At 46.1% G+C, this 72,089-nt stretch overlaps 1 protein-coding gene and 1 long non-coding RNA gene across 5 annotated transcripts in view; one reads left to right on the forward strand and one right to left on the reverse strand.

Moving 5' to 3' along the window:
* Positions 1-38,536: 38,536 nt before the first annotated feature.
* On the reverse strand, positions 38,537-51,215 carry LOC125512290. Of its 4 annotated transcripts, none has more exons than XM_048677387.1 (13): positions 50,969-51,213; positions 50,625-50,810; positions 50,385-50,469; positions 48,779-48,854; positions 48,135-48,311; positions 47,387-47,492; positions 44,526-44,635; positions 44,334-44,423; positions 44,135-44,215; positions 41,528-42,334; positions 40,391-40,571; positions 40,022-40,316; positions 38,537-38,808 (listed from the first exon to the last, which is right to left on the reverse strand). In XM_048677387.1, the coding sequence occupies exons 1-11, from the start codon at positions 51,132-51,134 to the stop codon at positions 40,479-40,481; spliced, it is 1,977 nt and encodes a 658-aa protein (XP_048533344.1). In that variant the 5' UTR covers positions 51,135-51,213; the 3' UTR covers positions 38,537-38,808; positions 40,022-40,316; positions 40,391-40,478. The 4 variants fall into 4 exon arrangements, with proteins under 4 accessions (XP_048533344.1, XP_048533343.1, XP_048533345.1 ...); XM_048677386.1 differs by lacking the exon at positions 38,537-38,808 and adding an exon at positions 39,903-39,923; XM_048677388.1 differs by lacking the exon at positions 38,537-38,808 and having other exon boundaries at positions 39,945-40,316; positions 48,135-48,148; positions 48,257-48,311; positions 50,969-51,215.
* Positions 51,216-70,978: 19,763 nt separating this feature from the next.
* Positions 70,979-72,089, forward strand: part of LOC125512291 — a 3,646-nt gene continuing 2,535 nt past the window's right edge. The window contains exons 1-3 of the long non-coding RNA XR_007285286.1: positions 70,979-71,355; positions 71,439-71,667; positions 71,860-72,089. The exon at positions 71,860-72,089 is cut by the window's right edge and continues 778 nt beyond it. This is a non-coding gene — a long non-coding RNA (uncharacterized LOC125512291). The remainder of the gene's footprint in view (positions 71,356-71,438; positions 71,668-71,859) is intronic.

Raw genomic sequence — 72,089 nt, forward strand, 5'->3', positions numbered from 1 at the left:
AGCTGTCAGTGTAGGAGGATGCCGCTGAAGCGCCCCATTGAAGGGAGTGGCGATGCCGGGGCTGGTGAAGCACTGGAGCACGGCATGAATATGGAGACAGAGGTTCCCGTCCCCGCCGACAAGGTGGAGAACGAGGCTGCCAATAAGCGGAGGTGGGTCGAGAAAGAACCGCAAGTGACTCCAGCAGGCCTAGACTTCATCAACAACCTCCCCGATGATATGTTGATAGTCATCATATCCCTCCTCCCAATCAGAAATCAGGCGAGGACAGCTGGCGTTTCCCAGCAGTAGCGCACCCTATGGCTCCGCACCCCTGTCGACCTCCTCCACGCCCACAAGCTCTGCCATGGCTATCGCCAAAGCTTGGATGCGTTCTCCCAGATCCTCGGCAGTCACCATGGCCCAATCAAAGGCCTTATCGCGGGCAAGTTCCATTCCAATGGCAAGGAGAGAGCCAAGCTTGACGAGTGGTTCCGATCCCGCGCCATAGATCAGCTCGAGAAGCTAAGTTATAATGATGGGCATATGAGCTTGCTGCCAACGTCCGCGCTCCGCTTCGCGCCCACACTGCGCCTCGCCAAGTTCATGAACTGCCATCCCCCCCCCCCGGTAATGACGTGCCCGCTCTTTTTCTACCACGACTGAAGCACCACGAGCTCATCGTCGTCCGCATCCCAAAGGATGACATGGAGCGCCTTCTCCACGGCTATACTGCACTCGAGTTCCTTCGTCTTCAGGCGATGAATTGGTCAAGTACCTTGCACGTCACCTCCAGGACTCTCCGCACTATTTATGTGTGTTGTTGGTGCTGCAACGAGAGATCACAAAAGCTGGAGCACAATATGGTCATCCAGGACACACCTTCACTTGAGAGATTACTTGTAGTTGATCAACAAGGTCCAACAAGAATCAATGTCATTTCTGCGCCGAAATTGAAAGTGGTGGGCTACTCGTCTGTCAAATACTACAACTTTCAGGTACAACAGTCGCCTTATATACCTCTCCTTCTTGATATCAACGTTATTTCTAGTTTTGAAGATGTATGTTCATCTATCATCCAGCGAAGCTTCACCCAGACTCTGGGCACAGTGAAGGTCTTGGCACTAGAATATGTCGTCCCCAACCTGGACCAAGTTTTCAGTTGCCTGAGATGCTTTCCGTGCCTGAAGAAGCTGTATATCGAGGTGATGTGCCTTTCCTGTTAAATGTTAACCATAAGGGAGTTCAATTTTTTTGCACCTTTTCTCAAGTTTACAATGACTATGTGCTACGATTTCTGAAGGAAAATTGGAGGATTTTGGGACATACACCCCCACCCCATATTGGTTGCTTCATTCATATGGTTACAATCATCGATAAGCATTTCTCCTTTGGATTCATATGTACTAGTTTTCTTAGGGAATTTTTCATCCAATCCAACCTCTTGTGAAGAAGGCTACATGTTTCTAGATTATAATCAAATTCATGCACATGTTAATCATGACAGGTCGAAGATGGCACGTTGGTGCATTTTATAAATCCTGCAAACCAAATGGGCGTGTAGCAGTGTTCAAAACTGCATGTAGGCACTAACACGTTCTCTTCTTTTTGCAGTGCATATTAGGCCCGGTGGAAGATGTTGATAACGACAATCACATTGAATGCCTGGATCTGCATCTCTCAAATATTACTTTGAACTCCTACCGAGGGACCCCACCGAAGATTACACTCACCATGTTCTTTCTTGCCAGAGCAAAGGTGCTGAGTGTACTGAGGTTGAACACGCATTTAATTAGGAAAGATCAATGGTATGATTATTAGAGGCGGCTAGTACTGCGGAATGGAAGTGCCTCCAAAAATGCCAAACTTCATATTGGAAGAGCATATGACAAAGCAATTGGAAGTTATTGTGTCAAACCCATACATGACTTGTCAGCGGTTGATCCCTTTTCAGAAATTACGCGGTTTGAAATGTTTGAATTTGGGCGTTGTAATCTTTGAATTTGAACCTTGCAATATTTATGGTATTTGTTATATTGAACTGTTTCTGTTCTCTTGTCTCAACGCAAACAGTTCATCCGGGTGAACCGCATGTCATACATTGCACACACATTGATCTGACTGACCGTTTCTTTTGTGTTGCCTAATCACAAACGGTTCATCCGAGTGAACTGTATGTTGTACATCGCACACACCTTGATCTGGCTGACCGTTTCTTTTATGTCGCCTAATCACAAACAGTTCATTCGAGTGAACTGTATGCTGTATATCGCACACGCCTTCATCAGGCTGCCCGTTTCTTTTGTTCTACCTCATTGCAAACGGCTCATTGGACTGAACCATATGCCCTGGATCACAGACGCAACTAAAATCTGAACCGTGTTTGATGCATCCTCCATTGCAAACGTTTTGCACCTTTTTGGCGTTTTTTTACATCCCCATTTGTGATTAATGCATCGCACACAATTTCGTGAAAGGGTCTCTGATCGTAGTGTCGCGTTAGCAGTATCCCGCAGTAGTGTGTGTTTGAATGTCGTAACCGTACTTTATTAGGTATGGTGCGTCCTATGATGTCTCTTACCGATTTGCCACTATCGTTCTGGGGTTATGCATTAGAGACAGCCGCATTCATGTTAAATAGGACACCATCTAAATCCGTTGAGACGACACCATATGAACTATCGTTTGGCAAGAAACCTAAGTTATCGTTTCTTAAAGTTTGGGGATGTGGTGCTTATGTAAAAAGACTTCAGCTTGATAAGCTCGAACCCAAAGCGGAGAAGTGCGTCTTCATAGGATACCCTAAAGAAACTGTTGGGTATAGCTTCTACCACAGATTCGAAGGCAAGATCTTTGTTGCTAAGAATAGGTCATTTCTAGAGAAGAAGTTTCTCTCGAAAGAAGTGAGTGACAGGAAAGTAGAACTTGATGAGGTAGTTGTACCTTCTCTCGAATTAGAAAGTAGCACATCAGAGAAAACTGTTCCCATGATGTCTACACCAACTAGGGAGGAAGCTAATGACAATGATCATGAAGCTTCAGATCAAGTTACTACCAAACCTCTTAGGTCGACCAGAACACGTACCGTAGGAGAGTGGTACGGTAATCCTGTCCTGAAAGTCATGTTGTTAGACAACGGCGAATCTACGAACTATGAAGAAGCTATGATGAGCCAAGATTCCGATAAATGGTTTGAGACCATGAAATCTGAGATAGGATCCATGTATGAGAACAAAGTGCGGACTTTGGTGGACTTGACCGATGATCGGCAAGCCATTGAGAATAAATGGATCTTCAAGAAGAAGACGGGCGTTGATGGTAATATCACTGCCTACAAAGCTCGACTTGTTGCAAAAGGTTTTCGGCAAGTTCAAGGGGTTGACTACGAAGAGACTTTCTCACCCGTAGCGATGCTTAAGTCTGTCTGAATCATGTTAGCAATTGCCACATTTGATGATTATGAAATCTGGCAAATGGATGTCAAAACTGCATTCCTTAATAGGTTTCTTAAAGAAGAGTTGTACATGATGCAACTAGAAGGTTTTGTCAATCCTAAAGATGCTAACAAAGTGTGCAAGCTCCAGCGATCCATCTATGGACTGGTGCAAGCATCTCGAAGTTGGAATATATGCTTCGATGAGGTGATCAAAGCATATGGTTTTATACAGACTTACGGTGAAGCCTGTTTTTAGAAGAAAGTGAGTGGGAGCTCTATAGCATTTCTGATATTATATGTGGATGGCATATTACTGATTGGAAATGAAATAGATTTTTTGAATAGCATAAAAGGATACTTGAATAAGATTTTTTTTCAATGAAAGACCTCGGTGAAGCTGCTTATATATTGGGCATCAAGATCTATAGATCGAGACACTTAATAGGACTTTCACAGAGCACATACCTTAAAGTTCTGAAGAAGTTCAAAATGGACCGGTCGAAGAAAGAGTTTTTGTCTATGTTGCAAGGTGTGAAATTGAGTCAGACTCAAAGTCCGACCAAAGTAGAAGATAGAGAGAAAATGAAAGTCATTCCCTATGCCTCAACCATAGGTTCTATTATGTATGACATGCTGTGTACCAGACCTGATGTGTGCCTTGCCATAAGTTTGGCAGGGAGGTACCAAAGTAATTCAGGAGTGGATCATTGGACAGCGGTCAATAATATCCTGAAGTACCTGAAAAATACCAAGGATATGTTTCTCGTTTATGGAGGTGACAAAGAGCTCGTTGAAAAGGGTTACGTCGATGCTAGCTTTGACTCAGATCCGGATGACTCTAAGTCACAAATCGGACACGTATTTATATTGAATGGTGGAGCTGTCAGTTGGTGTAGTTCCAAGCAGAGCCCCGTGGCGGGATCTACGTGTGAAGCGGAGTACATAGCTGCTTTGGAAGCAGCGCATGAAGGAGTCTGGATGAAGGAGTTCATATCTGATCTGGGTGTAATACCCAATGCATCGAGTCCAATGACAATCTTTTGTGACAACACTGGAGCAATTGACTTAGCGAAGGAATCCAGGTTTCACAAGAGAACCAAACACATCAAGAGACACTTCAACACCATTCGTGAAAAGGTCAAGGATGGAGACATAGAAATTTGCAAAGTACATACGGATCAGAATATGGCAGACCCGTTGACTAAACCTCTTCCGCGGGCAAAACATGATCAACACTAAGACACCATGGGTGTTAGATTCATAACTATGTAATCTAGATTATTGACTCTAGTGCAAGTGGGAGACTATTGGAAATATGCCCTAGAGGCAATAATAAAGTGGTTATATTATATTTCCTTAATCATTATAAAAGGTTTATTATTCATGCTATAATTGTACTGATCGGAAACTTAAATACATGTGTGGATACATAAACAAATATCGTGTCCCTAGTGAGCCTCTAGTAGACTAGCTCGTTGATCAAAAGATGGTTAAGGTTTCTGACAGTGTCCTGAACTAGGGGGTACTCACCACGTCATCTCCCGATATGTTAGATTGGGCCGAGGACCCCCATGGCTGTATACTCATGGGCCAGTTCGGACAGCTGCCGCATACAAGGAAGATTCCACAAGACTTGGTGATCAAGACAACGACTCCACCCCACCGGCGTATTCGGCTAGGACTCTTGTTATCCTAGGCCTCTGGTGCATTATATAAACCGAGGCCAGGCTAGTTGATAGAGATATACAACAATCATACCATAGGCTAGCTTCTAGGGTTTTAGCCTCTACGATCTCGTGGTAGATCAACTATTGTAACACTCATATCATCAATATCAATCAAGCAGGACGTAGGGTATTACCTCCATCAAGAGGGCCCGAACCTGGGTAAACATCGTGTCCTCTGCTTCCTGTTACCATCGATCCTAGACGCATAGTTCGGGACCCCCTACTCGATATCCGCCGGTTTTGACACTGACATTGGTGCTTTCATTGAGAGCTCCGCTGTGTGATCGGCAAAAGGATCCATGGCTCGTCTGCAGGTCAACTGCGATGCCGGCATCTTCGTCGCCGGCTTGACTGGTCACCTTGACTCGACCGAGGACCATGCTCCATCTCCGATCGTCATGTTCAGACGAGGGCCTTCATCAACATCAACTCCGATCTCTATCAAGATCATGGAGGAATCATCCATGGAGCTCGGGGGCTCAACGTCAACATTGTCCTCGGGCGACCATGCTGTTTTTCCGTAAAGCAAACTTGTATCCGCTGCCACCACCTCTTAGAGCATCTTTTTTACGATCACTTTGATGGAATTGTGCGGAATTGAGTCTAAAACAATCCTGGAAAATTTCGTCGAGTTCCGATGAAGGAATCTTCGACAATCTACGATATACCGGAGCCCTGTCAAATCTGGACGGGAATCTGGACGAGTATAGGGCGTGGTCTCCAGAGCCCAGCTCGGAGGTCCTTTGGAAGATCCAACCGTTCATCTACTGCAGAAATCCCATATCTACCACCCCTCCAAATTTCATCTCGATCCAACGGTTCAAACTCCGGAAAACTTCCGATGAGTGGACCAATTTTCGGATCTATTTTCTGCGCGAATACGGATCCGACCCGAATTCATGTTTCTTTATGAATGTGATATTGGACAACCTTTTTTAAGGAATTTTCTTCTATGGTATTGTGCATTGTTTTTAAACACGTACCCATAAAATTTTAAGCCTCCTTCGAGGTAATCTTCACCATCACGCTGGTGTCAAACCAGTCCGGCGGTATTGCTCCACGGCTGCCGACCTACGCTACACACGTCGCCGCTTTATTGAGCCGAGCTCAATTCCTTTGATCATCATCTCGGCAAGGCGAACAAGAGTTCGGCATCGCGAAGGATAAATCATCACCAACATCGCGGCCCCATGGATTAGCGGGCATACCGGCATCGCAACACGGTCACTTCATCAAGCCGGCATCGACCACGTCACGACCTGCATCGGCAGGGCCGCACTATTGCTTCTTCAAGCTGGTGTCCATCACGCCGACCTACTTCGACTCATCGGCTGACATCGAGGCTTCTACATCTTGGCTGGACCGGGGGCTTCGCCATCTCTTCATCAACCTACTCCGGAGACTTCGGCGTCACTAGCCGACCAGCTCTGTCATGTTAGCTGGACCGAGGGCTTTGCCTCGGCGAGCCAACCTTTGCCAACATCGCCATACCGTCGCTTTATCGCCATTCAGGCAATGGGTGTGTGGATCGAGTCCCAATTTTGGGAATCACCTTTCTTCGGATTGCTACAACAAATAAACTAGGTGCTATTAATCCTAGTATTTTTTTGCTTGTTTGGGTTTATTTTTCACAAGGAATTATTACTCTGGTTTGTCCATCATCTGTACACAGGTCTATCAAATGATGGCCGCATTAACGACGGTCGCGTGGTGGTTCGGTCAGTTTCCGTACATAGTCCGGCGAACGCCGCATCCGGAACTCGGACCGACCTGTGAATTCAGGCTTTGACACGCCTTTACCGCATCACGCCGATGCCCTGCATCGACATTGACTTCGGCGCTAGGCCATATTTCTTTTATTACTCACTTTGCATAAATTATTTATTATGCAATGATTTTTTTTAATTATTATTATTACTATTATCTCCGGTTTGCACTACTTTTTGTGCACAAGAAAATGATCTGGGGACTTCGGCATCACTCTGCCGGTCTGCATTGACCGTGCTATGTCACCACTTCGGCGTGTCGAGCTCTCCGCTCCGCCACCTCGGGACCGGCTTGGGGGATGGAACCTTGTCCCGCATCAAGCTCGGACCACGTCATCAATGTCGAACACATTAACAAGCTAAGTCGCTTTCATGCTCAAAGTTTTAATTTTTAACTTGTGTTCGGTTCGACCAAGCATTATACTTTTTTGGGAAAAAGTTGCTTGTAAAAAATTTCCTTGTCCAATCTTTATATAATGCACCGGTTCAGGGGGCTACTGACGGTGTCCTGGACTAGGGGGTACTCACCACGTCATCTCCCGATCTGTTAGATTGGGTCGAGGACCCCCATGACCGTATACTCATGGTCCAGTTCGGACAGCTGCCGCATACAAGGAATATTCCACAAGACTTGCCGATCAAGACAAGGACTCCACCCCACCGGCGTATTCAGCTAGGACTCTTGTTATCCTAAGCCTCTGGTGCATTATATAAACCGAGGCCAGGCTAGTCGATAGAGATATACAACAATCATACCATAGGCTAGCTTCTAGGGTTTTAGCCTCTACGATCTCGTGGTAGATCAACTCTTGTAACACTCATATCATCAATATCAATCAAGCAAGACGTAGGGTATTACCTCCATAAAGAGGGCCCAAACCTGGGTAAACATCGTGTCCCCTGCCTCCTGTTACCATCGATTCTAGACGCACAGTTCGGGACCCCCTACCCGAGATCTGCCGGTTTTGACACTGACAGTTTCCTAACCATAGACATGTGTTGTCACTTGATAATGAGATCACATCATTAGGAGAATGATGCGATGGACAAGACCCATCCGTTAGCATAGCATATGATCGTTCAGTTTATTGCTACTGCTTTCGTAATGTCAAATACATATTCCTTCGACCATGAGATAATTGTAACACCCTCGATGCGACTATAGCTCCCATGTGTCGAGGCACGACTTAGAGACATAATCGCACTGAAGGCATATGTCGCAAGTTAGGCAATCTTCACAACATCCCATGTAATATAATAATGAAAGGGGAGATTACATAGTTGGCTTACACTCGCCACGTCAATCAAGTGCATAAATAACATTACATCATCCAAACACTCATGGCCCGACTACGGCACCAAAATAAAAGAGAACCCAACATGCGACATGGTCCCGTTCACCCCCAACTGGGTACCACTACTGATCATCGGGAAAGGATACATAGTAACGTTGAGAGACCTCGTCGAACTCCCACTTGAGCTCATACGCGTCTCCTGGAGCGGAATCATCAGGCCCTGCATCTGGTGTAATAGTAATCTGTGAGCCACAGGGACTCAGCAATCTCGCACCCTCGCGATCAAGACTATTTAAGCTTATAGGTATGGCAAGGTAAAATATAAGTAGAGCTGCAGCAAGCGACTAGCAAGTATGGTGGCTAACTTATTCGCAAAGGAGAGCGAGAAGAGGAGGCAAAGCGCGAACGAGAAACTAGAGAGCAACCTGCGCAAACATTACTCCAACACCGTGTCCACTTCCCGGACTCCGCCGAGAAGAGGCCATCACGGTAACACACTCAGTTGATTTATTTTAATTAATTAAGGTTCAAGTTATCTACAACCGGACATTAACAAATTCCCATCTGCCCATAACCGCAGGCACGCCTTTCGAAAATTCAATCCCTGCAGGGGAGTCCCAACTTAGCCCATGACAAGCTCTCACGGTCAATGAAGGAATAGACCTCATCCCAAGATGTTCCGATCAGACTCGGTATCTCGGTAACTCAAGACACTTCGACAGGTTAAAACAAGACCAGCAACACCGCCCGAATGTGCCGACAAATCCCGATAGGAGCTACACATATCTCTTTCTCAGGGCACACTCAGATGAGACATCCTACGAGTAAAACCAACCCTCAAGTTGCCCCGAGGTGGCCCCGCAGTCTACTCGGTCGGACCAACACTCAGAGGAGCACTGGCCCGAGGGGGGTTAAAATAAAGATGACCCTTGAGTCTGCAGAACCCAAGGGAAAGAAAAGGCTAGGTGGAAAATGGTAAAACCAAGGTTGGGCATTGCTGGAAAAGCTTTAATCAAGGCGAAATATCAAGGGGTTCCCATTATAACCCAACCGCGTAAGGAACGCAAAAACCGGGAACATAACACCGATATGACGGAAACTAGGGCGGCAAGAGTGGAACAAAACACTAGGCGAGAGGCCGAGCCTTCCACCCTTTACCAAGTATATAGATACATTAAGATAACATAGAAATATAATGATATCCCAACAAGTAAAAAAATGTTCCAACAAGGAACAGCCTCCAATCTTCACCTGCAACTAGCAACGCTATAAGAGGGGCTGAGCAAAGCGGTAACATAGCCAATCAACGGTTTGCTAGGACAATGGTGGGTTAGAGGTTTGACATGGCAATTTGGGAGGCCTGCAAGCAAGTGGTAGGCATCGTAGCAATGGCATATCAAAAGAGCGAGCAAACTAGCATAGCAAAGATAGTAGTGATTTCGAGGATATGATCATCTTGCCTGCACAGTTGTCAGAGTTGACTGGATCCTCAAAAGCAAACTCGACGGGCTCCTCATTAGCGAACTCGTCTCCCGGCTCTACCCAAACAAGACAAACAAGCAACAAGGACACAATCAACCACGTGCAAACTCAAACAATACGATGCAAAGAGGATATGCTATGCGGGATGCGATGCGGGATGCAAAATGCAAGATATGACAGGAAATGCATGAACCTGGCCTCAACATGGAAAACCAAGTGTTCCACTGGAAAGATGAGATGAAATCGCTTGAAAACGATATAAGGAGCGCCGGAATCGGAGTTACGGTTTGGAAATGGCAAGCGATTCAAATATGACACCGGTCTGTGATTTACAGCAAGTAGGCATCTAAATGCTATGAGATGAACATGCTACAACACCCAAACATGACAACAAAATACATGGCAGGGATGCACACAAGATGCTTAACAAAAGTCTAGCACTGAGCTATGGCCAATTCATCCATTAACAGGTTCCAACAAGCATGGCAAAAATGCAAATGGCAAACAGATCTCAGACTTAGTAAAATTAACACTTGTCTGGAATTTCAGATCATATAGCTCTCTTCGGAGCAACAAAACAACATGCTACAGGACCTGAACATGACAAAGAAAGACATGGAATGGAGATACTCAACAAGCTTAACAAAGGTCCCTTAGTGACCTTGAGCCAAAAGGGATCACAAAATATACTAACAAGCACACGAACATAGCAAAAACATAATCAGTTTTCAGACTTAGTGAAAACTGGGACATGCTGAAACATAACTCACGAAGGCATGTTTACGAGCTCGATGCACTCGCCACGGTGCAAGTCCTGGCAAGACAGGCATACATCCCTTAAGAAGGCACAAAATGCAAGCTAGACATGGCAAGAACAATAGCATAGCATGCACGGATCAACTACAACAACATCGGCAAAATTGCAAACAAGTTGACGATCTGCCCAGATTCGTAACGAAGCAAAAGTAGAGCTCGATTGAATCAAGCTAGGGTGCTCCATATATGCAAACAAAGACATGGATGGATATAGCACTACAATATTAACAAAACTCCCTTACTGATCATCCTCAAAAGAGGCACGGATCTCTAGGAAACAACATGAACATATGGCATCATGAGATAAACAATCCCAGGACTTAGTGAAATTACTGTCCCTGAAAACAGAATTAGCAAGTGCACCACTTTGCAAGCTTGCACAAGTCACCACACACATCCTAAAAATACATGGGTTGCACCTCTGGAAAGATGAGAAAACCCTTAACAAAACACATGTAGAACTCACGGGCATAGCATGCACACATTAATCATGGCAAAAATGACAAATGTCTAAGATGAAGTACCAGATCTGACAAATAACTCAAGTAGCCCTCTTCTAACAGCATTTCGGGCATCAAGATGAACTCTAATGAAAATTATGCAATGGAATAAAATGATGTACTCTCTGAGATGAACATTTTGATATGCTATATGCATGAATCGGAGCTACGGATGCAAAGTTATGGGGTCTCGAACAGGAGCATATGGACTGAAAAATTTAGGGACTTAAGAGAAAATTTCGACCTCCTAGGGTTTACTGTAGCTCCGATCCAGATCTAGCGCCACACACTGTAGCAGCTCGAGCGCCGGGGTTCGTCGTTGTCGCCGGAGCTCGGGGTCGCCGGGGTGGTCCCGCGGGGTGGCGCCGGAGCGGAGAGCCGGCGAGGAGGAGGACGGTGCAGGGCGGCGCGGGGACCGGGCCGGCAAGCACGGGCGGCGGCTGGCTCGCGCCGGTGAGGTGGCGGCTGCGTCGGTGGAGAAGGGCGGCGGCGGCTGGCGTGGCGGCGCCGGAGCCGAGGAGGGAGGCGGCGCGGCGCGGGGTCTTCGGGCGCGGGCGGCTAGGCGCCTTCGGGCCAGGAGGACCGGGGACGGGCCCGAGCGGGCCGCGCGCGGCTGAGGCGGCGATGTGAGCGCAGCTCGCCACGTGGCGCGCTGCGGTTGGGCGGCGGCGATGTCCGGTGACGGGCCGGACGTGTCCGGCGGCGGCGGGTAGAATTTTAGGGTTTCGGGGGGAGGAAGGAGATCCGAAAATGGAGGGGCCTTTATATAGGCATAGAGGGAGCTAGGAGAGTCCAAATGAGGTGCGGTTTTCGGCCACGCGATCGTGATCGAACGCTGTAGGACATGGAGCAGAGTTAGGTGGGTTTTAGGCCAAATTGGAGGGGTGTTGGGCTGCAACACACACGAGTCCTTTTCGGTCCCTCGGTTAACCGTTGGAGTATCAAACGAAGTCCAAATGATACGAAACTTGACAGGCGGTCTACCGGTAGTAAACCAAGGCCGCTTGGCAAGTCTCGGTCCAATCCGGAAATGTTTAATCCCCACACACGAAAGAAAGCTAGAAATGACCACCGGAGGAGAACCAAGCGCCGGAATGCAAAACGGACAACGGGGAAAATGCTCGAATGCATGAGATGAACGCGTATGCAAATGCAATGCACATGATGACATGATATGAGATGCATGACAATGATAACAACACACGGAGACAAGGACCCGAACCCGAGGAAATAAATATAACTTAACGCCGAAAACGGCAAGAGTTGGAGTACAAATTGGGAAAGTTACATCCGGGGTGTTACAATAATGCAACTCCCGGATACCGGAGGAATACCTTGTGTGCTATCAAACATTACAAAGTAACTGGGTGATCATAAAGGTGCTCTACAGGTATCTCCGAAGGTGTCTGTTGAGTTGGCATGGATCGAGATTGGGATTTTTCACTCCGTGTGACGGAGAGGTATCTCTGGGCCCTCTCGGTAATACAGGATCACAAGAAGCTTGCAAGCAAAGTAACTAAGGAGTTAGTTACAAGATGATGTATTACGGAAGGAGTAAAGAGACTTACCGGTAATGAGATTGAACTAGGTATGGAGATACCGATGATGGAATCTCAGGCAAGTAACATACCGACAGACAAAGGGAACTACATATGTTGTCATAAAGATTCGATCGATAAAGATCTTCATAGAATATGTAGGAACCAATATGGGCATCCAGGTCCCGCTATTGGTTATTTACTGGAGGAGTGTCTCGGTCATGTCTACATCATTCTCGAACCCGTAGAGTCTGCACGCTTAATGTTCGTTGACGATATAGTATTATATGAGTTATGTATGTTGGTGACCGAATGTTTTTCGGAGTCCCGGATGAGATCACGAGCATGACAAGGAGCTCCGGAATGGTCCAGAGGTAAAGATTGATATATAGGATGATATGGTTGGGCTAAGGGGTAAGGCCCACGGGGCTTTAGCTCGATGCAAAAGGAAGTTTTGCGGAAGTCAGGGACAAGACGCCAGGGACTCTGGCGTCTGGGCCAAACGCCGAGGACCATGGCATATGGTACTGGAAACCAGGAAGGACTCTTCCTTGCGTTCCAAACCGACTTTGAGGAGGCTCTTTCTCCAAGAAACGACCCCAGGGCTCAACATAAAAATAGAGGAGCAGGGCTAGCCCCTGGGAGACACCACGATTCACCAAGCATGTGTCGGTGCCCCCTCTCCCTCTAGTTCGTCCTCCGTCCTAAATCCGTTGTGCTTGGCGAAGCCCTGTGGAAATAGTTGCACCACCACCAACACCACGCTGTCGTGCTACCGGAACTCATCTACTACTTTGCCTATCTTGCTGGATCGAGAAGGTGAGGACGTCATCGAGCTGAACATGTGCTAAATGCGGAGGTGTCGTACATTCGATACTTGATCGGGACGGATCGTGAAGGTGTACGACTACATCAACCGTGTTGATAAATGCTTCCCTTAGCGATCTACAGGGATATGTAGATGGTCTCCCCCTCTCATAGCTATATGTCTCCATGGATAGATCTTGCGTGTGCGTAGAATTTTTTTGTTTTCCATGCAACGTTTCCTAACACAAAAATTAGTATGCCTTCAGCTAAAAGAATATCAGTATATGGCTTAGGGGAAAGTAGCCATACCCAAGGTAAGAATGGCTACCAAACATGAGTGTCAAGTTATAGTGGACGGGCTCCTTGGAGCCCCTTTTTTTGAAAATTTTGAAAACCATATTTAGAAGTTTTTTAATCAATTATAATTAAACTGATTCATATGTGTCATTTCCCTCCTTAATTATTGCAACCCATTTAATGCATGATGCACAACCATATTGCATGTTTGAAATATGAGGATAACTTTAGATCCTGCATCGATCGATCTATGTACACAGACATGTATACTATGTAATTAGACACAATCGAAATGTTAAACACTAAACTAAAAAAATTGGTTTAAAAAGAGAAAGACAAACCAGAGACCAACTACGTAGGACATGCCTCGTGACAACAACTGCACAATCCTACAACAAACCCGGCATTGATCGGGTGACATGTGACCTAAGAAAGGGCGCAAGATTCCAACGCAACACCTTCAAGAAGGAATCGGCGATTGCACATGAATATTGGCTAACCCTCCTGTTGGGGATATTACTACTGGGCGTAAACCGGCCAGAAGTAGCCGGATTAACTTTATGAAGATTAGGAGTCCATGAAGACGTAAGGATGATGGCCCTTTACGAAGGCCCAAGGCCCAAAGGCGGGTTAAGGCCTGTAGATGTAAACTGACTCTTTCATGTAACTTGTATTGTAAGTTAGAAGGAATAGAGATCGAGCTGGATACGTTTATGATCCGGCCTCGGGACTCTGTAAACTGGCGGACGTCAACCTATGTATATAAAGGGACGACCCGGCAGTGGTTTAGGGACGAGACAACACACAACAACTCGAGAGCCAGGCAAAGCGGATTCGCTCCCTGGTCATCGAAACCCTAGCAATACCAACACAACTAGACGTAGGCTTTACCTTCATCGAAGGGGCCAAACTAGTATAAAAACCCTCGTGTCCCCTGTCCGGTTTAACCCCTTTAAGCTAACTCGTACTTGGTTAAAGAGCTTACCGGCTAACTCTGTCGGGTCATGGGCCGAGTTAAAACACCGGTTTATCCAGAATTTTAAAGATACTTGTAAGCAGCCTATGTCGATTGTGGACCTGGCCGCTTGTGTTCAAGAGGATGGGGAGTCTACAACCCATTGGGTGAAGCGGGTCTCGGCTATTCTGCATTCATCGGATCGCATCAACGCGGATACATCAGTTTTGACATTGGAGGGCAACTGGCGGTTTCTACCATTAAAACTGAAGTTAGTAAGGCTCAAACGTCACTTCAATGACATGTCAATGCTTATGGCCGCTTTGATTAAATATGTCGATTCAGATAATACCAAAGACCCTGACTCAGAGGAGGACAAATGGGGGAAAGGGAAGAAGAACGGCAACACCAAGGGATAGCAGCATAACCCGGCAGGTCATGGGAACAATGGTAAGCGCAAAGCAGACAATAGTTTGGACTTTGTGGCTAAGACCAATGCTCAGGATAACGGTCAGCGTCATAAGGGCAAACTGTCCCAGAGGGGCGGAGGGTCAGGCCCCAATCTGGAGCGCCTGTTAAATCAACCTTGTCCAAAGCATGGATCAAAGGAGAGGCCAGCTTCACATCTATGGAAGGATTGTTTCATCATGCGAGAGTTCAAGAACTCCAATATGTTTCAATACGACAATGGCCCGTCCGGTGGTTCAGGAGGTGGTTTTCATGGGCCGGGTTATGGAGGCAGCAGCTCCGGTTCAGGATTTCAAGGCAATCAAACCGGACATGGCAATCAAGGGAACTAGGGCAATCAGGGAGGTTATAACCATCAGGGGAATCAGCAGCAACAGCAGTCGGGTTATCAGAGCAATCCGAAGCGGTTGAATAGCGGGCAGTATCATGTCTTCACCACTAGCTTGTGCAAGCGTGATCAGAAGCTTCACAAGAGGGCCGTGAACTCTGTCGAACCGGCAGTGCCTCAGTATTTGCGCTGGTTTGAGCAGCCAATTTTCTGGAGTCGAGAGGATCACCCACCCCGGGTTGATAATCCGGGTCATCTGGCCTTAGTGGTGGCACCTCAAGTTGGGGGTATAAGTTCACCAAGGTGCTCATGGATGGTGGAAGTAGTATCAACATCCTTTACTATGATACCTTCCGCCGTATGGGATTGACAGATAAGAATCTTAAACCGTCGAACACCGTTTTTCACAGTGTGGTGCCTGGTAAGTCTGCGTATCCAATGGGAAAGATAGCCCTAGAGGTGGCTTTTGGAGATGATCATGACTCAAGGTCAGAAACGTTGACTTTTGAGGTGGTGAAAATCAAGAGTCCGTATCACACCCTGTTTGGACAACCGACTTATGCCAAGTTCATGGTGAGGCCGTGTTATGTTTATCTACAGCTTAAGATGTCGGGTCATAAAGGGACCATCACAGTACATGGGAGCAGGAAGATTGCTTTGGAATGTGAAGAGGGTGATGCGGCTTATGCTGAGTCGGTTTGTGCCACAGAGGAGCTGAAGTTTTATAAAGACAAGGTTGATCCGGCCGACATGACTTCTTTGAAAAAACCAACTACAGAGCATGATCCGGCGTTGAAGTTTAAATCGGCTACAGACACTAAGATGGTTGACTTTGTTCCTGGCGATTCATCCAAGCAGTTCAGCATCAACGCTAACCTGGATCCCAAATAGGAAAGCGCGCTCATCGAGTTCATCTGTGAGAACCGGGACATCTTTGCATGGAAGCCTTCTAACATGCCAGGTGTACCGAGGGAACTCGCTGAGCACACACTTAATATTGATCCTAAGTTTAAACCGGTCAGGCAATTTCTCCGCCGCTTCAACGAAGAAAGGCGTAAGGCTATTGGTGAGGAGGTAGCTCGGCTATTGGCCGCAGGGATTATCATGGAGGTCTTTCACCCGGAGTGGTTGGCTAATCCGGTGCTGGTTCTTCAAAAAAACGGCACTTGGCGTATGTGTGTGGACTACATAGATTTGAACAAAGCTTGCCCAGCAGATCCCTTTGCCCTCCCTCATATTGATCAGATTATTGACGCTACGGCGGGTTGTGACCGTTTGTGTTTTTTTGGATGCTTACTCTGGTTATCATCAGATCAAAATGGCAGTTAAGGACCAGGAGAAGACATCTTTTATAACTCCCTTTGGAGCCTTCTGCTATGTCTCCATGCCCTTTTGGCTCAAGAGTGCCCAGGCGACTTATCAGCGCTGTGTTCAGAATTGTCTTCATAGACAGATTGGGCGCAATGTTCATGCATATGTGGATGATATTGTGGTAAAGTACAGGAAGGAGGAAACATTGATAGATGACTTGAGAGAAACTTTTGACAACCTCCGGGTTTATAAGATGATGCTTAATTCGGACAAATGTGTCTTTGGTGTTCCGGCAGGCAAGCTCCTGGGTTTTCTGGTGTCTAACAGGGGCATTGAGGCTAACCCGGAGAAGATCACAGCTATCACTTCTCTGGCTAAACCGGCATGTATCAATGACGTTCAGCGTCTGGCGGGCCGGATTGCAGCTTTGAGCCGGTTTATCAGTCGTCTTGAGGAGAAGGCTATCCCTTTATATCAGATGCTAAAGAAAACGGATGACTTTGTCTGGAGCGATGCGGCTGACAAAGCGTTTGAGGATTTGAAGAGGCAGTTAGCTGAACCGCCTGTCCTTGCGGCTCCGGTCGATAAAGATCCTTTACTGCTATATGTGGCTGCTAATGCCCGGGCTGTTAGTGTGGCTATTGTTGTGGAGCGCAAGGAGGCTGGGAAGGAGTATCTGGTTCAACGGCCGGTTTTTTATATTAGTGAGGTGCTTATCGAATCAAAGCAGAGGTATCCGCATTGGCAGAAGCTGGTGTATGGGGTGTTTATGGCAAGCCGGAAGCTCAAGCATTATTTTCAGGGTCATCCTATCACAGTGGTTAGTTCAACCCCTTTGGGAGATATCATCCAAAATAGAGAGGCGACTGGCCGGATTGCCAAGTGGGCTATTGAGCTTGGACCTCACGGGCCCAAGTATACACCTCGTACCACGATAAAATCTCAAGCACTCATGGACTTCATCAATGATTGGACAGAGTTGCAGGCACCAGAGGAAAAGCCAGACAATACTTATTGGACTATTCACTTTAATGGGTCCAGGCAATTGGAGGGCTCGGGGGCTGGAGTCATATTAACTTCCCCACGAGGTGACAAGTTTTGTTATGTTCTTCGCTTAATGTTCCCTTGCACTAACAATGCAGACGAGTATGAGGCCTTACTCCATGGTCTTCGGATGGCTAAGGAGATGAACTTAAGCCGGGTTAAGTGCTTCGGTGACTTGGACCTGGTGTCTCAATAGGTATCTGGCACTTGGGATTCTAAGGACCCACTCATGGCTGCATATCGACGAGAGGTGGACATAGTGGCTGGTCATTTCAACGGCTATCAAGTTGACCATATAGGCCGGCGAAAGAATGAAGCGGCGGACACTTTAAGTCGTCTAGGCTCTCAGCGTAAACCGGTGCCACCTAATGTCTTCCTTGATGTACTTCATAATCCGTCGGTCAAGATACCCACAGAGGAGGAGTTGGCTATTCCTGACCCGGAAGCCCAGGTGGTGGCGGCTTTGCATGTTATACCGAATTGGACAGTCCCGTACCTGGCTTACATGAACCGTGGCGAGTTACCGGAGGATGAAACCTTGGCCCGGCAGATAATCCGGTGATCCAAGTCAATGACCGTTATCAATGGGGAGTTACATCGTTACAGCTTCACAGGAGCAATTCAGCATTGTGTGTCTCCTCAAGAGGGTTGTGAGATTTTGCGTGAAATCCACGAAGGAGATTGTGGTCACCACGCCGGTTCAAAATCCTTGGTGGCTAAGGCTTTTCGTCACGACTTCTATTGGTTGACAGCTCATGCTGATGCTGAGGATTTAGTCAAAAGGTGTGATGGTTGTCAGAAATTTGCACGCCGCGCTCATGTTCCGGCTCAGGGCTTGAGAATGATTCCAATTACTTGGCCGTTTGCAACTTGGGGGCTCGATATGGTTGGACCCTTTAAGAGATACAAGGACAAAAAGACCCACCTGTTAGTGGCGGTTGACAAGTTTACCAAGTGGGTAGAGGCAGAGCCAGTCAGTAAGTGTGATGCAACCACGGCGGTTCAATTCATTAAAAAGGTGATATTCCAGTTTGGTTTTCCACATAGCATTACCACTGACAATGGTACTAATCTGTCCAAAGGAGATATAGAAGAATTTTGTCAACGCGAGCACATCCGGCTTGATGTAGCATCAGTGGCTCACCCCCAGTCTAATGGTCAAGCAGAGAGGGCAAATCAAGAAATTTTGAGAGGTATCAAACCCCGGCTTATGGTTCCTTTAAAGCGGATGCCGGGTTGTTGGGTGGAGGAGTTACCTTCCGTTTTATGGAGTATCAACACCACACCAAACAAGTCTACGGGTTACACGCCTTTCTTCATCGTTTACGGAGCAGAGGTGGTTCTCCCTAGTGACATCCATCATGACTCACCTCGTGTGGCGGCTTACGTTGAAGCTGAGAATGAGAAAGCACGTCGGGACTCACTGGACATGTTAGATGAGGAGCGTGATTTAGCAGCAGCACGTTCGGTGATTTATCAGCAAGATCTCCGACGTTATCACAGCCGCCGGGTTAAGACCAGAACTTTTCAAGAAGGAGATCTGGTGCTCCGGCTCATCCAGGATCAGACTGATATGCACAAGTTATCCCCCACCTTGGGAAGGACCTTTTGTGGTCAGCAAAAATCTACACAACGGGTCATACTACCTCATCAATGTTCGAGAGCACAAAGACTCACGCAAATCAGAGGAGGAGACCCAGCGGCCGTGGAATATAGCTCTTCTTCGGCCTTACTATACTTGAGCCACAGGCTCTTCTTATGTACATACTTATGACAATGTATATATTATATAATAAACCGGAGCCTCAGCTAAAGCGGGGTCTCTGTTCTTTTTTACATCATGTGTGGTTCCATGGGGGCTTCTACTTACAAAGCGGAGATCTATTAACCCGGCTTATAAAGCCACACAGATATGAAGGAAATCACTAGGGGGCTTGGTCATATCCAAACCATAGCTACACCTCTTGATCGGCTTAAGACCAAAAAGGGAAATCACTAGGGGGCTTGGTTGTATTTTACACCATAGCTACACCTTTTGATAGGCTTAAAGCCAAAAGGAAATTATGTGGAACCAAAGAGAGTCTGTTGCATAAAGCGCAGCTCAAACATAGGTAACCACTGAGCATAGCTCAAATATTACTTGGGGGCTCCTTGCTTCTCAAAGAACAACGAGCTTGCACCTTTGTAATAGGCTATCAAGCCAGGCTTGGAAGCCAGGTGTATTCACCTAAAACCCCGGGTTATCCTGCCTCTTTGAGTAAGCCACTCCGTCTAGGTAAACCTGGTATGACCCATCGAACGTTTGACAAGTCAATCTCATAGACCCTGAACTTGTCCAAGTTCAAACGGTGATTGGTTAAAGATTGAGGTCCATCTTAAAAGGCTTTGCAAAATGGTTTAACTCAGCGGCCTGGCAGCCCATGAAAAGCCTCGATTTAGGGCCTGGCAGACCATGAAAAGCCTTGCATATTTCTTTTGTATTTGTTGATTTAAAATCTTTTGATAAGGGATTTATGAATATTTTCTGATAAACCGATGTTTATTACAACCCGGCGTGGCTTTCAAGGCTCAGTTGTCAGTACATGATCAGTTCTAAACCGGCAGTATGTTGCTCCGGTCTGGTTTTGACTAGATGTCACCAGCATTATACGAACAAATCGGTGGCTATTATAGCCCGGTATGGTACTTCTATGAACCGGCAAGAGGGCAAGGAGTCATCAACACTCCAAATTGGTGTTTTTTACCCTTACTATACAAACAGTTGGTCAGCCAACAAGGTATATCCCATGTATCATCTATTTTTTATATCTGGTTGTTACAATCTTGGTTATCCATCCAAGTTATGTATATATTTTTTGGGCATTATAACCCGTCCAGTGGTAAACCACCAGGACATTTTCAAGTTTTTATATGCAGGAACAAAAGCCATAATGGACTATGCATATGATAGCTCTCAAAGGCATGGCAAGTTCTCAGTAACAAGCAAAAACAAACATGCTCGATGGCATGATAGATAAGGTGTTCACGCTATCCTATTACAAGACGCGTTAAGCAGCCAAAATTGAATAATTGTCTTAAAAGGACTGGCCGACTACAACTGATAAACTGGCCACCGGTTTAGGATTCCTCATCTGGACGGCTTGACGATTGAGGGTCATCTTGAGTGGGTGTATTCTCCTCATCCCTCCCCGGTCGTTGACCAGTCGATTCCAGTTAAGGCTTGAAAAACGGCTTCTTCATGAATAAGGTTGGAAGGGTCAATATCAGGAGCGTAAGTATGCTTACGGATTGGCGGAACAAGCTCTTCTACATTATGAATCAGTGCGGGTTGTCTTTTCCCTTCAGCATCATAAACCGGTTGAAAATGTGACAGATCTATGTCCTCCGCCAGTTTGCTTGCTATAGGTCGCATCTCCTTTGTCAGCCTTCGGAGATCATCATTATTGAAGTCTGAACCGTCTTCTTTCACACCAGGATAGCCTTTGATGATATCTGCCGGTTCAAGATCTGGAATCCACGCCTTGGCCCGAATTAGCGCGGTCAGTGCACCTGACCTTGCGGCTGATCTCTTCAGTTCGTCAATCCGGGCAGGCAGCATGGCCAGCTTTTCGATAGTTTCTTTTATCAGCGATGGCGGGGGCTTGTTATAAGCTGCAGTGCAAATGGCTTGCTGGGATCCAGAAAACAGCTGTTCTATTAAAGTGTAGGCCGCTTTAAGTTTCATCCACGTGTCGGAGCCCAGATGAGTAATGCGGGTCCCTGTCATGGTTAAACATCAGTAAACCAGTCATTGATAAGATATTACGAATTACAAAAACTTCATGAGAGAGTACTTACCAAACACAGCAGAAGTCATGGCATTAATCTGCCGCTTTAAGCCGGTCAGTTCTTCAACCACCGGCTTCAGGGCTGCCTCTGCGTCCTCGGCCTTCTTTGTTAAACCGGCCTTTTCCATCTCCCAGTCTGCACGCTCTTTGTTAAAGGTCTCTTTCAGCCTTTCCATGGCTGCTAAGGCATTTGTCAACTCCTCCTTGGCCTTGGAAGCCTCTGCTTGCTGCGATTTGACGTTCTCCTGAAGGTCAGCGGTTTGAGCATCCCTTTTATTCAGCTCGGCCTGCAAAGGCAAGATATATCAGCAATGAGATATGTATATTTGAAGTACCAAGCGTATAACAAGTTATGCACTTTGTACTTGGGGGCTAATGCCTATTTGCTCTATCATCAAAATTTTATTTGCAAGTCTCAAGTACAATGCAAGCATTATCCTTGACACTCGGGGGCTAATGTACATCTTTTCAAATGGATGCATGGATTAAAGACCCGGTTCACCTTGGAAAGATAAACCAGCCCTTGGGGACTACACAGGCGAAAACTACAGGAATACAATGATCACGTCTGGTTTACTTCAAAAGATCAGTTGGTATATGGAGGACAAGTTTGCAAGAGTTAAGGTATTATAAAGTCCCGGTTTATGATTGCCATCATAAACCGGCCCTTGGGGGCTACTTGGGTTGGTACTTGTACTTTGGATTTAAGAAAGGAAAAGTGATGAAAATACCTCATAGCGCTCCTTCATCAGGTTCACCAAACCGGCTTCATAATCACGGTTTGAGTGCAGACAATTTAGAAAACCGAAGTGGAGTTCTTGAGCGCTGAGATGGGCGTAGCTTGACAACTCGGTGCTCCATTTGCCTTTTTCCATGGCAGCACGCTCTTCCTTGGCACTATGTTTGGCCAAAATTACAGGATGGCCAGGAGAGGTGTGACCAGTACCAGTAATGATAACCTCGCCTTCTTTGTCTCCATCAGCCTTTTCTGGAGTTGATGGAGTGTCAGTAGCTCTCACCGGACTAGAAGATCTGTCACCAGTCCAGATTGGATTTGCCGGTTCATCATCAGGCATAGCAATATCAACTTCTGCTTGTTCATCAATATTCTGATCTTGAGGGGGTGGTTCACCAAAGGTAGCTTCGGGATTTGGACCCTCCGGTTCAGCAGTTTGCTCCGTTTCAATAACCACCTGGTCTTCGGGCGGATTATTCACCCGAGCCTTTTTACTGGGTCTAGCTTTGGCTCTAAACAGAACAAGATGCAAAGGTTAGGACAGCATATAAGGTATGAAACATCAAAAGAAAGGGGTGAAGTACTTACCCAGCTACGGTTTTGAGAGGAGGGAGTTGGGTCGTTGTTGACTCGCCAGAGGATGAAGGAGGTGTCACCTGATAATTCGAATCGGACGGATTAAGAGGTTGTCGGAAATAGCCTGCCTTGGGATAAGAAGTGTCATAAGCGGGTGAGACCTCAGATCGGCGTTTCCGAACCGGGGTGTCCGGTAAACCGGTCGAAGTAACCTTTTGGCCGCTGTGCCGGGTTGTGCGGCGAGCCTCGTGCTGCTGCTTCTTCAAAATAAATGTTGGATCCAAGTGAGAAAGAGGATGTGAAAAGCTTACTTTCCGGACCGCTTGACGGATTTTTTGTGTTGGCAGAGAGTCTGAACCGGAGGAAAGGACAATTACCTCTACATCGTCAGCTTGGCTGCCCTCCACGTCCTCCTGATAAGTATCATTGTCAATGAGATGCATGAAAAGGGAACCAAGTGAATCAAGTTCTACCTCAACTTCCGGTTCATCCAGGTTGTCATCCAGTTCCATACTAATGCGTTCAGGTGCCTTCCGCTTTGTGGTTTTCTTGCCGGCTTTGGTTTTAGGGCGGGGAGGTTTTGCCGCTTTCTCTTGAGGTTTCTTCTTCCAGAACGGATCATCACCCTGTTTAAAAGTAAGCAGAAGGGTATTCAAAGATTGTATAGTCTAAAGATATCAAGTGTAAAGTGGAAGAACAATACTTACGGCAGGCGGTTTGTTTTGCGTGTAAAAAGGGTCTAGTCTGGTTTGGCGACAGACAGCTTCCGATTCGTTCAATATTTTCTTGACAGCTTCAGTAACTTCTTCATCTGTTAGCTGAACATTGGTATGACGTTGGGAGTCTTCTACTTCACCAGTGTACTCGCACATTAAGCCGGAGCGGCGACTTAACGACAAGATGCTCCAGGATATCCAGCAACGGACGAAGTCTACACCAGTTAAACCGTTGGCCAAGAAGGCTCAGAGCTTGGCGAGTTGAGGTGCGTACGGGGCCCGTTCCTGGGCACTTAGTCGTTGTGGAAGTGGATGAGTATTGGCAAGCCGATGGGCACGGTAACCCGGCAGAGGATTCTCATCTTCAGGGGAGGTGTCTTTATAGTAGAACCAAGTTTGATTCCACTCTTTGGGGTGACTGTGCAGCTTGGCATGAGGAAATTCAACCTCTTTTCTTTTCTGAATGGAGACACCACCAAGTTTAGTATTGGGTCCGTCTACAAATTCAGTGCGCCGGTTCAGATGGAAGAAATCGTGGAACAGCTCAACAGTTGGCTCTTCTTGTAAGTACGCTTCACAGAAAACTTGAAAGTTGCATATATTGGATACCGAATTGGGTCCAATATCTTGAGGGTGGAGTTGAAAGCTGGCAAGCACATCCCGGAATTTTTTTGATCCGGGTGGTTTGAAACCATGGCCTATGTGATCAACAAACACCACTACCTCACCTTGCTTAGGGGTGGGAGGATTTTTCGTCCCAGGAACTCGCCACCAGATCTCATTTTTCTTTGGTAAAGTGCCGATCTTGACCATTCCATTCAGTTGCTCCTCTGTAACCCGGGAGGAAGCCTAGTTGTAGGAATAAAACTGTTTCACCATTGCAAGTGAAAGGCTGAGAAGAAAAATAATGCCGGTTTACAATTCATTAATGGTGATGCATAAGGTACGATAAGGAAAAGGAATCCAAGTATGTGCAAATTGGTAAACCGACAACAGGGTATTTATGAATGATAAGGAATGAACACAGGTAGAGATATATACATATTGTTAAACCGGAGTATAAAATTGGCGGTTTTAACAGGGGACTAATGGTACCTGCCGGATTATCATACTTCAAAAAGTTAAACCGCCCATATTGGTGTGAAGGGTACAGATCTAAAACTGGCTAAGTGAGGAAAACAGATTTCGCAAAGATCACATTAGCGTTTCGGATCTACCACAGGCCAGGAAAGCAAAAAGATTTAGACCTAAAAAGGTTGGTCCCAAAGTGATTCGCAAAAGGTCCAGATCAGTTTTTTATGCGCATTAGGGTTTGTTTTGATAGCAAAGACAAGGAATGCTATAGCTACCACACGGAATACATCAAGCTTAAGGTCTTTCATCTATGGACTAAAGAGGAACAAGGAAGAACAGTGCCGGAGCTTCGATGAACTTTGATGAACACTGAAACCCTAGATAGATCTACAGAGGAGGAAAGGGGAAGACTTATAGCGGCTGTTGAAGCAGCGGAGATATGCCGCGACTCTTTGGTGTGATCAGGTTGATGCAGCGGCCAAAGGAGATGCAGAGGCGGAGATCGGCGATGGCGGCGGCGCTCGGGTGCAGGGGCGTCGCGAGGAGGAAGAAGAAGCGAAGAGACGGAGGGGGAAAAGGAAATGACCCTTGGCCCTATTTATAAGGTAAAGGGGGAAGGTGACAGGCGCGAGAATCAAGGAGCCGGAATATTGGATACCTAACAGGAGCGGTCGCCTCGATTGTCGGAGGCTCATTAACTAAAGGTGAGATATATCATTTTTTAAGTAACAAAGTGATGTCATGGCGGTTTATCATGATCCTGGAGTATGACGTCACGGCGGTTTACAAGATCAAGGTGAAGATGCAAAGGAGGAATTTTTCTAAGTGTTGAAGATTGACATGAACAAGTTCAAACCAATCTGGGGCCTAATGTTGGGGATATTACTACTAGGCGTAAACCGGCCAGAAGTAGTCGGATTAACTTTATGAAGATTAGAAGTCCATGAAGACGTAAGGATGATGGCGCTTTACGAAGGCCTAAGGCCCAAAGGCGGGTTAAGGCCTGTAGATGTAAACCGACTCTTTCATGTAACTTGTATTGTAAGTTAGAAGGAATAGAGACCGAGCCGGATACGTTTATGATCCGGCCTCGGGACTCTGTAAACCGGCGGGCGTCAACCTATGTATATAAAGGGACGACCCGGCAGCGGTTTAGGGACGAGACAACACACAACAACTCGAGAGCCCGGCAAAGCGGATTCGCTCCCTGGTCATCGAAACCCTAACAATACCAACACAACTAGACGTAGGCTTTACCTTCATCGAAGGGGCCGAACTAGTATAAAAACCCTCGTGTCCCTTGTCCGGTTTAACCCCTTTAAGTTAACCCGTAGCGATGGCTCCACGACTAAGTCCTTTCACGAGGACATCTGCCGTGACAAACCCACGACACCTCCAGAGAGAAAACATAGGGTTGTCACCCCCTGAGGTAGAACTTTGAGTCAACACCTTCTATAAGGAAACCACATGCGGAGGTTGGCACTGCTTGATCCAGTTGGAAGAATAATTCGCAAACTTTTAACTAGAGGGTATGCACCTCGATGTCAACCACCAATGTTGCCATCCACCTCTCTAACAGCCTGCTCCCACATAACTAGTTAGCCAAAGGAGAATTACTAAATGAGAAGAAGGCATCGCGCTGCTTCCGGTCTATGACATATAACCTTCTCATCAATGATTGTAGTTTGCGCGACATGCGAGCCCCCAAACCTGTTGGGAGATGCAACCACAAGGGGTGGCGGATCCATGAATCGGGCACAGGAGAACTGGAGACGGCACCTCAGACAGGGAGGGGGAAGAAGTGGTCCGTGCGCCATTGCCGCGGGTGCCAGCGGAGCCCGACGAGGATGAGCAGCTACTTGCATCGGTCTACCGCCGGTTGCTCACAACGGCGAAGACGCATGCTCGCCGCCTTCGGTGGAATAACGCAAGGGCACTCTGGCTAGCCATAGAGCAGTTGAAGCGGGAGACGAATGAGGCAGCGACGGAGGCGACTCGGCTCGCCAAGTTGAAGCGGTAGCAGGACAAGGCCGTCCGCCAGATGAAGGGGCTGATTGTCATGTCTGACTCCGACTCCGACGACGGCGACGGCAACAGCTCCACCTCCTCCGACAACGACCAAGATCCTCCACCAGCCGCGGACGCCTACAGCTGCACCGGCGACCGGAAGGGCAAAGACCCGAAAGTGGTGATCCCACTCCTCTCCTATGTTTATATCGTTTTTAGTTGTTGATGTTTAAGAACTTGTCCAAGGATGAACTCAGATAATCTTTTGGATTATATCAAGTTCATTTATGTCCATTTGCAGCCGATTTTGTTGTCCGTTTACAGCGGATTTTTTTGCCCGTTGTTTGATCATGTAGAGTATCCCACGTTACATGTATAATATAGATATAGTGTGCCGGATATGAGATACACGGATGTGAAGAGGGAAATAGAGCCATACTCGATCAGTGTCGGCCGATGCGCCCAGACATGTTCGTTGGTGTTTAAGGGGCCGAATTAGCTCATCACGGCTGTAGATGCTCTTACAGAATACTCTCTGCCCCGCAAGTATATTCTATAGCAAAATATAGGTCCGGTGTTAAAATAAATCTGAGGCGCTCCGTCGATCTATCGAGGACCAAGCAACCACACAAGCACGACACCGAGATTTGTTAACGAGGTTCACCATCATGGCTACATCCCCGGGGCCTGACTACGGGCGCTCCTCCCCGTGACACCGTCACAATACCGCACACCGGCCACCCGGGCGCCGGCACACGCCGGCGCCCGCTCCCCCTTGCATGCCTGTGCTATTATGTTGGCATAGGTTACATCGTGTGTCTACCCCCGATATATATATGAGAGGCTTAGGATACAAGTGTCCTATTAGGACACAACTCCTACCCTGTCTACACACAGTCCAAAACCAAGTTCAACTGTAACCTACCTTGTACAATAATATTCGACACAACTCTAACAAACTCCACCTTGGCGAATATTCTTCACCACCTTGAATTCATCCATGTGTCGAACCTCCATGTACACTGGACTTGAGATACGCCATGAGCTCTGTTGCTACTCCCGGACTCCATATGACTCCACTTGCAACTGTAGTCCCTTCTCGTCTTCTTCACAGTCAACACTTGAGCAAAGTTAAGTTCCTCATTACTCTACTTTGTGCTCCCAACTTCCGGAGTTTCCGTTCAACGCCATCACACACCGATAACTGTTTGTGTGAAAGTGAACTACTCACATATTGGATGCCACATATAAGAGTTACCCGAACTCAACGTCATCCCTCTCCTTAACTGTATGTCTGAAACTTAAAGGAATTTCACCGTCACCCTGTGTCACCCTGAGTCAAATCCGCAGTTGTCTCATCTTTTTTTTCGTGGATAGTCTCTGGCATGTCCCACAGCTATAGCACTCCGCCTCCTTCTGTACTTGTCATCCGCACTTTGCCATGTGCACCGAACACCACAGAATATACGGCCATGTACTCTCTCAGCTTTTGACAATTTCAGACTCTCCGCCACTTTCTCAGATTCTCCATGGTCAACTCCTGTCCATCTTCCGGCACCGATAGACCCAGTCACCAACTTGAATCCGGTACTCGTCAACACTGCTTCAGCACCCCTGCACAATTTGTCTGACCACCAGTGCCTTGGCCTGTCGCTGTGTCCCGTGCTTACCGCACGCCTCGCCGCTATCACCGCGTCGAGCCTCTGCTGTCCTGGTCGAGTCTCCCGGGTAGCTAGTCCCCACTATCTCAACCCCCACTGCAGAGAACCACCGATCATCACCGACCGATGCCGAGTATCATGTCTCCATCAGACCACTCGTACCCAGTCTGAAACCACGTGTCTCTCGCTATCCCGCTGAAATAGGCTTCGACTCTCCGTTAACTTACGTCGTAGCCCCTCCATCAACTCAGAGTGTAGTCAACCGTCAGACTCCAGCTCCACCTTCAACATGACTCCATGTAGCTGGCCGTGCTACCCCGCGCCCTATCGACTTCAAGCTCTCATGTGTACACAGCCTTGAATCAACCCCGCGTCATAGTCTTGTCGAAGCCGCACAAGCCCTCAGACCTGTACCACATGTTTCCACGCCCCAGAAGTCGGCCACCATCAGCATCACGCTCATATGTCGTCGTCGCTGAAATCACCACCATCTTCTACTTTGACCAACATCCATGTCAGTCCATCGGACAATCCAGTCCAACCCAGCCGAAATTATCGGACTGCAACCATGCTCCACCCTACGTCGTGTCCGCCTCGCACATCTGTGCATTGCCTTGACGCCCTGTGTTTGTATAATCCTGTCACGGCGCGCTTCAGACTCCTTCAAGCCTTATACGCACGTCGCCATCCTCGCCACATACTCTTTGAACCTTGTTAGCAATCTTGACAGAAAAACCATCCGTGCAAACCTGATTCCTTGCAAAATTATTTTCCTTATCCATTGCTAGCACTTGTCCGTGTACCCCTAGCAGCCAAGACAAGCTATTTTATCTTCCAACCACTCCTGGACACCAAGCACGTTCGTTTGCATGTGACGGCAACCTGCAAACCTCCTGGTACAAACACCTATGCAGTTAGCAATGCAACCCCAAAAAAGAGTTATTACCATGGTATCTTCCGTGGCTGCACCATGGATGCGTCCACGAGTCCCATCGCTCCTCTTTCTATATCATTGCTGTCCATGACACAGTATATACCCTACGTTGCAGATTCTCTCCTTTTTATAAACAAATCTCATGCCTTCACATTGCAACCTCCTGTAGCAGCCATGACTTAGTACGCACCAAATCAATCCAGCCTCGCGCAACCTGCACGGCTCCTGCGCGTTGTGCACGCTGGCCAGCCCAACACGGGCCTCACCTGACCTGGCCCAGCGCCCTTCCTAGCTTCCAAACGGCCTGCCACGCTGCTCGATACGCCACACCAAGCTGCTGCCGCTGCATCGGTTGGAATTCGATCTCGCCGAAACGCACCACGATCCGAACCGGATCCCGCCGCCGTTGTACGCTAGGTTGCCTGCTGCACGTGCACGCGCCGCTGCCGTTCGCCGCGCGATTACTGCTGCCTTCTGGTTGCTGCTTCCGATTGCTATCTCGAGCAGATATCTTCGCCCCACCATGGAATTGTTTCCATCGCAGCACGCGACCAACTCGATCCAACGAATTTTTCCACTCCTTTCTATAGATCAACAAAACCACAACCTTTTCGTAACCTTGCTCATGATACCACTTGTTAAAATAAATCCGAGACACTCCGTCGATCTATCAAGGACCAAGCAACCACACAAGTACAGCACCGAGATTTGTTAACGAGGTTCACCATCATGGCTACATCCCCGGGGCCTGACTACGGGCGTTCCTCCCCGTGACACCGTCACAATACCGCACACCGGCCACTCGGGCGCCAGCACACGCCGCCGGCTCCCTCTTGCGTGTCTGTGCTATTATGTTGGCATAGATTACATCGTGTGTCTACCCCCGATATATATGAGAGGCTTAGGATACAAGTGTCCTATTAGGACACAACTCCTACCCTGTCTACATACAGTCCAAAACCAAGTTCAACTGTAATCTACCTTGTACAATAATATTTGACACAACTCTAACATCTGAAACTTGACTATTCGTCGGATGGTCATCGCACGTCGCCTACTATACTTCACGGTAATTCGAATATTTTCTTCATCCAGGTACATTTTAAGATGTCCGTCTGGCCAGATTTATCCCGGTGTCTGTCTGGCTGCTGCCTGCTGCTGTACTAACAGGGGCACACGAGAATACAGATTTGGTTCCAGTGTCTGTCTGGCTGCTGCCTCTCTACGTCCACACACGACAGTCCCAGGCTGTTGCTGCACTACCAGGGACACACAAGAATACAGAGTAGAGACACCGGTCTCGTCCTGATAAAAGGAAGCTGCGTAGCAAGCAGAGGAGCACTAGACCATCGACCAACAAAACGCCAAGGTTTTCGATCTAGGCCATGTGCCTTGGTTGTGACAAAATTTTAAGAATTGATGGATCAAGAGAATCAGGATGGTCGTACAAGAAGACGGGTTCCACTCCCATACTGAAGTTTTTCCTCTATGTCCACACTAGTCCGCTACTGATGCAGGGACTCCTAGAAATAATCTTTTGACTCTTTTATCAGAAAGGTAAGAATAAACTACCCGGCCTCTGCATCCTAGTATAAATACAACCATATATTTTCTTAAAGTTGATACAAAACAACAAGGCTAAAGGCATGAACATGCAGAATACTCTACAAGACACGGACAACTATGGCAAACCTATTACAAGGTACGAAGAAAACATCTATGACTAAGTCGGACTTTTTCAATAGCAACGCCTTCAAAAAGGGACAACGCTCTAGCATAATTGTCGTTGCATCTGGCCGAAAATGGTCAAGACAAGGATTTTCATCATGAATGCCAAGACCAGCTAGTCAAGGTCAAAACTTGACATGAAGACAACACCTTCAACAAGGTAACGACACAAGTTCAGTGCCGCTAAGTCAGACCAACGAAGGCCAAAACAAGAGTTTCCGCTTCAAACATGAAATGTTGTCCCAAGCACCATCCTCTTCTGAAAGCTGCACTAGCCAATACTCATCATAGAACCACATTCGTGTCCACCGAAGGAGCCTCGCGCTTCTCAGACACTCGTGGACCAAAGAAGCACATGCCCCACAGAGTCACCTATCCGACCACCTCCCGAGGAGGAGTGTCCCACCACCCCCGGCATTAACGAGAGAAGGTAGTGGCGCTAGCGGAAGCGTGGGGCGCCCTCCGTCCTATAACTGACATAATCACCAAGGAGGCACCAAACTGCGCCCTCTGTCCTATAACTGACATAGTCACCAAGGAGGCACCAAACTCATTCGACAAATCTGGTTGTTGCCACCGAAGCTTGAGTCTTCCATGCCTGGTCATTCAACCATGTGCACGCTGAACCGCGCCAAACACATGGCGCGTCGTAGCCAACACACAGACGTCGAGCTCCCGATCTACCGCATGCCCCCTTGCCAAGTCGAACGCCCATCGCCATCACCACCATCTGCAAGTGGGGTCATCACCTCAGCCACGGGCGTCCACCTTCAGCAATGAGATTGAGGCGAGGATGCCCATTTTGCTCCTACTAGCCACCACAGACAACCACTTTACTGCCCTTGCAGCCATGACGATGCATCCATTACCGAAGTTGCATGGAGCCTCCTAGTGGCGGAGCTTCGGATTGATTGTTGGGCGGGTCATGCTAAGAAACTACACACATCACTTGTTTTCCAGGTCCAATTTTCCTGTCAGTCTTCCCTATTTTCTGTTGGGCTGGGCGGGCCAAGGCCCGGTTTGGCCCCCAACGTAGCTCCGACCTGGGATCCCCCCCCCTCCTGATTAAAACGATCCAGTTTGGATTGTAAATGGTCTTCCTCCTAGAGAACTAGGTTTCATCAAACCAGGAAGTGATGATGCATGCAGACGGTGACTTCTTGGCGGATAAACACAAGTAAAAAAAGTACTGAAAGAACAAAAGAAAACCAGAAGTTCAATGCAGATTGGCTTGTTGTTGCAAAGATAGCTGACATACTTTAGACCATTGTCCCACCAAGAGAGGTTTTTGGCGTCAAAGTTGTCTCCTCGACGTCTCGCGTATTGGCAGAACTTTGTGCAAATAACATGTTGAGACTATGGTGTGCCCCGTGAGTATTAGATGCGAAAATTATAAGGAAGACACAAAGTACACAAGGTGTAGGGTATGGCTCTTCACTTTATTATTCAATGTCACCGAAGAGAATAGGCGTTGTACATAGGCGGCTTTTGGCGAAGAGGAAAGACCCAGGTGGAGTCGGTTGCCTAACATCAATCCAATGTTGTGGCATCAACAAGTCATGCATGTTTTCATAAGTTATCATTTTCTACTGATATATTCGTGCAAATAATGCCACCTGATCAAGTCATTCATGTGTTTTTTAGGGATAAGGTCATGCGTGTCCATCAGAAGTTTAACTTTTTCATTAATTTTTATATGGTCAAGGACGATATATATATGCTTCACATTTTTTATAAATATGACCGCGCGTGAAGTTTAGTTCAAAAGTCTCTTTTTATAAATCATTTTGCCCATACTTTGTAGGTGTTATTGTTTTCAAAATGCAGCCCAATGGCACTACTACATTTGTTTTTTTTTCACTTGTTTTACTTGTTTCTAAACACATATTTATACATCTATTTTAACACGATTCTCGCAGCAACGCGTAGGGCATCATCTAATTCCCAAGGTGGATGAGCGCGACAACTTGCACCTAGTAAGTAATCATATAAATCAGCAAACTGTATGCACACCACAATTAACATATGAACTCCAAAAGGAGTGGTTTCTATACAAAGATGTCATTCCCATGTTTGCTCCATAAAGTTTTTATTCTCAACTCTCAAGCTTCAGTAGCGCTAGGTATGTATGAGGGCTAAAAGTAGGGATGCAAGATTGGGTCTCGCTAGGTAAAAGATGCAAAATTAGTAAAAAAAATCTAGACGCACCAAGGATCTGCATGTTGGAAAGCACGATGCAGGTTCTGTGCGAACTAGCGGAACGTCTTGTCTCGCTCAGGCCGACGGGTTCGTGTTAAATAGATGGGGCACACCTCCCATAACAGTGCATACATGCGGTTTGGATTACAAGCCAACATGTCACGTTATGTGACCGGCACATCTCATAGGAGATAGTTGAGATAGTTAGGTTGAGATAGTTAACTATCTCAACCTAACTATCTCAACTATCTCCTATGAGAGGCGCCGGTCACATAACGTGACATGTTGCATGTTTAACACCCTCCCTTAATCACAACTGCATTAAGTTGAGATTATACTTGAAATTTTCAAAGCTCTTGACAGGCAATGCCTTTGTGAACCCATCTGCAATTTGGTCACGGAAATGCACAAAATGAATGTCAAGTTGCTTCTGAGCAACTCTTTCTCTGACAAAATGAAAGTCTATCTCAATGTGTTTAGTCCTGGCATGAAATACTGGATTAGCTGAAAAACAGGTAGCACCAAGGTTATCACACCACAGACAAGGAGCTTGTTTACTCGTTATACCAAGTTCCTTTAGCATGGACTGAACCCATATAATTTCAGTTGTGGCATTTGCCAGAGCCTTATATTCTGCCTCTGTACTGGATCTGGAGACTGTAGCTTGTTTGCGAGCACACCATGATATCAAGTTGGATCCAAAGAAAATAGCAAAACCACCAGTAGATCGTCTATCATCAAGACAGCCTGCCCAATCAGAATCAGAGAAGGCACTGACAAGTATAGAAGATGATTTACTGAAATTAAGACCCATTCTTAATGTGTTTTTGACGTATCGAATTATTCTTTTGGCAGCAGTTAAATGGACAGTTGTAGGTGCATGAAGGAACTGGCATACTTTGTTAACAGCAAAAGAAATATCAGGCCTGGTAAGAGTGAGGTATTGAAGAGCTCCTACCAGGCTCCTGTATTTTGTGTTGTCCTCTTGAGTCAAGAGAGTTCCTTGTGTAAGAGATAATTTGTCTGAGCTTGATAGTGGAGTAGGTGTAGGTTTACAACCTTGCAGACCAGCTTTCCTTACCAAGTCAACAACATACTTTTCTTGAGAAAGATGAAGTCCATCATTGTGCCTCTTTACTTCAATCCCAAGAAAGTAATGCAAGTCTCCAAGATCCTTCAAGGCAAAATCTGCACTCAAATCTTTCAAAAGTCCTGTGATGGCTTCATCAGATGAGCTTGTCACAATAATATCATCAACATATATTAGGACAAATATGCATGTATTGGACTTGTTGTAGATGAACAGAGAAGTGTCAGACTTTGAAGGAACAAAACCAAGTGTTTGCATTTTGTGACAGAGACGGGAGTACCATGCTCTTGGTGCCTGTTTCAAGCCATAGAGTGCTTTGTCCAACTTGCAGACATAAAAGGGTGCACTTTTACTTATAAACCCAGGAGATTGTTTCATATATACCTCCTCTTCCAGAACACCATGAAGAAACGCGTTCTATACATCAAGTTGTCTGAGACTCTATCCCCTGGAAACAGCAATAGACAAAACAAGACGGATAGTGGCAGCTTTAACAACCGGACTAAACGTGTCCTCATAGTCTATGCCATACTGTTGTTTAAAACCCTTTGCAACGAGCCTAGCTTTATAGCGATCAATAGTTCCATCAGATTTCCTTTTGATTCTAAATACCCACTTACAATCAATTAAATTTTTACCTTGCTGTGGGGGAACTAAATGCCAAGTTTTATTTTTCTTAAGTGCCATGTATTCTTCGTTCATGGCATTCTTCCACTTTTCATCACCAAATGCTTCCTCAAGAGGATGTGGTTCACCGGGTTCACATGTAGAACAAACCATACCATATTTGGTTATGTGTTTATAATTAACAGGATGTATTGCCCCATGTTGTAGTCATGTACGTCGTGACGGTGCAGCAGCAAGATCACCAGCCACAGAGAATCTCGGGGCAGGGACTCCTATAGCAGAATCTACTCTCGTCGGATCTTCTGTGATGATTTGGTCATGTGCAGAGTCTTCGGTCGGCGCAGAGGATCCCGGGGCCTCATCATTGGCTGATGATGGCGTATCCACCTCGAAGCGGACACCGATCGGGCGTGTGGATGCGCGCATGGGCGCGCTGGAGTCGTGCCGCTTGTACACGAGCCGTTGGTCGCGGAACCGCACGCCATCCTGACGAGCCGCGTGCCGCCGTGTGCCGGGCGAGGAGTGACGCGGAGGGGGACTCGGGCCGCCACCACTGGAGGGGCGACGCGTGTCGCGCGCTGGGCTAGAGACAACGACGCGGTCGGCGGACGCTGTCGCTGGCGCATCTGCCGCGCCTGTTGATGTGGATCCCGAGGGGGATCGACTGGGCTGCTGCTGCCGGGCCGATCCCAAGGGGGATTTGCCTCCCAGAAGCGGACACGTGGAATATGGACCTGCCGGCACGTTTTTTTCACGGATTTTTGCATCATTTTCACTGTTTTCTCCTGTAACATCATCAGAAAGCTCATGCACACCATTAGTAGCAAAGTTAGTCAACAATTGATTATCATAATTCGGACCCCCTTGATCAATACTGGTGAGATGAGTGGGCAGGAGGAGAATTTCTTCTCAAAGGCGAGCGTCGGCGTTTGGATGTAGAGTGGCGAATGGAAAATTTGTTTCGTCAAAAACAACGTCACGAGATATATAAATGCGACCAGTGGATATCCAAGCACTTGACACCTTTGTGTTGAGGGCTATATCCTAGAAAAACACACTGCTTGGAGCGTAGCACGAGTTTGTGTTTGTTGTATGGGCGAAGATTGGGCCAACAAGCACACCCAAAAACACGAAGATATTTGTAGTCTGGTTTTGTGTGAAGAAGTCTTTCTATCGGAGTTTCATTGTTGATGACTCGACTAGGAAGCATATTGATGATACGAACAGCGGTGAGAAAAGCCTCATCCCAAAACTTGAGAGGCATGGAGGCCCCTGCTGAGAGGGCTAGCCCAACCTCAACTATGTGCTTGTGCTTGCGTTCAGCAGAGCCATTCTGTTGATGAGCATGAGGGCATGAAACATGGTGTGATATGCCAAGTGTTTGGAAGGAGTTTAGTTTTTCATACCCCCCCCCCCAGTTCGATTGCACTGCAATAATTTTCCTAGCAAATTTTCGTTCAACCAAGGCTTGAAAGTTTTGAAAAACTTGAAAGACATCGGATCTCTTTTTGAGGAGGTAAATCCATACAAATTTGGTATAGTCATCTATGAAGCTCACATAATACTCGTGGTCTACCAACAGAGGTAGGGGCAGGACCCCACACATCAGAGAAAATTATTTGAAGTGGTTTGGTAGAAAGACTAGTAGATATTGGATATGATAATTGATGACTTTTGGCACATTGACAGGAATCATAAATAGTTTCGACATTTCGCTCACCAACAAATGGGAGTTTATTTTTCCTAAGTAATCTTTCAACTAAAGAAAAAAGCAGCATGCCCTAATCGATCGTGCCACCGTGTTGACGAGACTTTGACAACACCATTGTCTTGTTTATCGAGTCTCCTAAGCTCCGGAATCAACGGGTAAAGCCCTCGAACACATCTACCTCGATAGAGAACCTTCTTCGTTGCTTGGTCCTTGATCAAAAAGTAGCATGGATGAAATTCGAGGAAAACATGATTATCAAGGGCAATTCTATGAACAGAGAGAAGACTTTTAGCAGCACTAGGGACATGCAAGATTTTCTTAAGGTGAATTGGATGATGAGGGGTACGAAAAATAGAATGACCAATGTGACAAATCTGCATACCTTCTCCACTTGCCGTGTGGATGTGATCTTTGCCATGGTACTTTTCCTTCATCGTGACCTTCTCAAGCTCATTGGTTATGTGATTAGGGGCACCACTATCAACATACCAATTGGTGTCGACGTCGTAGGATCCATCAGCCGCGACGGCCACCTTTTCTTCATCTTGGGAGTCATCGTCATCTTCATCATAACAATACCAGCTCCTTCGCGGTGTGCCCTGGCTTACCACAAATTTGGTATCGGGGTGTCTCTGATTGGGCCTGATTTTGACCACCACCACGGTGACCGCGGGAGGCACCGGAGCGGCCGTTGGAGCTGCCGACGCCACTGTTGCCGCCACCATCGTGACCTCCAGACCTCCCCTTGTTGCGAGAAGATCCACGACCACGTGAGCTGACACCACGGACGCGGACCGCGGCGTTGGCAGAGGAGCGGAAGCCGCCGCCCGAGTGGTTGAACTGGGCCATGCGCTAGTCGAAGTTGCTGAGCATGGCGTAGAGCTCGTCGAGGGAGACCGGCATGACGCGGGCGTCAAGGGCGGGGACAAGGGGCTGGTAGTCGACGTCGAGCCCGTGGATGATGTAGGAGATGAGCTCGTCGTCTTGGATGGCCTTCCCCGCAGCAGCAAGCTCATCGACGAGGCCGCGGAGAGAGGCTTAGTAGGCGGCGACCATCTGGTTGCCCTTCTGTGCGTTGATGAGCGCCATCCTGATATTGTTCACACGGCTCATGGACTGCAACGAGAACATACCTGCCAACGTGGTCCAGAGTGCATGCGCCGTGGTCACCGTGACGAGCACCTCCTTGGAGAGGGTGCTAAGCAAGTAGCCCAACACCTGCTGATCCTCTCTGACCCAGATTGGGTGGAGAGGGTTGGGCAATGAGCTTTCTTTGCCATCCTTGTCCTTGGTGACATGAAGCTTGGCCGGCTCTGGCGTGGTGCCGTCGACGTAGCTGAAGACACCGGCGCCACGCAGATGGGGAGTGACCTGCGTGCGCCACAGCACATAGTTCGTGCGTGTTAGCTTCTCGATGACCTGTCCATTGAGGGTAGGTTGGGAGGCGCCGAAGGAGGAGGAAGACATGGCTAGGCTCGGTTAGATGGGATCTCAGTAGATGGGAAGAGATGGGGCTCTGATTACCATGTATGAACTAGCAGAACGTCTTGCCTCACTCAGGCCGACGTGTTCGTGTTAAATAGATGGGGCGCACCTCCCATAACAGCGCATACATGCGGATTGGATTACAAGCTTGGAGATCAAGAAAGGAGATAGAGATAAGAGGTTACATGAGATAAACATAAGACTCTAACAACCTAACTATCTCAACTATCTCCTATGAAATGGGCCGGTCACATAACGTGGCATGTTGCATGTTTAACAAGTTCTAGCGGGCCACCCCTTGCACCCTTAGGGCTAAGGTCATCAGTGTCCCACTACAACAGATCAGGGTAACCCTAACACTGTTGAGAAACTGAGGGTATGAAATATATTGGTACCAATTGTTGGCGAAAACTGCAGCTATTTTAGTACCCATGACATTTAGTTGAGTAGAATCGGACTGATAACCCTTGCCTCTCAGTAGTAGTTTCAACCTACTCCAATTATCTTTGACGATTTGGCCTATATGCCTCTTCCAGTTAGCAAAGCCAAACTGCCTCCTCAGTCATTTACTGGACTTCTCAGTGGTATCGCCAATAAATTCTCAGCACTTTGACAGTGGCTTCATCCCAGATCACCTAGCACAAGCCCACGAAGGTTAGAGCTGAAGTTGCTACTGCCCCATAACAACCTGAACCGCATTTACGAACCAACCATCAGACTATAATTTTTGTCATCCTGACGTTCAGTAAGGGGTCGTTTGGATATGGAGCGTTGGCCCCGAGTATATAGAAAATCAGTTTTTAGCTGATTCTTAGCAAAACCCGTTTTAGAATATATTTTTATCGATTATGAGTTTATGCAAAATTATGTTTGGGTTAGGAAAGTAATAAATCACGGCTGTATAGTTCTTTGTTTGGATAGTAACTAGTCTATCATAAGCTCACGCGTGACCTCTTCCTAATTTGACCACTCGGCCATCATTGACGAACCTTCAAACTCCGATCTAGGACTCCTCTCGTTACTGACCGTGTACCCTCCGGCCACAACGATTCTGTCTGGTCATCGCCCTCGGCATAGAATCTACCCTGGCCGCTGCTCACGTTCCATCTGGCCAACCGGACTCCGCGTGCGGCTATGCCGCCGTCGCCGTGGCAGGGCGTTTCTCCCGGCGAGGAGGTCGTCAGTCCCGCGCAACCTCTCCCTCGGGCTGCTGCACGTCGGTGTCGCAGTAGTACTCTGCCGTCATGGTGTCGTGCATACGCAACTATGCATTGCAGTCAAACACACGGCGGAGGCCACGCTGGGGCTAAATAACGAGCGCCGAGACGTGACGCTCCAGTTTTTTGAAGGACATGGGCAGCGTTGCGCCGTCGGCAAGGACCAGAAGGTCGCCGTCAGTGTTGCCGTACACGGCGCAGTCCAGCGATCCATCCGGCCGCCGGCCGCCAGCACCGACGGTCGTGGTTGTGGCAGGTCAGGCCTCCATCCATCGAGTCGTACATGTCGTGATTGTCGCCACCCGTCATGGTTTGTCATGGCGGAAGACATTCTTCATGCAACTCGATGCCACACGCTGAGCTTTGAGCTGGTTTTTCTAAAAAGCGTTTGCGCAAAAACGTCTCAGAGCCGTTTTTCTAAAAACACAAATTTTGGGTATTACGAGAACCAAATTTTCCTTATCCAAGAATTAGTTAGGTAAGCCAAACAAAGTTTTAGTTGGTTAGAATCTAAAACACATTTATAGCTAACTGGTTCTCTAAAAGCTCGCTAACCAAACAACCCCAAGTGTCTGTACAAAATCCCCTGTTTGTAAGGGTGGATAAATTATAAGGAAGTCCCTGACAATACATTAAACTTTATTTAGAAGATAAGTATATACAAGCGCATCAGACCAACTTCACCTGTAATTGATGTAGTGATTCATCACCGCCACTGGATATTATCATTTAGTACAATTCCCATCCTAATTTCAAGCTGGTTAGCATATGTTTGTAGCTCTTGCACACCTTAAATCTCGATGCAACTCGTTCATAAGTTACAGCTATTGAGCCAAAAGATGGTCTTCCTCTACAATATGAACAGGCATATTCTCTACAGCAGCCCAAGTTCCCCATCGGTCTGCACAATACTGTGGCGTGCAATCATTCATTTACCACGCCCAGAGTTGCCAAGGTTCAGACAGTAGCAATTCAACACCTGAAATAGGTTGACAAGAAAATATATTGAGATTAAATAAGCACAAACATGATTGACCGAGTGAGAGAAGTTACCAATAGTATTTCTGAAATACTGGCAGTTGCTCATATCTCAATGTCCTTGATAAGTCCTCTTTTTTTGCCAAAAATAAAACTCGAGCCATCATAAATATGAAGTGTATCCCCCACCAAGTGGCACTCTTGGATGGAATAATGCTTTGATTGACAGGCTTGGGCAACACTGGAAGCCAATACTCTAATGAAAAAAGTAAGAATATTAGCTCAAGAGTAGTAAAGCTTCCTTGACCGAAATTGACCCCAATGGACTGATGTCATCCTTCCCCAGAGATATCACATAGGATTTTTGCTGAGTTGGAAAAGAGGGACGACTGCCTTAGCTAATGGATGGTCTCTTAGAGTAATAAGGGAAAGCATTACCACAGTTGTACCAGATGCCATCCCCTAGTTACACATTTTCTGATTAAATCATCATCACACAATTTAAGAGGAATGCAAGCAATAATTGCTAGAAATAACTCATTGTCTTGCATGTTTTTACTGTCATCTCTAGCTGATACGGAGAGCCAAGAAAGAGCTGCCTTCACCATCTAATGTATACTTGTATTTCATAGAGCTGACAACTATATCATACCGAATGTCAGCAAGTTCTAGAAAAGCTACATACAAATATCACCCAAAGCCTCAAGTGTGTGGATTATCTGCTGGCCTCCAGAATCACGGAGCTACTGAATTTTCTATTAGTGTTATGCATGGTAATAGAAGCAAGAATAAGATAATATGTTGCAGATCAGTAAATGGATTTTGTTCAGAAACATGGTCAATTCTTCTGGTAATTTTATGTTAATCTCTAACAAATAACAATACCAAAAGCTTTAAAACATTCAACTATTCTGGTTCCACAAAACTTGAAAACCAACTGTACTTTTTCAGGCCAGAATGCCAGATCACTGGCTGCCAATATTCCTTGGAGCAACCGTGTTTCAAACTGTACGAAGACCCCAATACTCTATTATACCATGAAGCAGGTAGATAGGTTGTCTCTCTTGCCATCCATTAGTTCATACGTAATTTACTAGAACTAGGCCTCCAAAGGATTGATGGATGAGACAACTTTTCTTAGAATAGAATATCATGAAATCAGTCAAAATTACAGGCAGGGAGACATGTAAAGGGATTTGAATGGACACTTACTGGTATGCTCAGTACGTCACCTTGAGAATTGGTCAGTACTGGCAGTGTTCGTCTTGCAGAAGCTGGAATAGATTTCAGGACCTCAAGAGCTTTCATTGCTGATAACTGTAAATATCTAGAGTGCTTCAGGAGTACATCATCCTCCAATTTATTATTGGAAACTTTTGAGACATTCTGATTCTCTTCCATTGAGCGGATTTTAGAAACTTCAGCAAGGAACAACCAATCGGTATCAAACATGTGACGAACTGCAAGACTTCCGTCCTGATTCACTGCACAATGCTGGCATAGGAGGTTTTTACTGTCTTGTGAGCATATTCCATTTGGAACAACCTCCAAAGCATTCCATGTAATCAAGAACTTGCTCATAAAGTGACATGTTTCACCAGGCCAGAGAAAAAGAACTTTCACATCAGGAAAGTTTGTTTTCTCCAAGTATTGTTCTTCATTTTTATGTTTTGTTGCACAAAATTTCTGATGCTCTTCTGTCTGCAGGTAAAGGAGTTTTTCTAACACAAAATCACCTATTATATTGTGATCCTTTGCTCTATTCAGAACATCAGTAGAAGAACTATAATTCACAAAAGGTATGCTTGAGCACTGTAGAAATTCGTTGGAGTGTACGCGTGCTTCACGTGCTATCTGATCAATCTCAGGTACTGGTGAAGGCTGTTCTTCATAGGAACACTTGTAGGACATCTCAACAGAAAATGACTCCATCGAGTCAACAGAGGAACAGACTAGTACTTTTGTACCTTTAGACTTCGGAAAAGCACAAAGGTAACAACCAGCTACAGTAAGGGCACCCTGCAGGAGATTGAAGTATTACTCGGCGAATCAATAAGATCTTCTTATGCTAGAGGCTGAAGAATATAGCTAATCATGACAGGCATAAATGCATATAGAGCCCAATAATGTTTCCCTAAAGAGAATCCACATGTGCTGGTTACTACTGCATTTTTCTAAAAAAAATTGGAAAAGGAGGTTAAACCCCCGGCCTCTGCATCAATCGATGCATGCTGCCATCTTTATTAATTATTCCACAAAGGTCTGACAAAAACATACATCAATCCACCCGAAACCACCACTCACACCTACAAACTCGATAATGTGGAGTGCTCTCACTCCCCATATCTAAAACCGATGTCGTCGCCAATCCATCCACATAACGTATCGGAACCAACAGCTGATGCAGCAGACCTAAAGCGCACACCACATGCACACGCTTTAGAAGTCGTCATCATCATCGGACCACTGACCCATATTCAGGAGAGAGATCCGCATCATCCTTGCCAGTCCGGACATCCGTCGACGCCACCACGGCGCCACCACCCTGCGCTCATCCGTCCAGACGCGAAGACTCTGGAAGACTTTCGTGCGTAGCACCTGCCAACCAGGCATGACTCGGCGTAGCATCTGTCGGCCAGGCATGACTTGACAGCTCCACCAAAGCTCCATGCAAGACGAAGCAGCTCCACCTCCTGCCTCTGCCATCCAGCGCTGCTCCACAAACGATGCTCCCAAGAGAGAAACAGCACCGCAATATCGCCATCGTCCGATCTGGAAGACCAGATCCTAGGGTTTCCCCCAAAGCAGTGCCCACCACCAGCAACCGTCAAGGACCCACACAGTGCCCACCACCACTCAGCCCTCACGGCGACGCCTTCCGGAAGGTCACGACGTCAAGGACGCCGCTGCTGCCCGCCGGAGTTAGGGTTTTCACCCGAGAGGCGGGTAGGGGGAAAGTAGAGGAGCAGACGTAGACCGACGTCTCCAAGAAGAAAAGCGGCGCCCTTGAGCGTCGTCGTCAGTGCGGCCGGCCAGGGCCGACCAAGGGGTTTCCCCCAATCTGGATCTCCTCCACCAGCTTCACCCCCGGCCACCGGCCAGGTCCCGGCAAGCCACGCCGGCACCGCCAGGAACCCGCAAGAGAGAAGCACACCGATCAGGGCCGGAGGACAGCGGCCAGATCAGGCGCCGCCGGCCACCAGAGCAGCCACGCCAAGCCCTGGTTCACCGAAGATCCGTCAGCCGTCCGACCAGACCACCGGCACCACGCCAGCCCCGCCGTTCGCTGTAGCACGGAGGGGCCTCACGGAAGGGCCGCTGCCCCAAATCCAATCGCTCTCCAGCGCAAGGCGACGCAGCAAGGGCCCCGCCGCCGCAGTCCCCGGCTGCGCCACGGGCTTGCCCGGCGCCAGCCTCATGCGGCGGCGAGGGAGGGAGGGAGACGAGGTGGCTACGCCGGCGGCGGGAGGGAGGTCGCCCCCAAGTCGCCCGAGAGCGCTGGACTCCGGGATGGATGGAGAGAGGGTGAGGAGAGAGCTTCGGATCTAGTCTCTGTTGTGAAGGAGGTGGCCGGAGGCAGGAGATCGGGCGGCGGCGGCGGCGGAGCTCTCTCCCGCTGCGGGGGAGCTGTTTACTACTGCATAATTCATTTTATTATAAGATATCGGGCCCTAGATTATATCCTTTGGTACAATAGGATAGACCTAAAGAATAACAAGCTGAGACTCTTCTTTTTTTAAGGGAGACTGTAAGGAAGCAACATATGTAGCTCATTTAGAAGTTTGTGAGATAACACTGAAATAGGTAAGAAGAAAGAACCTTGCAAGGTGTATTACGGATGTAGTCCATGAACAATTGAGCAGATCTGCCACGGATTGGCCTGTGCCTCTGTGAAACAAACTAAAAACAACTAAATATCAATATCCCATCCCACAAACAATCTGATGAGAAACTTTAATAGAAAACCTTTCGACAATATGTGTTACTATAAACAAACTATGATGAATTTAAAATGTACCTGTAATACACAAGCTAAATATTGTGAAAGAGAAAGATCATCAACATTTTGCGCATCAAGTTTTTCTAGGTCAATGACAGCATACCCATACTGCAAACAATAAAGGAATTTTAAGGGGAAAAAGAGTCCAGGAAATTCAATAATAGCATGGTACTAGGAGACTTCAAATCCAGGTACAGAAGAAGGGCAGACCTCCGTTATTGTGATAGACTGCTTGACAGCCATACTGCAGGCATTGTCAACACACGCTCGTGTCAACCGGCATGCGTATATCAGTTTCTGAAGTTCTGACTGAAAGGTACCTGAAGATAAATGGTCTTGTCAGATGAATGCATATAAACACACCACCTCCCCGGCGCACACACGCACACAATATGTAGGTAGGAATCTTGTGATTAACTCGAACATGTTCCTCATATGTGTCTGTTAATAGCTCTACTCGATGTCTCCATTCCCATATAATTCACAAGTGACTCTAATTAGAAAAGTAAGAATGGTGATAATGCAATTAATTATGCATGCTCGACTGCTCATTTGACAATGCCGTCTGTTCATTTCACTCCCTTAATTATCATGCTGAACTCTAACGATCTATATTATGACTTGGAGGGAGAATTAGTTAGCACAGACAACTTTATCGAGAATTAGATTCCATGAAAACATAATTATGCTCTCTTTTGAACCACAGAATAAATAACCACCTTAAACGAGTAAGATTAACTTAACTACTGTGTTCCTCCTACTGACTCCATTTTTTGTGTCATTAAGACACAGAACGTGCTTCACTATACAATATTAAGATTTCATGTTCAAAATAGAACCAGACCCAAGCAAGAAACATTAAAAACCAATAAATCACACAGAAAATTTATCCTGATTCCAGGAGATAAATAGCTCCATCAGATGAGCATTATTATTCATCTATTAAAGGGAATTACACAATATGAAGCTGGTGTTATGCTTATTTGAACAATTGACCGGTTTGAAGATTAACTTCCATAAAAGCGAGTTGTTCTGTTTTGGTAGAGCCAAAGAAGAACAAGAGGCTTATAAGCAATTGTTTGGATGCGAATTGGGAGCACTACCTTTTACATACCTAGGTATTCCCATTCACCATCGTAAGCTGACAAACAGAGAATGGAAGTGCATCGAGGATCGGTTTGAGAAGAAACTGAGCTGCTGGAAGGGTAAACTCATGTCTTATGGAGGCCGATTGATTCTTATTAATTCGGTGCTCACGAGTATGCCTATGTTTCTTTTATCCTTCTTTGAAGTCCCAGTTGGGGTTAGGAAAAGGCTGGACTTCTATCGGTCTCGTTTCTTCTGGCAGAGTGATGAACTTAAGAGAAAATACCGACTAGCCAAATGGGATATTATTTGCCGACCGAAGGACCAGGGGGGTCTTGGTATTGAGAATCTAGAAGTCAAGAACAGATGCCTTCTCAGTAAGTGGCTATTTAAGCTATCAGCTGAGACTGAGGCAACTTGGGCGCAGATTCTACGTAGCAAGTATTTGCACTCTAAGACTTTGTCACAGGCGACAGTGAGACCGACTGACTCGCCGTTTTGGAAGGGGCTTATGAGAGTCAAAGCTGCTTTCTTTAATAGAACAAAGTTTATTGTCGGTAATGGCAACAACACTTGATTCTGGGAGGATACTTGGCTGGGTGAAACGCCGTTGGCTCTGCAGTATCCGTCCCTATATCGTAGTATGCAGCGACGTGATGCTCTGGTCGCAGCGATTTTGCAGTCAACGCCCCTTAATATTCAGTTTAGGAGGGTGCTTATTAGTGACCGATGGGAAGCATGGCTTCATCTGGTGAGTAGACTGATGGAGGTTCAGCTCACTCATCAGCCCGATCAGTTGTGTTGGAAGCTTACTACGTCTGGAGTATTCACTGTCAAGTCGATGTATATTGATGTCATCAACTCTAGTGTTATTCCTAGTTCCAAACATGTTTGGAAAGTCAAGGTTCCTTTGAAAATCAAAGTGTTTATGTGGTTTGTACATAAACAAGTCATCTTAACAAAAGATAATTTGGTTAAGCGCAACTGGACAGGATCTACTAGGTGTAGTTTCTGTGATCGGGACGAATCTATCAAGCACCTTTTCTTTGATTGCCCGTTGGCGAGAGTGTTGTGGCGCACGGTGCAAATTGCCTTTAACATTACTCCTCCGATTTCGGTCAGTTCGTTATTTGGAACGTGGCTTGTTGGGATAGAGTCCGAGACAGCTAGACAAATCCGCGTAGGAGCATGTGCGTAGTTATGGGCAATTTGGAACTGCAGAAATGATTTGGCTTTTAACAGAACAACAACTATTCATTTTTTGCAGGTTTTGTTCAGGGCTACTGCGCTAATCCGTATGTGGTCCTTACTCACTCCGACGGAGGCCAAGGAGCGTTTGGTTACTGGATCTGTCCGGTGGGAGATGGTGGCGCAGGATATCTTCAACCGGTTTGGATGGCGGTCATGTAATAGGATAGGCGATTAGTTTACCTATCTTTATTTTGCCAGCCGGTTGTGGCTTTTGGGCCTTTTGTTTTTGGCTTTGTGGCTCTTTGTGAGCTAGCCTTTCATTTGTTTCCAGACTGCAAGACCTTGTTGAACTACCTTATTTATATATAATTGTGGCCATATGCATCGTTCTGATGCAGAGGCCGGGGAGTCCCCCCTTTTCGAAAAAAAAGGGAATTACACAATTGTGGATGGGCAATGGACAATGGATCAAGTTTGTCCCAATAACCAAGTATGACACTTATCATAGTTAATTGTGTGAAAACACTAAGACTCAAACCTCAAGGAATTAAGCATGTCTAACATAACATGTAAGGAACTATGAATGCTCAGCCAAACAATAAACAGCTATCCAATTACATATTCCAAGTCAACAGTATAGTTGATTGATACAAAAATGAGCTATGCACCTGATGACAAGCATCCTCCTCACACCATATAGCATTTTGATAACAACCAGAAGACATGAGGATCATGAAAACAACAGACGAGGACTATAAACAAATTAATATTGGTAGCTAAGTGCAACTGCAAACCTTCTGTGGATAAACATCTCAAAGATGCTCGAATGCGGTTCCTGGCATACTGCATACTATTATTTGTTGGATCTTCAACCCACAAATGATTACTTCCTTGACATATCTGTGGAGAACGGTTTACCAATTCGTGAAAGGCACATAAAATTTTGAAACAACTGACAGCTCAAATCAATAGAGATTTTTCTATGGAAGGCTTTATTTTCAAAACCAGATAAAAGAAGCTTTAGTGTCCATATGAACTTTATCAAGTTATCATTTCTCCTTCATAATTGTTAGTAATGTGGGTAAGAATGCCATTCAGTAAAGATAGGCTGACTCAACTCTGAAAATAAAAGGCTTGGTAAAATGTTACTTGGGTTGGTAAACTTGGCATTTAAACCTCCTAAATCTGTATAAGTGTGTCAATAAAGGCCTAAATATATTTGATTACCAACTAATCATCATAATGATATGGCACTTCAAGCCCTACTTAACCTAAAATTTAATCATGTGTTTGATCAATACTAATCTAAACTTGTAAAAGTTGCCCAATGACATTTAAAAAGCTCCATTGAAACTTCAAATGGAAAATAATCCCATCGATTTCAAAATGTGATCATATGATCAAAATCTGATTTTGCTCAAGTGCCATGTCATCCCTAAACTATAATAAGAATAGGATTGGGCCTTTGTCAGCCCATTTACACAAAGTTGTGACTAAATGAATTACTGACTCCAAATAGCATGAACGTTATCAAAAGCTTACCTTATACATGTCATCTTTTGAAAAGTCAAGCATGGGCCGAACAAGAAGGATGCCATAACGACAAAAATTATGTCCATCATATTTTAAATTAGGTGCAAACAATTGGGACACAAAGGCTGTACCAGCAAGACCTAGAACCCTGCTGTTGCGAGATAATCTCAGAACAAAGAGCTCTGCCTGCAATTGGAAGACTTAATTCATTCAGATATAAAATATAGTCTGCAGTGGCAATGATTGACAAGTAGATCATCAAAGATGCAATTATACATTAGATTAACTGATCCTCAGGCATCACAATGAACATTGTTAAAAATTAAACTAAAAAGCTTTTATGTCTTCACTCCATACCATTCATCCATGCAATCAAATGCCCATGTAGATTTACCCTAGCAACGAAGTGGGCAAATCAAGATAGAGTGGTATATGAATGCACAATAGCGCCATATCTAAAGCTAACTCACTTTGTATGAATTCTAGTGGGGTTTGTACTAGCATAAGCTGAGAAACTTGAAAATTACTGCACGCCTTTGAATATATCGACAGCTGTCATTTAGTTTCATGCTCTTTAACAGAAGTAATTCTTTGTGAGTGCGGACATCTTCACCATTAAAACAAAAAATGAACACATCTTCATCTTAACAGACCTGGTCGTCAGAGTGGTGTGCAATAAGCAACACTCCTATTTGCTGCTTTATACAAATGTCCAACAGTTTTTGGTACCTGAATTCATAAGAACAAGTTGCGTCAGGCTTTATCAAAATGGACTAAGATGTTCTGTGTTTGCGAACAAACTGGCAGACAGAATTGAAAGAACATACACTACACTGAGTACATATAGGCAAATATTCCACAAAGAACACAAGTGTCATTTCCATCATGGCGGTATATTAATAGATTTATATATCTTAGTGGTCGGTGTACAACATGTCAAATTTTAGTATTTCAATTCTTTATTGGCAAGAGGACACATGTGACCTAGGCAAAGGTAGCCACTTAGCCACCACAGTTCTGGATGTCAACGATGCTGAAGAAAATTCAGTTACATATATAGGCAAATACTCCACAAAGAATGTTCAGACACTTAGGTACATATACGTGAATATTCCACAACCAACAGAAAAATAATTTCCATCACAAATATGAAATGACAATGGGAAGAACTGTATCTTAGCAGAGGGCCACAACTATGTCTTAGCACACACCAAAAATGTGTTCCCATCTGAAATGATTAGAAAAACAATTGTGTCTTAGCAGAAGCCACAACTATGAAGATTGCTCGACCAACATAGGTCCTTTTATTTTTCGAAAAGGGGGGTTCGCCCCAGCCTCTGCATCAGAATGATGCATACGGCCATGATTATTAAAAAGCAAAAGGTCCAACATAAGTCTCCATGTGTCGAACAAAGAACAAAAAAAGGCTCACGAAGAGCTAAACAGTAATAGAAAAGTCACAACCGGCTGGCATAAAAAGATAGGAACACTAAATGCCTATCCTATTACATGACCGTCATCCAAACCGGTTGAAAATATCCCGTGCTACCATCTCCCATCGGGCAGATCCACATAGGTCCTTTTATATAACCACAGTACTGATGTGATGAATATCCTACTTATCTCGAGCTTCTGTAGCACACTTATATGTTCATATCTGGATATCATTGACAAAGAACACAAAGCATTACATGGTAAAGTAGAACAGCGGAATGAACTTCAAGAAAATTTGGCCAAACTAACTCTATGAGCCTGTTTGGGACTGCTTCGCTTCACCAAAATCAGTTTCGCTCCATTAAATTCACTTTGGAGCAGTTTCATCCAGAAGTTGTAGCACTACCAAAAGAGAATGCTTGGCTTCCATCTAGCTCCAGCTTCAAGAATGAGAAATTTGGTGGAAAGGATCTATTTGATTGGTCGAGGGGGGAGAAACGAAGGGGTATCCACTTACTGGTGGCAGTGGTGGGTAATTTCCACCCAACTCCAGTTTCTAGAGTTTTTTGGAGCACCCCCTGAAGAGCTTCATGAAAAACTGGGAGTTGTGCCCCAGATTCTAGTTTCTTTGTGGAGCGGCATATCATGGAGTTACCCCGTTTGGTTTGTGTTTTCTGGAGCGGAGCTGAATTTTAAGGAGCAGAGCAGTCCCAAACAGACTCTATATTACAATGTCTCCAACATATAAATAGCCATGAACACTGAGCTTGTATCAAGTGAAAATAATCTGATATCAATAACGGGCAAAACAGGACTGACAAATACCTCATTTCGCGGGCTGCCTCTTGCAGATGCCCTAGCTTTGGCCGCCCATTAGGCCACTCACATCTGGCAATCTCGCATATAACACCTACAACAAAGCCGTAACACCTCAAGGTTCATCATCTTTTAAGTCTTATGCAAATGCAGCCTGAGACACCTAAGTATCAGCAGCTCTACCAAAGTTCTTCTAAACCAGCTTTCATTCAAAAAAAAAAGTACAAAAGTTGCATGCCATAAGCTTACCCATGCCGTGCACCCGGTCGCGCACTAGCTGCGCCTCGTCGGCGCTCTCGAGCCGCAGCCCGTGGTCGACCACGACCCCCAGGAGCCCCTCCACGAATCCCCCGGACCCGCCCTTCGCCGCCTTCTTCCAAGCCGCCGTCAGCACGCACAGCGCCATAGAGTCCGGCCCACCCGAGACCCCAACCGCTGCAAGAAAACAGGAATCTGCAGCAAGTAAGAATCCTAGATGGCACCAGACAAAAAGGCACTTCTCGTAAGCTGATTGATATATTTCTTCCTTTTCCACACGCGGAAGAGGGCACTGGATTCGAAGTAACGAGTCGAGGCGGCGGGGAGCGGCGTACCAATGCGGTGGTGGGGGTGGATGCCTGCGAGGGCCATGCGACGGGCGAAGGATTGGTGGTACGGAACAATGGGGGAGGAGGCGGAAGAACAGGTGCAGCGGCATCGTAGGAGGCGGCGGAGTGGAGGGCAGGGAGAGGGGAAGGGGCGGCAGTAGAGGAGGAGCATCGCCGGAGTTGAAAGGGGCAAAAGAAAGATAACGGGGAGGGTTTTCCCGGAACCGGCTCCTCTATGCCAGCGAACGCACTGATATGGGCCAGGATATTTTAGAAGCCCATCTACCCAGCCGTGAGCTCCACTGGCGCCAAAATACGCCGTCGTATCGTCTTCTCGCGCCAAAAAAGCAGAACAAGGCATCGCGAGCGAGCGCAGGCGGCCGATGCGGCGGCGACGTTCTTTGCGTTCCTCCCTCTCAAATCGTCGTCAGCACGCTGTCAGACCCAGAAAGAGTCTGAAGAACAACATTCGAAAATCTAGACTGAATTCCACTCGAACTAGCTCGCTTTATTGGACGAATTCGAGAGTTTTAGTGCAAAACCAAAGGAACCTAAAGGCCGGACAGGAACACTGGCGGCGGAGGGGGAAACCCTAATACATCAAATGGTTCTCTATCGAGCTGGAGCCTTGGCTTTATAGCTTTGCAAGTTGGAAGAAAGAAAGATAGTAAAAATGGAGGCAAATGATCATTGTAGTTCTTGCCGGAAAGTAAAAAAGCGACTTGCGTGTAAAGGGTAGCCGTCCGATGTTGGATGGACACGATCCAAGGCCTTCCTTCACAGCGAAGCGGTACGGGGGATGGAGGAGCATCAGATAGACAATGGACGGCCTGTGTTGCTTCGTGCCAGTGGTTGGGGATGTAAATATAACTGAATTGTTGTGTATTCTTCAGTAAAGCTTCAGTTGGGTCCTGACAACTCCCCACGGTCGACTTCAGACCAGTTCTCAGGGCTGAAAGGCCAGAAAAACTTTTTGTATGAATGTTGCATCTTCCCAAGTAGCATCTTTCTCATCCATGTTACTCCATTTAATGAGCCAACGCATAACTGGTATTTGGATATCGCCTTGAGTCTTGGGAATGAGCTTTCTCTCCAAAAGCTTCTCAAGTTCAAGGAGAATAGTGCCATCTGCATTGAGGAGTGGTAAGTTGGGATTTGGGATGGCTTGTGGCCTCGAATGCTCAATTGACTGACATTAAATGTGAATGTAACTTGCAATGACCGGGTAAGAACAGTTTGTATGCCACTTGACCAACTTTCTGAATTATTCTGAAGGGGCCATAATATTTAGAGTGCGGCTTCAGAAATCTATGGACACTCAAGGTAGTGTATCTATAGGGTTGCGGTTTGAGGTAGACCATATCTCCTACTTACAAGGTTCTTTCATACCTCTTTTTGTCAGCATAGTGTTTCATTCTTTCTTGTGCCTTCAACAGATTTGCTTTGATAGGTGCTGAAGTTTGTTCAACGGTGAGGACTGAGGAAAACTCTTGAACTTGTTCAGTTGGGTAAAGGGCAGCTTCAGAGATCATGTTTGGAGGTCTGTTGTACAGTGGTTGGAAAGGTGTGATTTTCAGAGATGGTAACTGATGTTGTACCACCATTCAGCTAGAGAGAGCCAATTCATCCATTTCTTAGGTTGTAAGAAAGTCATGCACCTCAGGTAGTTTTCCAAACATTGATTAACTCTTTCTGTTTGGCATCAGATTGAGGGTGGTAAGAAGTACTCATGTGTAATCTGATGCCCAGCTTCTTGAAAAGTTCTTGCCAAAGGTGGCTGGTGAAATCCTATCTTTGACAGTGACAATAACTGAAGGCAGCCCATGTAATTTGAAAATGTTATCAATGAAAGTCGTGGCCACAATGTTGACAGTGATGGGATGTTTCATTGCAATAAAATGCTCATATTTGGTGAATTTATCCACCACAACTAGAATCATGTCTTTGTGGTGTGATGTTGGGAGCCCTTCCACAAAATCCATGCTAATGTGACACCAGGCAAAATCAGGACTGGGAGTGGTTGTAGTAGACCAGGGTACTTGTTGTGCTCAGGTTTGTTGATTTGACAAGTGGGGCACTACTTGATATAGTCATAAATGAATTGTTTCATGTCAGGCCAATGGAAGAGGAGTTTGACTCTCTGATGAGTAGCCCTGTGTCCAGAGTGGCCTCTAAGCTCGTAATTGTGTAAGGCAGATACTAACTGATTTCTAAGATTAGTGTCCTTGCCAATGAGAATTCTGTTTTTATATCTGAGGATGCCTTGTTGTAGTGCATAGTTAGGGGCAATAACTGCAGAAGTTGCTAGTTGAGAGAGGGGAGAGAGAGGAGGTCCTTGCATCTTTGATCCTGGTCATAGCTGGAAATTACTTCAGATATCCAGACATGTCTTGCTTGACTTGCAATAATTGAATGTAGCCTGTATTTGACTCTAGAAAGGGCATCAACAACCTTGTTGTCTTTGCCTTGCTTGTACTCAATCTTAAAACTATAGCCCAATAGCTTGACTCGTAATTTGTGTTTAATGCCCTCGGTCAGTTTTTGCTCTTGCATATATTTCAAACTCTGTTGATCAGTTCTTATAATCAATGAAGAGGCAGCAAAATAGTGCTTTCAATGTTTCAAAGCTTCAATGATGGCCATGGCCTCTTTATCATATGTTGACATGGCAGCTGCTTTAGGACCAATGGTCTTGCTAAAATACGAGAGGGGCTTGGCCTCCCGCATAAGTACAACACCAATCCCATAAGCACATGCATCTGTCTCCAAGATGAAAGGTTGAGAAAAGTCAGGCAGGGCCAGGATAGGTGCTTGGGTCATTTAATATGTTTCAAGATGTTGAAAGCTTCCATTTGCTCATTTTCCCACTTGAAAATGTCCTTTTTCAAAGATTGAAATAGAGGTTTGCAGGTAAAATCATAGTTTTGTATGTATCTTCTATAGTAACCAGTGAGACCTAGGAAGCTTCTCAGTTGAGTTACATTTTCACAAGTGGGCCACTGGACTATTGCCTCAATTTTTGTAGGGTCAGTTGCTACTCCATCTCCCCTGATAACATGTCCCAAGTATTCCACTTGGGGCTGTGCAAAGGTACATTTGCTTAGTTTGGCATAAAGCTGGTTGGACTGCAACACCTCTAGGACCACTAGTAGAAAACAGGGTACTAGTCCCGGTTCCAGAGGGTCTTTAGTCCCGATTTTGGAATCGGGACAAAACAAACGGGACTAATACCCAAAACCTTTAGTCCCGGTTGGCTTACGAACCGGGACTAAAGGGGCTCCATGTGGCCGCCATGGGGGCGCCCAGGCAGGAGGACCTTTAGTCTCGGTTGGTAACACCAACCGGGAGGGAGGACCTTTAGTCCCGGTTGGTAACACCAACCGGGACTAAAAGGCAGCCCCGCGTCAGCAGCTTGCAGGCGCTGGGTTTTTTGTTTTTTATGGGGGGTAGGGGTTTTGGAGGGTTAATTTAGGGGTTTCACATTGTGTTAGCTAGCTAACAGAGAGAAGTAACCTCTCTTTCTCCGTGCTTGGCCGACGCTAGCTACTATACATATAGAGAGAACTCGACGCTGGGAGGCGCGCAAAACAGCACCGCTGGATGTCGGAGGCTGGAGCAGGCGGTCCCGGCGCTGGGGAAGAAGACGAGAGATTGAAGAAGAATGCCGGCTGTTGGATGTAAATCCAACGCCTTGCTTAGGCCTCGACCTTTGTATTTTTATTTTTTGCGGAAGTGCTTAGGCTTCGACCTACTGGCCCACATGTCAGCCAGTCCATTTGTTTTTTTAGTCCATTTGATGAGCTGGGTGAAACAATGATGTAGCATCTATGCAGCCCGTTTATATAATATGGTAGAATTTAAAGCCCATTTGCATTTTTCTCGAAATCCACGGACTTGCTGGGCTGGGTGAAAATATCATGTTGAGCTGGACGGAGAAATGTTATAAAAACATAAACACATGATTGCACGTCTATTAGTACATTGGTCAGTAAAATCTTTGAAAGCTTATGTACGCAATTACTAGGAGTTAACTTGCCAAGTTATATATAAACAATTATTATTATTATTATTATTATTTTGTAAGAACTTTCGATTTATGAAATAAAATATCATTTTAATTTGATGAGTTAATAGGAGTGGGGTATTATTATTTTTTAGGCTAGACATGGGACAGTTGAGTTGGTTCTAGGGAAAAGTACTGGGAGAAAACTCAGATTACATCGAAAAAGAAAGTGGGAGAAAATTCAGATATAAGATTAATGAAAACGAAAAATAAAGGAAGTGGGAAGGTCTATAAAATGGTTGGACGAACGACAGGTTTAACAGAACCTTATGTTTTGCATTCTTATAGACAAGCTAGGCTGGGAGGCCCAGAGGCTGCTTGATACCTGTTGGATACAAAACGAACCAGCGGCGGGGAGCAACATACGGCGGCGCCGCAGCGAGAGCACCAAGGCGGAGGACGACATCGAGACCTCGGACCGAACGAACCGGAGCGCGGGGGGACGCAGGCGGAGGGGAGTACGAGGGTTGACTTGTTCAGGTGCAGGGTGGGCCGGTGAAGCTACCGCCGCCGGATAATGTGTGGGAATAGAAGGATAGCCTGGCCAACGCCATAGGCTATGATGGGTCACCGAGGCGTGCGCAGCAGCGCCGCCAACCGCTGTATAGGAAGAGGATGAAAGAATGAACAAAATAAAGAAATATAAATGGATAGGTGGTTGGTCCCAGATGTCTATGTATGAGACTTGCTGGGTCCACCTGAGAAGGGGAATATGTTGGGAGGAAGGAGATTCAAAGCACGACAACCGAGTGAACTAGTTACATACCTAAGCAGATAGCCACTAAAAAAGCAGACAGGTTAATGGGTTCTTAGAAGAAATATTTCAGACAAAATAGATAATCACGACACATAGGCTAATGCATGAAACACTCAGATGATAAAGGTGCTTAAACAGATAAAGTACAACATCTAGACCTTCCTGGCATGCTTGATCATGACGCTGCGCCGTGTGTGTACTCGTCCATTACCGGAAGCAGACACACCCTCATGTCCAAGATCCGCCTATACATGTCGTAGCGTGCGTATGTGTCCTTGGCCGCATAGGTTATGTAGGTGAGGGAGTCCTGGATTAGGGGGTCTCCGGACAGCCGGACTATATCCTTTGGCCGGGCTGTTGGACTATGAAGATACCAGATTGAAGACTTCGTCCCGTGTCCAGATGGGACTCTACTTGGCGTGGAAGGCAAGCTAGACAATACGGATATGTATATCTCCTCCTTTGTAACCGACCTTGTGTAACCCTAGCCCCCTCCGGTGTCTATATAAACCGGAGGGTTTTAGTCCGTAGGACAACATACAATCATACCATATGATAGCTTCTAGGGTTTAGCCTCTCCGATCTCGTGGTAGATCAACTCTTGTAATACTCATATCATCAAGAATAAATCAAGCAGGACGTAGGGTTTTACCTCCATCAAGAGGGCCCGAACCTGGGTAAAACATCGTGTCCCCTGCCTCCTGTTACCATCCGCCTTAGACGCACAGTTCGGGACCCCCTACCCGAGATCCGTCGGTTTTGACACCGACATTGGTGCTTTCATTGAGAGTTCCTCTGTGTCGTCGCCGTTAGGCTTGATGGCCCCTACGATCATCGATAGCGATGCAGTCCAGGGTGAGACTTTTCTCCCCGGACAGATCTTTGTGTTTGGCGGCTTCGCACTGCGGGCCAACTCGCTTGGCCATCTGGAGCAGATCGAGAGTTACGCCCCTGGCCACCAGGTCAGGTTTGGAAGCTTAAACTACATGGCCGATGTCCGTGGAGACTTGATCTTCGACGGATTCGAGCCCCTGCCTTGTGCTTCGCACGGTCACGATGAGTATGATTTAGCTCTACCATTGGATAGTGTTCAGAAGATCGCACCGGCAGCCGCTCCGACCCTCAATTCGAAACCAGTTGCGCCGTCCATGGACGGGTGGATAGACCCCGCCACGGAGGCTGCACTCTCGTCGGCGATCGAGCCGAATACCGACCTTACCCTTCACGAGAGCCGTGATGCCGAACTCCCGGATTCTTTCCCGGCCACGAACTCTGAACCGCCTGCGCCCGTGCCCATCGAATCCGATTGGGCGCCGATCATGGAGTTTACCTCCACGGATATTTTTCAGCACTCGCCCTTCGGCGACATACTGAACTCATTAAGGTCACTCTCCTTGTCAGGAGAATCCTGGCCGAATTACGTTCGGCAGGATCGGGATGCAGATGATGAAGAAGCTCACCGCCCACCCACCACCCACTTAATAGCCACTGTCGACGACTTAACCGACATGCTGGACCTCGACTCCGAAGACATCGACGGTATGGACGACGATGCAGGAGACGAACAGGAACCACTGCCCACAGGGCACTGGACGCCCACTTCATCATATGATGTATACATGGTGGACACACCCAAAGAAAACGACAGCGAGGAACGGAAGGACGTAGTGAAGGGTTGTTCCCTCGAGAAGCAGTCAAAGCGGCGGCGTCAACGCCGCTCTAAATCCCGCCTCAGCAGAAACAACAATCATATAGACCCAATGTTAGAGCATGGCGAACCATCACCCAACCCCGTCGAACATAACAGTCCGGACGACATCACACCGGACAGGCACCCGGAGCAACAGAATGCCCATCAAAGGCTGGTCGCCACTGCGAGGAGTTTGAAAAAGCAGAAGCAAAGGCTCGGGGCTGCACAAGACACACTCAAAATCAGATGGAGTGAAGTACTCGACACTGCAGCGAAGTACGACAGTAATCGCCACACCAAGAGCTATCCGAAGCGAAAGTTGCTACCCGAATTCGATGAGGAGGCCTTAGATCCCCCGTAATTAAAAAATAAAGAGGGTGAATATCAAGCGTCCTCCTCGTGGCCGTTTGGGACTTGCCTAAAATCTAGGAGTCCTAGGCACGGTTGGGTTACCCACGTCCGTGTTAATGAGAATCTCGTAATAAGGGGAACACGATCTCTGCTTTGATAAGACGTGTCAAGAAACTGCCTCGCGTTATGTGCGGGGCTGGTTAAGGAAAAATGGTTCGAATAATTACGGGGCCATGGCATAATGTCATGCTGCCAAAACGTGTCAGCAGATTGGATTTGTGGAAATATTATTCTCTCTATGATGGTACGTGGAACTTATTTTGCAGGGTCGGACACTATCCTTGTATTCAAATTCTCCTATGGTGTATTCGGAGGAGGAACCCCCCTTGCAATGCCGAAGACAACACTGCGCGCCAGACTCATCGTCATTGAAGCCTGGTTCAGGGGCTACTGAGGGAGTCCTGGATTAGGGGGTCTCCGGACAGCCGGACTATATCCTTTGGCCGAACTGTTGGACTATGAAGATACCAGATTGAAGACTTCGTCCCGTGTCCAGATGGGACTCTACTTGGCATGGAAGGCAAGCTAGGCAATACTGATATGTATATCTCCTCCTTTGTAACCGACCTTGTGTAACCCTAGCCCCCTCCGGTGTCTATATAAACCGGAGGGTTTTAGTCCGTAGGACAACATACAATCATACCATAGGCTAGCTTCTAGGGTTTAGCCTCTCCGATCTCATGGTAGATCAAATCTTGTAATACTCATATCATCAAGAATAAATCAAGCAGGACGTAGGGTTTTACCTCCATCAAGAGGGCCCGAACCTGGGTAAAACATTGTGTCCCTTGCCTCCTGTTACCATCCGCCTTAGACGCACAGTTCGGGACCCCCTACCCGAGATCCGCCGGTTTTGACACCGACAGTAGGTTAGATTCAGAGGTACCTCCCACGTGTTCAGGTCCTTGGTATCGTTGTCTTCTTTCATGTTGGCATAGCAGGGGTCGATAATGGTCTCGGCGAGGTCAACCACGGAGTCCTTGTCCTGCCCGTTGCCGATGATCTTGTATTGCTTCTGGATGTCAACAAGCTTGTTGCACCAGATGGCCGAATCGTCGCGTTCTTTCTTCTCTCCATCGTAGCGAAGGTGCAGTCCGCGCTGCCGATGAAACGACCGAATGCTCCAGAACCTCTGATGGCCCTATAGCAGTGGTAGACAAGAACCTCGTCCCATACGCATACCTGGGCGGCGGCGATCCACTGGTCCCTGTCAGGAGACGAATGGATGGGCACAAGGGCTAGTCCTGCGACCTTGTGCTTTCTTGTCCTGTAGGTACTGCTTGAACTCGGCGAGGCAGAGCTTCACCGAGTCTGGATCGTTGGTGTACATCACATTCAACTTGGTGCAGCCATGGGACTGAATGGCGAACTCAAAGGTGAACTCCTTGCTGAAGTCCATATCCAGCAGGCTCACCCCTCGGATCGCCATTGGAGTCTCTTCAAGTGAACGAGTGGGTAGGCGGCGGCAGCAGTTCGTTTTTCAGCTCTTGGGGAACTGGATTCAACAGAAAACTGAGTGTGTACAGGCGACAACAGCTACTACCCCTCCCTCACCCACTGCACGCCCGGCAGAACATGCACCCTCGGCGCATTCAAACGCCTCCATTAAGAAACCTATTCCGGGCACACGTTGGTTCACGAGCTGGTCTGTATTGGTACTGTAATAACAAGTGTTAGTGGTCACTTTACTTAAATTTAATTAGCTTTAATTAAAATTTATTCTTAAAACAAGCAATGCATTGACTCGTTCTATCAGTGCCACAGGATCAACATGCACAACAATTAGAATTATTATTCTCAGGACACACACGATCAACACATTTGTCGCACTTTCACACAGATAATACTACCAAGTTTGAACTGTTTGTTATGGTTGTTGTCATCTGCATCATCATGCCATGTTTCCCAGCTTGCAAGATTCAGAACCAACAAAAAAGATTCAAATAATAAGTACAACAAAGATGCATACACATCTCATTCATTCACAGCTTGCAAGATTCAGAACCAACAAATAATATTCAAATAATAAGTACAACAAAGATGCCTACACATCTCATTCATTTCCAGCTTACAAGATTCAGAACCAACAAATATGATTCAAATAATAAGTACAACAAAGATGCCTACACATCTCATTGATTCCCAGCTTGCAAGATTCAGAACCAACCCATTATAGCCTTTTGATAAAGTGAATATTGGGATTAAATCCATCTTGGCTAGCCGTGTCATACAACCCAAGAACTTGGCGAATGCTCTTGACCATCACACCATTTGTAGTTGAGTATTCCTGTGTGCACAACACAAATAAGAAAGAGCATGAGTTGGAGTCAACCTGCAGCTCCACTCGATGATTCAATTAATGCGACTTTTTTTGCAGTTCACCTGAAATGAAGCAAAGATTGCATCATTTAGCTAGCAAGAAGTACTTGCTCTCGTGAGCTGGCAGGTTCTTCTTTAGTAGTTGCATAAAAATTGAGCAACATTAAGGTTGGATGTCCCGCTCATGTAAGGTGTAACTATAATTTGCTTATCCTTTTATGCAGTTCCACTAAAATAAAGTGCTATTATGGTGACAGTGACAACTCATCTTGCAAAGGCTAATAAAATGTTGCACGAGATTACCAGCAGAATTTGACGGAGATTTTGGAAACTCCAATCACCATTTTGTGCAGTTCCACCAAAATAGAGAGATGTTGCCCACATGACATTTTAGTTGAACTGCACAAGACACTTATTCTAAAAAAAGTGTTTTGTGTAGTTTACCAAAAGGTCACAATAGCAACAAGGTGAAATGGATATCCGTATCTGCACAAAAAGATAGAAAGAAAATAGTTGCTGGTCAATAACAAGATGCAAAACATACACGAAATGAAAAGAAGCATCTTGATTATGTTCATGGCAATCATGAAAGGACGGTAGAAATTTTAAAACGTCAGCAATGCTTCATGTTACCGGAAGCATTACGATCAACAATGACATTCGTCAAATATGGAATTACTTTAATGGTGGCATTGCTTGTTTACCAGATACAATAGATCAACAACATCTAAAGAGTTGGTTTAAGGGCATGGGACCGTGGGGACACCAGGACACTCAGCAGCGTAAAGAAGCAACTTACTTATCATACTGGGGAAAACAGCAGGAGTACCATTTGTAACACAGTTTAATTGCATCATATCACTGGAGGCATTAGATTACCAATAACACTGGTTAGACATGTCCTTAAGGTAACAGTGTGATCGCTTCATTTTACATGCGCCCTTACATTAACAACAGCAAAAAGTCGGTATAAGAACATGCGACAGTGGACGCATCAGCACAATGTACCTACAAGGAGGCATAAAGTGGTGATGCCAAATTTGTTCATACTCTGTGAGGGCAGCAAATCTAATCCTGGAGACCTTTTACTATGTGAGGGCAGAAAATCTAATCTAGACATACTTTGTTGACTTGTCCACCAACTGCCACTTTCTATCCTTTTTTCAACCAATAATAGATATGTTCCTTATCCAGTTTGTACTACGTTTCCCTTTATTTCCCTTTTCAACCAAGAGACCGGTTGGGTATCCGGTCTCTACTACTTTTCCCCTGCATTTCCTCTTTGAATCAAGTCCTAGATTCATGCTACGACTTTCCCCCCTTTCTTCATTGTTTGAACCAAGTCCTAGATTCGACTGCGTGAAGTAGCTTTACCTCCAATAATACTAAAAATTTAGGTGGCTTTGGAAGAGCCGATGGAAGTAGAAAAAGATGCACATGCAGACACGTGGGGAGCTGGGGCAGTAGAGCAAGGCCACTTTCGAAGAACTTATACCTGAGGGTCGTCGGGATGTCGGCGGCGGCAGGTCGGATCTGCGCACAATACGACAGGGAGGAAGAAGGGTCGGAGGACCTCCCGAGCCGGCGCTGTGTCGGAGAGAACGGCATGGGCAGAGGATTGGGACCCGCCGACAGCTATGGGTTTCCTTCCTCGTCAGCAATGACTGCATGAACGATGCACCTAGTCCTCTACACACACCGACTCAAGGGATCCGGCTGGATCTGTGACCAGCGGTGAGAGAAAATGTCGCTACCAATGTCTTGTTTAGATCTGGAGAGGATGGGAGAATGAAGAGAGCAACCCTAGTAAAGCAAGCGCTCAGACCCCTGCATATATATAGTGGAGTGATTATCATTTTCTCTCCACAACAAGTGTTTCAATTTGTGTACGTGGCATTAAAGAAAAGAAACTCTCTATTTAACGTGACTAACTGTACGACTCCTACTTACTAGTAGTAGTATTGTTCAGTTGTGCTCCCCGGCCCTCCATTCATTGAACAACCCCATGGGTGAATAAACATACAATACTAGTATTTATATAGAACGAACAAGCTCGAACTATTTTTGCGTAGTTAAAGGTTGAGGGCAGGGCTTTTCCCGGGCAGTACGCGCGACAATTTTCACGTAGGCAGTTTGACAGAGAGGCGAGGAGGGTGAGTGAATAGCGGATTCAACCTACTGCTGGAAAGTCAGGGTTGTGCGATTTGATGGTGCGTTACTGCTGGAAAGACGGGGTCTTGTGATATGACTACTCACTATAATCATGAATTACTAGCGCTACGACCGGGGTGATGCCCCCTTCCGTTTCCCACTCTAATCTGGTGCATGACATGTCGACCCAGATGCTGCCTCTCCCATATGTCGGCGAAGTACATAAGAGGGAGCAAAGAATCATGCAGTATATATAGTGTTTGAAATACCCAGATTGCTACAGACTATTCTGTTTTTGATAGATTCTATTTTTCGCGTGTTGTTTGCTTATTTTGATGCATCTATGGCTAGTATCGGGGGGTATGAACCATAGAAAAGTTGGAATATAGTAGATATTGCACCAATTTAAATAAAGAATGAGTTCACAACAGTACCAAAAGTGGTGATTTATTTTCTTATACTAACGGAGCTTGCGAGATTTTCTGTTGGAGTTTTGTGTTGTGAAGTTTTCAAGTTTTGGGTAAGGATTTGATGGACTATGGAATAAGGAGTGGCAAGAGCCTAAGCTTGGGGATGCCCAAGGCACCCCAAGGTAATATTCAAGGATGTAAAAAATCCTAAGCTTGGGGATGCCCCGGGAAGGCATCCCCTCTTTTGTCTTCGTTTATCGGTAACTTTACTTGAGGCTATATTTTTATTCACCACATGATATGTGTTTTGCTTGGAGCGTCTTGTATGATTTGAGTCTTTGCTTTTTAGTTTGCCACAATCATCCTTGCCGTACACACCTTTTGGGAGAGACACACATGAATCGTGATTTATTAGAATATTCTATGTGCTTCACTTATATCTTTTGAGCTAGGCAATTTTGCTCTAGTGCTCTACTTATATATTTTTAGAGCACGACGGTGGTTTTATTTTATAGAAATTGATGAACTCTCGTACTTCACTTATATTATTTTGAGAGTCTTTAGAACAGCATGGTAATTTGCTTTGGTTATAAAATTAGTCCTAATATGATAGACATCCAAGAGGGATATAATAAAAACTTTCATATAAAGTGCATTGAATACTATAAGAAGATTGATTCATTATGATTGTTTTGATATATGAAGATGGTGATATTAGAGTCATACTAGTAAGTAGTTGTGAATTTGAGAAATACTTGTGTTAAAGTTTGTGAGTCCTGTAGCATGCATGTATGGTGAACCGTTATGTGATGAAGTCGGAGCATAATTTATTTATTGATTGTCTTCCTTATGAATGGCGGTCGGGGATGAGCGATGGTCTTTTCCTACCAATCTATCCCCCTAGGAGCATGCGCGTAGTACTTTGTTTCGATGACTAATAGATTTTTACAATAAGTATGTGAGTTCTTTATCATTAATGTTGAGTCCATGGATTATACGCACTCTCACCCTTCCACCATTGCTAGCCCCTCTAGTACCGTGCAACCTTCGTCGGTACCATAAACCCACCATATACATTTCTCAAAACAGCCACCGTGCCTACCTATTATGGCATTTCCATAGCCATTCCGACATATATTTCCATGCAACTTTCCACCGTTCCGTTTATTATGACACACTCCATCATTGTCATATTGCTTTGCATGATGATGTAGTTGACGTCGTATTTGTGGCAAAGCCACCGTTCATAATTCATTCATACATGTCACTCTTGATTCATTGCACATCCCGGTACACCACCGGAGGCATTCACATAGAATCATATTTTGTTCTAAGTATCGAGTTGTAATCTTTGAGTTATAAGTAAATAAAAGTGTGATGATCTTCATTATTAGAGTATTGTCCCATGTGAGGAAAGGATGATGGAGACTATGATTCCCCCACAAGTCGGGATGAGACTCCGTACGATTAAAAAGAGACCAAAAAAATGAGAGAAGGCCCAAATAAAAAAATGAGAGAAAAGAGAGAAGGGGCAATGTTACTATCCATTTACCACACTTGTGCTTCAAAGTAGCACCATGATCTTCATGATAGAGAGTCTCCTATGATAGCACTTTCATATACTAGTGGAAATTTTCATTATAGAACTTGGCTTGAATATTCCAATGACGGGCTTCCTCAAAATGCCCTAGGTCTTCGTGAACAAGCGAGTTGGATGCACACACACACACACTTAGTTTTCTTTTTTGAGCTTTCATAAACTTACAGCTCTAGTGCATCTGTTGCATGGCAATCCCTACTCACTCACATTGATATCTATTAATGGGCATCTCCATAGCCCATTGATACGCCTAGTTGATGTGAGACTATCTCCTTATTTTTGTCTTCTCCACAACCACCGTCTATTCCACCTATAGTGATATGTCCATGGCTCACGTTCATGTATTGCGTGAAAGTTGAAAAAGTTTGAGAACATCAAAAGTATGAAACAATTGCTTGGCTTGTCTTCGGGGTTGTGCATGATTTAAATATTTTGTGTGATGAAGATGGAGCATAGCCAGACTATATGATTTTGTAGGGATAAGCTTTCTTTGGCCATGTTATTTCGAGAAGACATAATTATTTGTTAGTATGCTAGAAGTATTATTGTTTTTATGTCAATATTATACTTTTATTTTGAATCTTACGGATCTGAACATTCATGCCACATTAAAGAGAATTACATGGATAAATATGTTAGGTAGCATTCCACATAAAAAATTCTATTTTTATCATTTACCTACTCGAGGACAAGTAGGAATTAAGCTTGGGGATACTTGATACGTCTCCAACATATCTATAATTTTTTATTGTTCCATGCTATTATATTATCTGTTTTGGATGTTTTATATGAATTAATATGCCATTTTATATGATTTTTGGGACTGACCTATTAACCTAGAGCCCAGTGCCAGTTTTTTGTTTTTTGCTTGTTTTAGAGTTTCACAAAAAAGGAATACCAAACGGAGTTCAAACAGAATAAAATGTCCGCGATGATTTTTCTTGGACCAGAAGACACCCAGGAGACTTGGAGTGCAAGTCAGAAGAGCCACAAGGCGGCCACAAGGGTGGAGGGCGCGCCCCCAACCTTGTGGACCCCTCGGTGGCCTCCTGACCTAGATCTTCCTCCTATATATACTCTTATACCCCAAAAACTTCCAGGGGAGCCAGGAAACCACTTTTCCACTGCTGCAACCTTCTGTACTCGTGAGATCCCACCTTAGGGCATTTTCTGGCATCCTGCCGGAGGGGGATTCGATCACGGAGGGCTTCTTCATCAACACCATTGCCTCTCCGATGAAGCGTGAGTAGTTTACCATAGACTTATAGGTCCATAGCTAGTAGCTGGATGGCCTTCTCTCTCTCTCTCTCTCTCTCTCTTTGATTCTCAATACCATGTTCTCCTCGATGTTCTTGGAGATCTATTCGATGTAATACTCTTTTGCGGTGTGTTTGCCGTGATCCGATGAATTGTGGATTTATGATCAGCTTATCTATGAACATTATTTGAATCTCCTCTGAATTCTTATATGCATGATTTGATATCTTTGCAAGTGTCTTCAAACTATCGATTTGGTTTGGCCAGCTAGATTGGTTTTTCTTGCAACGGGAGAAGTGCTTAGCTTTGGGTTCAATCTTGCGGTGCTCGATCCTAGTGACAGAAGGGGAATTGACACGTATTGTATTGTTGCCATCAAGGATAACAAGATGGGGTTTTCATCATACTGATTGAGTTAATCCCGCTACATCATGTCATCTTACTTAATGTGTTACTTTGTTCTTATGAACTTAATACTCTAGATGCAGGCAGGAGTCGGTCGATGTGTGGAGTAATAGTAGTAGATGCAGAATCGTTTTGGTCTACTTGACACGAACGTGATGCCTATATTCATGATCATTGCCTTAGATATCATCATAACTTTGCGCTTTTCTATCAATTGCTCCGCAGTAATTTGTTCACCCACCGTAATAATTAGTTTCTTGATAGAAGCCTTTAGTGAAACCTATGGCCCCCGGGTCTATTTTCCATCATATAAGTTTCTGATCTACAATTCTAGTTTCCTATTTACTTTATTTTGCAATATTTTACTTTCCGTTTCATAAACCAAAAATACCAAAAATATTACTTTACCGTTTATCCATCTCTATCAGATCTCACTTTGCGAATAACTGTGAAGGGATTGACAACCCCTTTGTCGTGTTGGTTGCAAGTTGGTGTTTGTTTGTGCAGGTATTTGGTGGCTTGTCGCGTTGTCTCCTACTGGATTGATACCTTGGTTCTCAAAACTGAGGGAAATACTTACGCTACTTTGCTGCATCACCCTTTCCTCTTTAAGGGAAAAACCAACGCAAGCTCAAGAGGTAGCAATGCAGCACAATGACGGTAGGTATTTCCCTCAGTGACGAGACCAAGTTATCGAACCAGTAGGAGAACCAAGCAACACTACATAAACAACACTTGCACACAAATAAAAAATACTCGCAACCCGACGTGTTAAAGGGGTTGTCAATCCCATTTGGGTAAAGACGCCAAAAATTGGCAAACAGATGTGAGAGAGTTGTAATAAATTGATAGATCGAACACCAAATAAAATAAATTGCAGCAAGGTATTTTTGTATTTTTGGTTTAATAGATATGCAAATAAAAGCAAACGAAAATAGATCACAAAGGTAAATATATTAAAGAAGAGACCCAGGGCCATAGGTTTCACTAGTGACTTCTCTCGAGAAAAATAGCAAACGGTGGGTAAACGAATTACTGTTGGGCAATTGATAGAACTTCAAATAATCATGAAGATATCCAGGCAATGATCATTATATAGGCATCACATCCAAGATTAATAGACTGACTCCTACCTGCATCTACTACTATTACTCCATGCATCGACCGCTATCCAGCATGCATCTAGTGTATTAAGTTCATGGAGAAACAGAGTAATACAATAAGAACGATGACATGATGTAGACAAGATATATTTATGTAGAATAGACCCCATATTGTTATCCTTAATAGCAACGATACATATGTGTCGGTTCCCCTTCTGTCACTGGGATCAAGCACCGTAAGATCGAACCCATCACAAAGCACCTATTCCCATTACAAGATAAATAGATCAAGTTGGCCAAACAAAACCCAAATATCGGAGAAGAAATACGAGGCTATAAGAAATCATGAATAAAAGAGATCAAAGAAGACTCAAATAAATTTCATGGATAAAAAGAGATAGATTTGATCATAAACTCAAAGTTCATCTGATCCCAACAAACACACCGCAAAATGAATTACATCATATGGATCTCCAAGAGACCACTGTATTGAGAATCAAACGAGAGAGAGGAAGCCATCTAGCTACTAACTATGGACCAGAAGGTCTACAAAGAACTACTCACACATCATCGGAGAGGCACCAATGGACATCATGAACCCCTCCGTGATAGTGTCTAGATTGGATCTGGTGGTTTCTGGAACTTGCGGCGGCTGGAATTGATTTTCGTCGACCCCTCGGGTTTCTGGAATATTGGGGTATTTATAGAGTAAAGAGGCGGCTCGAGAGGCACCCGAGGTGAGCACAACCCACCAGAGCGCGCTTGGAAGGGCACGTCTGGGCTTCCAGGCGTGCCCTGGTGGGTTGTGCACTACTGGAATCTGGCATTTTGCCGTCTGCCTCCTCTTTGACGTCTGCCAGCTGATGGCAAAGAGGCTCTTTGCCGTCCGCTTTGAGTAAGCGGACGACAAAGAAATGGCAGATGTCAAAAGGCTATTTGCCGTCAGCTGCTTCTTTGCCGTCAGCCAGCTGGCGGCAAAGAACTAGAAGGCAGACGACAAAGAGCCAGGTGGGACCCATAGATTCTTTGCCGTCTGCCTGCTGGACCTTTGCCGTCCGCTGGCGGACAACAAAGAAAGGGCACAGCTAACGGCCGTCTCCCCCTTCTGCTATGCACGCCTAGCGGACGGCAAAGAACGTGCCCCCTCTCTGTCTCTCCGGCCCCACCCCCCTCTGTCTCTCCCCTCTCTCTTACTCCACCCCGTGCCCCCAACTCACCCGTGCCCACGCCCGCACCGCTGCCGCTGCCCCACCCCAGCGCAACACCACCCCGCCGCCCCGAAGCCCTGCGGCCCCGTCGCCACCACCGCCCGACGCCACCTCCGCCCGGCCAGCGCCACCCCGCCGCCGCCCAGATGCTGTCGCCGCCCCACCCCGCCACCTGGAGCCCTGCGGCCCCGTCGCCACCACCGCCCGGCGCCCCCTCTGCCTGGCCAGCGCCACCCCGCCGCCCGGAGCCCTGCGGCCCCGTCGCCACCACCGCCCGGCGCCCCCTCCGCCGCCGAGCAACCCCGGCGCCCCTGGGCCCTGCCGGCCTGCCGCAGACCGTCCCACCCCTGCCGCAGGTGAGCCTTGGCCGCACCCCTCTTCTCCTCTTTTTTTGTTTTTATGTTTTTTTAGTCTAGATTACTTTTAGTTTTGTTTTAGATTTAGTTTAGTTTAGATTACTTTTAGTTTGGTTTTATATTTAGTTTAGTTTATATTACTTTTAGTTTGGTCTTAGGTTTAGTTTAGTTTTAGGTTTATGTTTAGTCATGAAAAAACTAACAATAATTAGAAGAAGAGGAGGAGGAGGAGAAGAATAGCTAGGTTTAGGTGTAGTTTTTTCCTGTTTTGTTTTAGGTTAATTAGTGCTAGGTTTAAGAAGAGGAAAAAGGAGAAGAAGAAGAAGAAGAAGAAGAAGAAGAGGAGGAGGAGGAGGAGAAAGTAGTAGTAGTAGTAGTAGTAGAAGAAGAAGAAGAAGAAGAAGAAGAAGAAGAAAGAGGAGAGGAGGAGGAGAAGAAAGCTAGAGGAGAGGAGGAGGAGAAGAAGACCACCGACACCCCGAGCCGACCATGACCACCGACACCCCAACACCTGACACCTCGATCACCGACACCCCGACCCCAACCACCGACACCCCGACCCCGACACCCTGAGACCCCGACAATTGACACCCGACCCCCGACAATTGACACCCCGACCCCTGACCCCCGACACCCTGACACCACACCCCGACCCCGACCCCGACACCGGGACACCCCGACCCCGACACAACTGAAAGGATCGAGAAGAGGTGTCTAGAGGGGGGTGAATAGAATCTTAGCAAGAAAAGTTGCAGTTTTTGAATTCTTTAAGTTGAAGTGGAGTTTTGGCACAAGTTTAAACATTCCCAATACATAACAAGCAAGCATGACAAGAGTATATGAGCAGCGAAAGTAAATCATGCAAGTTGCAAGAATGTAAAGGGATGGGATTGGAGTGTGCAAACGCAATTGGAGACACGAAGATTTTTGGCGTGGTTCCGATAGGTGGTGCTATCGTACATCCACGTTGATGGAGACTTCAAATCACGAAGGGTAACGGTTGCGCGAGTCCACGGAGGGCTCCACCCACGAAGGGTCCACGAAGAAGCACCTTGTCTATCCCACCATGGCCATCGCCCACGAAGGACTTGCCTCACTAGGGTAGATCTTCACGAAGTAGGCAATCTCCTTGCCTGTACAAACTCCTTGGTTCAACTACACAATCTTGACGGAGGCTCCCAAGTGACACCTAACCAATCTAGGAGACACCACTCTCCAAAAGGTAATAGATGGTGTGTTGATGATGAATTCCTTGCTCTTGTGCTTCAAGTGATAGTCTCATCAACACTCAACTCTCTCTCATAGGATTTGATTTGGTAGAAAGATGATTTGAGTGGAAAGCAACTTGAGGAAGGCTAGAGATCAAGATTTATGTGGTTGGAATGAAATATCTTGACCTCAACACAAGTGTAGGTGGTTCTCTCTCAGAAAATGTATGTTGAAAGTGTAGGCATATTCTGATGGCTCTCTCCACAAATGACGAGTGGGTGGAGGGGTATATATAGCCTCCACACAAAATCCAACTGTTACACACAATTCACCAAACTCGGTGGGACCGAATCATAAAACTCGGTCGGACCGATTTGGTTCATAATGTGACCGTTAGGCATTTTGGTGGGACCGATATGATCAACTCGGTGGGACCGATGTGCTAGGGTTAGGGTAAAGCCTTATCTCGGTTGGACCGATTACACAAACTCGGTGGGACCGATTTGGGTAATAAGCAAAACAAAGAGTTGGCCAAGCAAACTCAGTGGGACCGATTTCATATTTCGGTGAGACCGAAATTAATGCAATAGGCAACAGAGAGTTTGCAATCCTTTCTCGGTGAGACCGAGATCTCATTGGTGAGACCGAATTGATTAGGGTTTCTGACAGTGGCTATGTCAGGAGAACTCGGTGGCGCCGGATAGAAAGTTTCGGTGGGGCCGAGTTTGACTTGTGGTTTGTGTCGGTGTCAAAACCGGCGGATCTCAGGTAGGGGGTCTCGAACTGTGCGTCTAAGGCGGATGGTAACAGGACGCGGGGGACACGATGTTTACCCAAGTTCGGGCCCTCTTGATGGAGGTAATATCCCACGTTCTGCTTGATTGATCTTGATGATATTAAGGACAGTATAACTGTACCTAATCCCTGCCCTCACAGCGATTTTGTGTTTCTGTCCGTTCGATTTGGTGTTCTGCACGTTTTTGGCCGTCCGATCTTCGTTCTCTCGCTCGTTGGGCCAGCTGTCCTGGAGGGACGCTGCTCCGGTAGAAAAATCGGCGCATTCTTGTTCATCGGGCCTATCCAGCACGGTCCACGGCCCATCTATCGCTCGTCTCTGTCTCTCCCCCGACTAGCTCCTCCCAAACCCTATCCTAATTCCATCGCCGCCACCTCCACGACTCTCTCTCCCTCCCGATCTGCTCCGGCACTGTCCGCTCCCGAGTCTCTCCCTCTACGGCGCCGCTCTCCTTCGCCTTCCCATCGCTCTCCCTCTCTCATGGCGTGGACTAGCAGCGACGACGGGGAAGCCGGTGAAGATCTCCAAGAAGCAGGATGAGGGGGTGGTGCCCAAAAAGTGCGTCCCAAGGAACCCTGCGTGGGGCAGTGCTTCCTCAAGATCTCAACACTCGTCTCACCGACGACAACGCGCCCTGACAAATGGTCTTCATACGGAGGTCCACCTCATGTTGTATATTCGCTCATGGACTTATAGTTGAATCTCGGTAACTGAATTCATGGGGATTAATCTGTTTGCCAGGGAGGTGCTGTAGCACAAGGGGCAGCCGATCAGTGTGATCACAGATGGTGTGGATAAGAATGGGAAGCCACACAAGCTGCAGCCCTATTCCATCCCCACCAGTGAGCTGGGGGACTTTGGGCCTTCTGTACATCCGCCAACTGCCCCACCACAATTGATGACCACGATGCAGGGTGGCTGCGGTGCTCCATATCTTCTCCATGAGGTCTCAGGCTTGGTCATCCTCTAGGTACGATCTTAATTAGTCCTATGTAGTCATATTTGGATGATAGTACTTCACTTGACCACATATGGAATTACTGGATGCTATACAACTAATGGACTCTAGAACTTGACAATGAAATTATGGAATTACTGGATGCTAAACGTAATGAATTTATCCTGCATAAATCCTCGCCTTCCTCTTTTGTTTGTTATGCAGGGAAAAAAACAAGTAAAAAAATGATGCCTTCTCAGTTCTCATCGATCTGGTAGCGGCAAGTTCAATTCTGCAGCCTCGACCATTTCGGCTGCTCATCGAATTGTTTCGTGTTACACTGGTGCAAGCCGGAGAAAAGCCTACTCTGGATCCTATTGCAGTTGACATCTTCTTTGCGTTGCTTTCATCGGTGAAAATCCAGAACAAGAAGCACATATATGATGATGCATCAC

Source organism: Triticum urartu, chromosome 6, assembly GCF_003073215.2.
Source record: "Triticum urartu cultivar G1812 chromosome 6, Tu2.1, whole genome shotgun sequence".
NCBI lineage: Eukaryota > Viridiplantae > Streptophyta > Magnoliopsida > Poales > Poaceae > Triticum > Triticum urartu.

Excerpts from the sequence above, each read along its gene's own strand:
- LOC125512290 (XM_048677387.1), bottom strand. The coding sequence starts at position 51,134 with ATGCTCCTCCTCTACTGCCGCCCCTTCCCCTCTCCCTGCCCTCCACTC. Across the intron at positions 44,216-44,333 it reads ATTTAGCTTGTGTATTACAG|TTTGTTTCACAGAGGCACAG; the intron begins GTACATTTTAAA and ends AGTTGTTTTTAG. Across the intron at positions 40,572-41,527 it reads GTGACGTACTGAGCATACCA|AGTATTGGCTTCCAGTGTTG; the intron begins GTAAGTGTCCAT and ends TTTTTTCATTAG.